This window comes from Rosa chinensis, chromosome 5, assembly GCF_002994745.2.
Source record: "Rosa chinensis cultivar Old Blush chromosome 5, RchiOBHm-V2, whole genome shotgun sequence".
Taxonomy (NCBI): Eukaryota; Viridiplantae; Streptophyta; class Magnoliopsida; order Rosales; family Rosaceae; genus Rosa; species Rosa chinensis.
The window spans coordinates 9183416-9253334 of NC_037092.1; the positions used below are offsets into that span (position 1 = coordinate 9183416).

Sequence of the window (69919 nt, forward strand, 5' to 3'; positions counted from 1 at the left end):
ATGCCATACCTTTAGAGACTGCAAGAAGGAGTTCCTCATGTTCATGACGTAAAATAGGTCATAGACCTTTCAAGCCTGCAGCAGTATCTAATGCTCCATCTACATTTAATTTCAAGAAAGGGAAAGAAGGCTTTCTTCATTGTTGTGGTCGATTCGTAGTAGAGGAGGATTGAATTGAAACATCCCAAGCTGATAGTAGTTCTTGAAACAAGGTTTGAATTTGAAAAATAAAAATTGTGGATTAACATACTTATATTGGAATAGCTCCGCATTTCTGGCTTGCCATATTCGTCAATAAATCAACACCACCAAAGCCAACTTTGTTTGTGAAAGAATTGAAGAAGCAAAATGGAAAAGATCTACAAAAGTTCTAGTATTCCAACTCCCAACAGCCTTGTTGAAAGGAGTAAGCACCCAAACCTGCTTAGCTTTTGTACAAGTCCATAGAGCATGAAGAGTAGTCTCTGAATAAAATTTAGAACGTGGACATAATGAGGAGGAAAGTAGATGTTGTCGAAATAAGAGAAAATTGCAAGGAATAATACCCTGAACTACTCTCCTTAAGAAGATCCTTGCTTCCCCTGGAAGTAATGTTAAATTAGTTGAAAACAATAATAATCACCTAATTAGTAACCGATGAAAATAAATAAGGGCGAAATACTATTTAGTCCATGAAGTATGCATTCGTCCTCGTTTCAGTCTCTGCCTTTCTAATTTAATCCCAAAAGTCCTAAACTCAAAATTTTCAGTCTAACTGGTCTATTTCCTCCATTTCCTCCGGTTGCTCGATGACGTGTTAGTTATCTACTTGCCAACTCAGCGCCACGTAAGACACAAAATTTGTAAAATGACTAGAATGCCTCTGCTTCAGTTTCTTCCAAAATGGTTAAAACTTTGACCACAAACCCTCAAATATTCAGCAGTAACAAAAACCACAATTCATCAACAACCTCGACATAATTAAAAATCAAATCAAACCTGAAAGAAACTTCCACAAACGAAGACGACCCAGTAGCAAAGACAACAACTTTACCTCAAGGATCGCAGCAAATCGCGAACACGAAATCGAAACAATCAAAAGCAAAGCAAAATTGTCTTAGCATCTTTTTCCTCTCTCTTCTTTCTTATCTTCTTTCTCCCTTTGTCCAGATACAAGAGATTTTCCTTTGATCTAGAAATTTTTCTTTTCTTGAGCGATTCTTGATTTCCAGTAAATGAAGAACGTAAAAATAAAAACAGGGAATCTAATTTCTTTCTTTCCTTACTTTCCCTAAGTTGTTTTTTCAAAGCAATCAAACAAAGGCTAAAGATCAAGCTGGCCCTACATTAACTAAGACTATGAAAAAGAAACAAAGCTTTGCATTTTCTAATAGGAAATCGATGAAATTTAGAAGCGAAAATGGTCGTATTAATCTCAATATATGCCTACTGCCGGCTGCCCCTGATTTGATAATTTGTTAGAGAGGAAAGAAAGAGAGAAAAATTTGTTAGATAGAGAAGGAGAGAGATACGATTGTGTTACTGGTCTGAGTTGTCGGTGGTGGGTGGATCGATTCCGGTCAGCCTAGGGATGGCAAAAATCCCCAGCGGGGCGGAGCTCCATTGGATACCCGCCCCTAATGGGGGGAGAATTCGGGGACAAATGGGGAATGGGGATGGGGATCCCCAATCCCCGCTATTTAAGATCGGGGATGGGGCGGAGATGGTATTATGATCTCCATCCCCAAACCTGTCCCAATGATATTTACATATATTTAATTTATATATTTATTTATTTATTTTTTATAATATAAATCACAAATATATACATTTACTACTTTACTTTAATGACTACACTTTTACTTTAATGGTGTTTGATTTTTGCACTCACTGAATTATGATTTATGAATTTAATCATGTTTTAATTTTACTTGTTGTAGATTTTGATTTTAAAAAAGGCAATATGAGAAAAAATTTATTCTATTTTTTAAATTCTTATAGGGGATCGGATTTGGGGCGGGTTTGGAGGCTTCATCCCGAGTGGGGATGGGGACGGGGAATCCCTAATATTAAATATATTGGGGATTGGGGCGGGGATGAGGGTGGAGAATTACCACAGGGATGGGGATGGTATTGTGATTCCCATCCCCAACCCGCCCCATTGCCATCCCTAGATCAATCGAAACGAATCAAACGAATCGTCCATTACTGGGTCAAAATTCAGAGGCAGATTTAGCTTCGAAATTGTGCTTGGTTAATGTTTGTGGTTTTCAGGTTGGTTGCAGTGGTTATGGGGTTTGTGAGTAGCTGGATTTTGGAGGCTCAGATTGGTTTGTTTGGTGATTTGAGTGGTTGTGGATGGTAGAGTATGGTGACGCCGGAGTTCATTTTCCGAATTGTGATCGCTTCTGCTGTTTTCTGTTGGTTGGTGGGTGAGTGACTTGGAGGTTCTAGGAGAGAAGAGGAGGAGGACGGCATCGTACATGCGACAATGCGACGACATGTGGGCTACTTCCGGGCATCGCTGAAAGATGGAGAGGCTACCAGTGGATCGTCGGAGGCCACTGAGCGCTATAGTGGTAGAGGTGAGGCACGGTGGTGCCTAGATATCCACTGGTGGAGGAGAGAGAGAAACCCAGATCTATTTTCTCTCTCCTCGAGTTCTCTCTGAGAAGGAACCCCAATTGCATTTTGATTAAGGCCATGTGCATTCTTGTCACTTTACAAAATCTGTGACTTACGTGGCGCTGACCTGGCAAGTACATAACTAACATGTCATCAAGCAACCGGAAAAAAGGCAGGGACTGGAATGAGAACAAATATATACTTCAGGGACTAAACAGTATTTTGCCCAATAAATAATTATGCTTAACCAGCGGGTTGTTTGCGACTTAACGTACTTTTTTTTTTTTGAAATAAACGTCCTTAACCCAAAGCACCAAAATAGGCAAAAATCATCCCACTTACACCAGCAAAAGATTTTTATTCCCACTAACCCAATTTAAAATAAAATGACGATTGTTAGCATTAAAGCCACCCTCAAGTGCAAGAGGTACAAGTTATAGAATAGAGGATTAAGTAAGGATGTCGAACCCACGAGGATTGGTAAATCCTTTCCTAGCTAGGGAAAACCTAAGGAAAAACTAGAAGAATATGTAAATGTACAATCACAAACAAAGGCTCACAAGTGAACCCAAGTTCATGGTGAGTATGTGCAAGATGGTGTGTAGAGATTTGATTTTGATTTTGAGATTGGTTTCTATTCAAATTGAAACAAGGAATGCAAGTAATATAAACTAAGCTAAACTAAACAAGTTGTTATCAAATGGATGGGAGTTAGAGCATTGGGTTTCACCTTTTGCCTCCCTTGCAAGCATTAAAGAAATTGAATATGAATGATGCAAAGCTAATTGTCCAACTACCCTCTTAGCATCTAGATAGGACTACTAAGGCTTAAACTCCTTTCATTTTATTAACTCTAACCGGATAAATCTAGAGCTAACTACCTAGAGACAAATTCAATTACCGGATAGGTCTCAATCCTTTGCCCCTAAATGCATAAAGCTTAGAGTTTAGGTAACCAAGCAAGCAAACCAATCATATCTCTAGGTGATTTTAGCTCACTACCCTCACATGCACACATGGTGTGCTTTCATGCTCCATTTTTGCCTAAAGGTAATCAATCTCTAGGAAAAACTTCATGTCATGGCAAACACATAACTCAAATTGATTAGGTCTAAGTAATACATTCAACTGTTGACTTAGCATGTGAGAATGACAACATGAATTTGCATCAATTTATAAACAAAAGCATCAATACAAGCAAGTTTGGCTAGGGCTTTCAACCCTAGCCCCAACTAGTTCACTACTCACACATAGCTAGATACACAAGCTTAACATTCTATTAAACATCAAATACATAAAGAGATAGAGAGTAAAGGACTATTGATGATGTCGGAAGAGGTGGTGGAGATAGGTCTCCAAGAACATGATGTGGTGGTAGTCACCTCCTTCTCCTTGCTCCAAGCTCTTGATATTGGTAAGAATAGTAAAATTTGGGATTCTAAGGTGAGTAGTGGTGGAGGAAATGGAGGTTTTAGAGGTGGAGATGGTGGTGTCTTCTCTAGAGAGAAAAATGGATCTTGGATAGGATGAAGATGATTGAATGGAGTCAAGAATCCTGAATAATTGGTCTTTGGCCTCTTTTTGATCAGCTAGGGGTGTCATCTTCGGTCCCCAAGTGTGCAAGAGATGTTCTTACACCATTGTCCCCCAAATGGTCCCAAATTGGCAAGGTGATAAAAGGACAAGGTGTAGGGAGATATTTGAATTTCAAGTTATGGGAGATTCTCACCACCATGGTCCTTCTTTGCTGGAGAAAAGACCCTCCATGAGTGGCGGCTCACCGGAAAAGTTTGCAGGAAAAGTCACATGAAAAATTCGCCGGAAAAGTCGATTTGCAATTTTCTTCCAATCTTCGTGTCTTCTTCCCCTAGCTTCAAATCTCCGCATTTCACGCCTCAAATAGTCATTTTATTCTCAATGCAAGGTTTCCTACAAATAAAAGGAAATGGATTAAAAATGGTAAAATATCATGGAAGACAAATCAATTTTCATAATTATGGGGCACAATTGCATAAGTAATTTGTGACTCAACAACGATATTACCCTCGACCTAATTAAAAACCTTCCATGTGCCACTCATCATCATCCTCTCTCTCTGCAGACCGGCGATAGCTCTCTCTCTCCCCTCCCTGTCTCCCTCTGCAGACCGGCGACAGCTCTCTCTTTCTATCTCTCGCTCTCGCTCTTGGCCAGCGCTCTCATCCCTCTCCGATTCGGCGATATCTCTCTCTCTCTCAGCGCTTTCATCCCACTTCGATCCGACGACATCTCTCTCTCCCCACCACCGTCTCTGATCGATGGACCTCCACCACTGGAAACTGAGTTTTTCCGTAGCGGTCTGTTTGGTTTTGTAAGAGGCCTTTTTTTTTTTTTTTTTTAAATGGGGGCACAAGGCTTTAGGCCGGAGTCAGTTCGATCAGACCTTTTTTTTCTTTTTCTTTTTGTAATGGGGGCAGAAGGCCCAGAAAGAAAGAAAAAAGAAAAAAAAAGGTTTTATTACAGGGCAGTAAACATCTATTACCCCCTAATAGACGTTTGATAAAAGTCTATTGGAGGGCAATAGACGTCTATTGGGGGGCAATAAATATTTTGAATTGGATGTAATCTCATCGTTTTTTTCTTTAATGTCTAATTTTACTGAAATTAGTTCCCTTTTCGGCGAGGCGACCGAAAGTTTTATTGGGGTGCAATAGACATCTATTGGGGGTAATAAACTATTGGGGGCAATAAACCTTTCCGGTGACCTCTGGCAAGGTTTTCAGAAAAGTTCGATGGGCGGCAACTGGTGACCGGAATCAGGCGGCCGATGACCGAACTCCAACGAAGTCTCCTATGGTTTCTATCTCTTCCATTTTCTCTTTCTCTTTCTCTAAGTAACAAAGGGATGAGGGTAAAAATATTATTTAAAAAAAAAAAAAAAACTTAATGGGGTATTAAGAAAAACTACCTTATAGTGTTTTGAGTAAAAGAAAATTAAAAAAATTTAATTGGGTAAGTGGAAAAAAAATCCCTAAAAATAGGGTAAATAGACAAAAATCCACAAACTTAACGTACTCTTTAGCCAAAGGGCAAAAGAACACGATGTTTGGAATCCTGCGAGTCACTCGATCTGCACCGCCGTCACGCACGTGCGGGAAGGAACCACCCGGTCTTTTTATTCAACAATTTACGCTCGCCCCCAATTAGTTCCCAAATCTGCAATCTCTTTCGATCACTCGGAAAAAGCCATGCCCCTATCCCCTGATGTCCAGGGCGACCAAGGCCAGATCCTGGTCCGCCTGAAGCGGCCCCATTCGTCCTCGTCGGAAGACCCTAGCCAGGACCAGAACCTAACCCTAACCCCTGTCACGGCTGAAGACCTTGATGTCCAGGGCGGCCAGCACCAGGAGCCGGACCCGGTCCAGGTCCAGCCGGCGAAGCCCTCTGGAGACCCTGATGTTCCGGGCGGCGAGCACCATGACCCGGACCCGGCCATGCCCCTATCCCCTATCGAGGTCCGCCTGAAGCGGCACCATTCGTCCTTGTTCGACTCTGATGTTGCGAAGCGGCCCCGTTCGTCCTTGTTCTCTGAAGACCCTGATGTTCCGGGCGGCCAGCACCACGACCCGGACCCGGCCATGCCCCTATCCCCTATAGTGGTCCGCCTGAAGCGGCACAATTCGTCCTTGTTCGAAGACCGTATACATGACCAGAACCTAACCCCTGTCACGGAAGACTCTGATGTTGCGAAGCGGCCCCGTTCGTCCTTATCCTCTGAAGACCCTGATGTCCAGGGCGGCCAGCACCAGAACCCGGACCCGGTCCAGCCCGTGAAGCCCTCAGAACCAGTAAGCCGTACGCTGAAGGAGATTCTCGATGAGTGCGGCCCGAACATGTCTAAAGAGCAAGAGCTCGAGTATGCTATGCTTTTTGCTAAGTGGAAAGGTACGTATTTTGATTTGTGTTTTAGAGCTGTCAGGTCCCTAGTTTTGCTTGAAATTCAATTGCCTTTTTTTTTTTTTTCCTTCTTTCCTTCTGTGGCTTTGCTATTTGAAAAAATTTTAGTGTTGCATTGTGTTGAGGTTTGAACTAGTACTTTTTCTGTTTGCAGTGTTCGAATGAAGAATTAAAGCAAAATGTCCTTTGCTTATATTCTAGTGATATCTGCTTGGAATTAGTTGCCGAGAATTGGTGTAATTGGCTTAAATATAAGTAGTTTTACTATAAAGTGCCACCAGTCGCCGAGAGGTTATGTGTCTCTTCTAGAGATATATAACATCTAATTTGGACTTGTTGTGTCAAAGTTTTTCAAACAATTTGGTCTTTTAATTAAGTCAACTACTTCACTCGCCTAGTTGGTATCCCAATGTGATGCATAACTGACTTAGAATTCGTAAAGTGGATTGGTGTTGAGGGTTCATAGATGTCATTGCAGATGCAGCTTCACTACTTATATGTTTAATCACTCTTCTTATGACATACTGTCAATATAAATGATATTTTTGGTTTTATTTTTTCATCACCATAACTCATTCTTATGTATTTCAGAGGCCGAACCTATTACCAATCGCGTGATGGCCTCCATCCCGGAGCCTCTTTTTGGTGGACGCATTAACGTAGTACAGAGTTATGGTCCTGATACGCTAGCTGGTATGCTTTTGAAATTTGTACTTTACAGTCTGTGAGGAAGAGTCTGGAATTTGCTTGGTTTCTTGCTTGTCTTTGAAAAATATCATCTCATAATTGAAAATATGTACTTTCAGTCTATGTAGTAGAATTTGGTTTGTTTGTTTGTAGTAGATATGGCAACAATTGATGGATACTGTCAGTCTGGAGATGTTGTGTATGTTTTTGAAGTAATCGAACTCTTTAATTAATTACTTCTCCAGCCAAGTTTATAAGATGTAGAATTTGTAAAGTGAATAATTGTTAAGGGTTTCAAAGATGTCATTGCACCTGCAGCTTCTCTACTTGTATGTTTAATCAATAAGGATTTGTTTTTGCTCTTCTTATCACATACATACTATAGATATACTTGTCAACAGTGTTATTATTTTGGGATTTTTCATAGCCATCAGCCATTCTTTTCTATTTCAGAGGCTGCAGCTGCTGGCACTAGCAAGAGTACACACCCTGATACACCTTTTTGGAATACTGTTTATCTGCATTTAAAATTTGTACTTGATTAGTTGATTTTACAATCTGTGATGAAGATTATCAGGAATTTGCTTGGTTTCTTTTGTGTCTTTTTAGGGGACGTAGTGTTATTTTCTCTGTGTTGTCTATGAAAAATCTCTTCTTATACTCGAAATTATCTACTTTTGGTCCATGTAGTAGAATTCAGTTTGGTTTTGTTTGTTTGTTAACCCTCCCCTCTGTTTAATGATGGAGCAGCAATGGATTCTCGAAGACAAAGAAGGGCAGAAAACCCAAAGTATTATGGAGAAGCAGCATTGAACGAATACATCGAACGTCAAAAGAGTACATGGGGGCCGTGTGAGATTTGTTTTAAGGCTGGTGACCATATTAGTTTGTACTGCCCATATCGTGACTATGTCCCCGAAGGCGCATCTGTTGGCCCTGGCGTTGAACTAGTTTGTCGGAATTGTGGACTTCCGGACCAGCACCCTGGTGCTAAACGTGCTATTCGCAAGTCGTGTTTCATTTGTGCATCAGACCACTGGGGTACTGATTGCCCGCGTGCTAAACAGCATAAAACGGTTCCATATAATCCCTTTCCCTTCAGCGACCGCTGAAACTGGTGTTACAAGGGGATTTGGTTATGTTAATTTTGTAATCAGGGCTTGATGCCCTTCTGATTATATCTCCTTGTATCTTGAAAAACTTTCGGATTAGTAGGAAGACTTATTATCATGTATCAGAATGGAATACATATGAAGTTATCTGTTTCATTTCTGTGTAATTAGTAAGTGAGCTTTGGAGGTTGTCTATGGCTTCGAAAGGCATCGGTACCTATCTAAACCTTCAAAATTTGAAGTTGCCATGCAGTTGAGAATATTGTCCTATTTATATATGGGGGTAGCTTGTTCCGCCGGACTCTATTACACCACCTTATTTCCTCCGGTACATAAACCCGTGAGATGTTGTGGGTTTCTTTGCTTCCTGAATTTTCATATTTTAGCTGACTCCATCAGTATAACCATATAATCTTTGAGTGGTTCTGGTTGGATCTCTAAATTTGATATTTGGACTTTTATTTTACAAGTATTCAAAAAAGTGAATTGAATCTTCAACAAATAGAAGATGTTCAAATATCAAATTTGGAGGTTTAACTAGAATCATCCCATAATCTTTTTATATCCTTTAAAAAAAAATCTTTTTATATCAGTCCAATCACAGAACCTATTAGATGTTGCGATTAACAAAAAGCAAACCAAAATTTCCATCAATTTATAGATGTCCCCAATTATAACAGAATGCTTATACACACCTGTAAAAATTACATTAGCAATCCATCTGTAAGCCCCGTTATCGAGCTTAATTGAGATCGTTTGATAATTATTTATTTACGATCTCAGAAATTATTAATGGTGCTCGAGAATATTTTTCAGAATTTTTAACAAAGTGAAATTCTTGGCAACGGTTGTTGAGCGTGCTACTATATTTGAGTGCTTCGAATACACTACTTGGAAGCATGTGTACGTCGGCGGCAGTGAGGATTGATTGTGTCGTCTTTCAGCCAAGATTCGATGGCATCGTGGTTCGTTGGTTGCGGTACTGGTGCGGTATTGGTGAGTGGTCCTTCGCAACGCGGGTCGGGGGCATGGCATGGGTCGTGGGCTTCTCCAGGGTGGTGGGCCTGTCCAAAATCATGGGCCCGTCTTCAGTCCTTGGGCCTCTGTTGGTGGGCTTATAGTATGTATCATTTAATTTTGTTATTTTGTATCAAGTTTAGGTGTAGTTTATCTACAATAAATCCCTACCAACTCTTGGTAAGGTCACGTGGGCTAGGTACCAGGCTGCATACTCAGTATGCCTTGTCTGCCCCAGCGAGGCAGCAGATCTTGAATTGGGTGCAACCTCCTAGTGGCAAGATGAAACATCGTGTCTGCAGATTTATTTCTGATCGTCAGCGTTTTGGGAAAGCTATTTTACTTTATCGTGAATCTCGGACAACGTAAAGTAAATGACTTCGAAATCCAGTTAGGGGATTCAGAGCCTTTCTCGGTTAGTAGTAGTTAGGGGATTCATAGCCTTTCTCGGCTAGTAGTTTTCTTGTTTTCTATAAAGTGATGCATGTTAAATTGCATGGTGTGGTTATGTTCAAATGCAATGCATACTTACCATTCCGTGAGAGATAATGTCGATAACTTGAGAGCGAAGGGTGGCACTGACTTCTTTGGGTTTGATCCCCTTAACCTCCGTAGGGATAGTTACACCGATCGGACGGTGCTTCGATCGTAATGACAACCCGATTCCTTGTGTGCAGCTAGGTAGGTATTAGTAAATAGATAGTGGACGCTCTCGCTACGCTTACTTGGTTATGATTGATTAAAATGACAGCAGTATATAAGTTACTACGTATGTTTATGCAGATTTGTGTAACATTTGTCTTTCTACTAGTAGAAATAAATAAATCTGTCCACATTGAAACCGCACCGCACCTCACCGAAAAATGGTGTAACTGAAATAAGCAGTCCATCATTTTAAAATGCGGTTGCGATTTGGAATATAGCAAAATCGAAAAAAGAAGCGGTTTGGGCATCAAACGAAGCCGAACCGCACTTTGCCCACCCCTAACTAAAGTGAGTGAGTTAAGTGATATTTTTAAAAATTCAGTGAGTTGAGTCTCGAATGGATCATAACTTAGTGATCATTTGTGATTTATTTTATTTTATTTTTTTATTTAATAATATTCTTAGAGCTGACCAAATCGATGGTTTGTTTTAACACAAGTAACACTTTGTCTCTGGTTGAGCGCGAAAAGTCCAAACCGACCCCAAACGTTAACATGCTGCTTGTCCAAAAAGAGAAACATACTGCTTTTGGATTCCTAGAGGAGATATTAGCAGATACTCTTTTCCAGGTTAATGTCAGGTCGTGTTTTTTTTTCTTCAGGTCAGTCACGTCTCTTATTTAAAAAAGCACCTTGTCTGTCTGAAATGAAAGAGAAAGGGAAACCAACTCTTTGGTCTAGGAGGGTAGTGAACGAGAAGGGCTCAGAACAATGGGGAAGAAGAAACCAACCCACTCCTTCGCTTCTTATCCTCTCCCCTTCCAACACTACTAGTTAACTCAACCCCAATTTTCACTTGCTACTTTCTAATATCGCACTTTCCATTTCGATTACTTTCTTACCCGTCTCACATACCCACAGAGATCATATGTAGCTTGTGTGAGTTCCTCCATTTTTGCAACTTTCTGTAAATAAAGATCAAAACTTTGTTAGTTTTTCGGTTTTGGCTTCTTTGTTTAGTTTACTTAATGGAGCTTTCTCAACTTTTCAGGGGTCTAGCCGCTGTGTGTAAAGCTTATTTCTTTCAAGTCTACTCCAAAAATTCAATTCCAGATTTCCGGCAAGCTTGTAAGCAATTTCCAGGTCATTGCACCCATCTTTCTTTTAAGTTTGGAAATCTTTAATTTCATATGTGTTTGGTTGTTTCAGATTTCAAAAGGAACTGCTCTGATCAAATCTTTGATAAGTTTCTTGATTGAGCTTAGATTTTACAACTTTAGCTGCTAGTAGTGTTAAGTTAGAGCTAAAAAAGGGCAATGGGTAGGACAAGAATCAGAAATTTTGTTGATTGCAGCAAAGGAATTAATTCCATCAAAGTTTTAATGCTCAAATCTGTGAGCTTTTGATCATTTGCTCTAAGTTAGGCTGTACTTGTAAGTTGTAAGAAGTCAGAGAGAGCTTAACACATGCACCCAACATGTTCAAGGTTTGAATTTTCTCAATTTTAGATTAACACTTGCCTTTTTCTCAATAATGGGTGTGAGAATACTTGTGACATTTTAGGCCAGCCAAAACCTTTAGCTGTAGGAAGCTCAAAGGGTTTGGCTTCACAGTCTCACTAGCTCACCGACTTTTATTTTAGCTAGGTCTGAGGCCTGTGTTCATGAGGAAGATGGTCCATCTATCTCTCTCTGTTTTTTTTTTTTTTAAATATCTTTTTCATGATTATATATACATGTCATTTCAGTTTGAATTGTACTTTCTTCTGGGCAACTAAAGAGTCATGCGTGATTGTATTGCTTCCTCATTGCAATGCAGGTTGGATACTTTTGTTTTAAGACGAAACTAATGAAATAGCTCATAGAAATCAATATCTCGCAATATTTCATCTCTATGTTGATGGTGCTATCAAAGTTTGTTTATTAACGTTATGAGATATAAAATGTTACTGTGATAAATCTGGCGTATATTTTTCTTCATATTATCTAGGCTTCTAAAGTTCCCCCTCATATGTATTTCAGGTTCAGCCACATCGACTATAGGAACGAACATGACAGTGGTTTGCGAGCGTCATAATCGTTCAGTTGCTGATCTTTGTTATGGTCCAGTGACTCCAGATGGGGTCTTGCTCCTCACTGCTAGTGAAGGTATGCATTGATATTAGAATGGTTGATATAACTTTTTTCTGATAATCAAATTTCAGAGATTCTTTCATTATCTTGTTTGGCTATTGTCCTCCTCGGGCCTTGGCATGCCCCGGAGTTTTGGTGAACTGTACCTCACCCTATTTCCTTGGAGAGACATATATATTATATGAAAGGTGAATTATTGCAGCATGTAATCGAAGTCTGATTTCCTCTTTCTAAATTTCTCAGAAATAATAATCAACTCATAGAATGAACTGTAAACAATCTCTTTGAGATCTATTTAGAACTTAAAAGCACATAGAGAATCGACAATTGTAGAGAAATTTTATAACTTTGAGGTGTGGAGTGAGTTCTTGATATAATTTGAGCTTGCTCATTTTAATTGTGATTTTCCATTTATTGAAGTAATTAAGTGGGAAAGTTATATCAAAACTTTTACTTGTGTTCGCTAGATCACACTGCCATCTTACGAAATGGAGAGACAGGAGGATTCATCCATAAATTTGAAGGACATGAAGGACAAGTGTGGAGTTGCGATATAAATTCAATGGGACGACTGGCTGCAACCGCCTCGGAAGATTGTACAGTGTATGTTTTTATGTATGCATATGTTTTTTTCTTTTTTTTCATCAGGGTGGATCAGTAACGCCCTAATATATAGTCAACTTTTTACTCTAATCATAATCCTATTAGATTAGTACCAAACAATGGCCAAGATTACATTTATTATACTTAATTTTACTTTCTACTCACTATTTAATATCATTAAATTTAACCTTAATTTGCTGCAGACTCAGAATCTATCACAATCTAGTCATTGAAGATATAACGAGATGAATGTTGATTATTTTGTTTTCTGCGCAAGAAAAGTATATGTTTAATTGGAATGCATTTGTTTTGCCGATGAAAAAAAAAAGAAAAAAGAAAAAAAAAAAGGAGGAAGGAATCATCATCTTCCAATACCAGGATCGAGTTTCATCTTTTATATCTATCATTTTTTTTTCTCATATTTCTCACTTCCAATTCCAGCTTCTAGAATCTCTAGCGATGAAGAGTGGTAATGTTACTGGAAGCTTAAGTTCTCTCTTTGGTGGTGATCGTTAGAAACCATAAAAAAATCGAGATGAGGGATTGAGGAATTTGTTATGTTTCATCCTTGTTTTCTCATTATAGTTATCAACTTATCATCCATGTAAAGTTGACTAATGGTGACTATTAGTTAAGACTAATTAAGAAGAGGTACACACAGTTGAACAATATGGTACAAGCACCATTACTAAGGTGAATAGATATACTCCCCGACCTAGCTCTGCTAGGGTTTTAGACAGGCCCTCATCTCTTACACCTTTGCCATCTTCTCTGATGACTATCTGGGGAGGAAACTCCCTAATAACCGCTTCCTCTTCTTCTCTCCGAGTGAGATTTATTTTGTTTGCTCTGTTTTCTCCTCTAGGCTGACCTTTTTCAACTTAAAAAAAAAATGTAAAGCTGACTAATGAATTAATTCAATAAGTGTAATCTAGGCCATTATTTAGGTAGTAATCTAATGGATTATAATAAGAGTAAAAGGTTGACTACTGATCTACCCGCGTTTTTAATTTTTTAGATGATCATTCTTATTATTGAATTCTTTAATATTGTATGTGCACATATAGTTGAATGCGAGATTCTTTCTTGTCCAGGAGAATTTGGGATATAAATGCTAGACAGTGTGTACATAAATTTTCAGAGGGCAATATAATGCAGTCATGTGCTTTTTCACTGGTAATTCTATCTTCCTTTTAGTATCATTATTAATTGCTATATGATCCAAATCAGGTGTATGTATATAGAACTATTTTGTGGCTAGACTTTACCGAGTCACTATTTTCTTATAGGTTGGCAACTATATTGTTATGGGGGGATTTAGAGATAATCTCAAATTGTACGACTTGCATCAAGTTGATACTCCGATATGGCAAATAGCAAACCTTGATGCATGTGTTAGATCTGTGGCATGGATGGACGACCATAGACTAATGGTTTCTTTTAGTGATAAAGTGGGTTTTAGGTAAGCGTGATTCTTTTTTTCTTTTTATTTTTTCAATCCTTACCTACTCTTTGTTTACTAAAATTGTTAGTGAACATTGATTGCACAGGGTATGGGATATAAGAGGTCCTCCTTGCATAAAAGAGATTCGGACTCATTCATCTGTGACAAGCATTGAACTGCACCAAAGTAAGAATTACATCACAACGATGAGTGCAAACACCGCTACTATTTGGAACCTTACGTAAGTTTTGAGCTATATTTTTCTGTTTTGTCTTAGAGTTTTGTCATATGACTGGATGGCTAATATCTGACTAGTTTTTTCTTTTTTCTTTTTAAGATTTAACCCTCTGGTGGAGCTATGTGTGCCACGCATATCAGAGTCAGCCTCTTTCAGACCACAAAATGATATTTTGATTGTTGGAGGAGATGATAGAGTGGTTCGTATACTGGGTGTCAAAGATCGTACTGAGATTAGTGTTGGTATGTGATCAAAAATTAAACTTTGTTTTTTTTCCTCTTTGTTGTTGAAATTTTTTTTTGAGAACCAAATGTGCTTTATTATGGGTTAAACACTAATGTTCATTGCTTATTATTGCAGTAGGCGGCGGGTTTCACATGGGTCCCATTCAGTGTGTTCGCTTCTCTCCGAATGGCCAATCATTTGCAGCAGGATCCCGAGACGGAAGAACGATAATTCGGAAAATTGATATACAAATGGAAGATGTGAATGATTGAATGTTGATGAATGAGTGAAATAGAATTTAGGTTGCCTTTCAATTTGAACTTTGCAAGTCAAAAGAAGATTTTGTTGCTACACATGGGCTGTGGTGGGCACCCCAAATTTTGGAAAAATACATTAAATTATAGTTTAAAAAAGTAAATGTCCAAAATTTAAAAAAAAAAAATTTTGGGTAATGGAAAATCAAGTAAGCTGCTCCAAAGCAAGTTTAAAGGGCTGAAAATATAACCAGAATATAAGTTCAATGGACAAGCCCAAATGAATTAATAATAAAAATGAAACTTAATTTCCACATGTGCTCAAATAAAGAGACAGTATAGGGAAATTAAAAAAAAAAACTAAATGCTAAAATATAGGCCCAATAAGAGGCTCAATACAATACATAAACCCTATAGTCCACCCCAGGCTGTCAACTGCAAGATGCCATCGATATATTGCTAAAAGCAGAAAAGCATGGATTACTGTACTGATTATCCAATGTCAATTGAATCCCAAAACACATACCATATGAAACCCAACATTCAAAGGGAAAAGATCCCTCAAAACAACATCATTCCCTCCACCATAGAGACATATCTCAAGATAGAATCATGGCTATTGAGAATCAGAGCGTAGAACAGGCACACGGACAACCACAATGGAGAATTGGGGGGGGGGCGCGGGTTAGGGGTTGAAAAACCCATGCGTGAGCACCCATACTCACCTAGGTTAGTGACTTGCACTTTATAATCGCAGCCATACGAATCCTCTTGGAGGTTTAAGGTAGAGAGAGATGACATGTTATTGGGGGGGGGGGGGGGTCGGGTGATCTTAGATTTGGAAGCATATGAGATTAGTTGACAATGAGAAAAAAAGAAAAATAAAATTCGAGAAACAAGATCCTCCCGATATGGACATAACCAGGAAGTCATCACATATGATATAAAATATCACCACAAGGGTGAGAAAGGATTTGGAAAAGCTTAAAGAATGGAGATGGAATGAACCTGTGATAAAGCCTAAACAAGAGATCCGCCGCTAACTCTCAAGCCATCAATCTAGATCCGGATAGATCAAGATATGGGCAAGATAGAAGGAGGAGGGGGAAGAGTTCTCAAATCTGTTTTCTCTCTCTAAAACCTAGAGAGAGAAGCTCTCGCGACTTAGAAAATTAGGAAGGCTAATTAAATCTGAATATAATATTTCTAAATTTAGCTCATATGTTATTACAATATTTCAATTAGCTCACCCCATTCTAAAATCGTAGCTTCGCCCTTGGTTGCTACATCTTTGTTCCTGACTTAAATTAACCAAACCATAAATTTACTTTTGTTTTCTATCTGTTCTCTTCTCTTCTTCTTCTGATTGGAACTTTCACTTTCATTCCTTGATTATTTTATACATGTAGCCCAGAATGGAAAAAATAATGAAGTAGCAAGTTAAGGGGTGAAAACAAGTAACAAATTTTCATAGACCATAAAAGCATGTCTCCGGGACTAGGCCCGAGACTCTAAAACACGGGCACTGAAACCATTTTTTAGGCCCAAAATCTGCAATCTCTCAGTTCACACAGATAAAGCTATGTTCAAGACCCCTCCCATTGGTGGTCCCTATTAAGTTAACATTAGAGAGAGAGAGAGAGAGTATAGTGGTTCCTCTACCAATTGGGTGAGGCTACATCCACTTGAAAACTTTAACTATGTGTTGGAAATTTATTATAATATGTGGATATAATTGAATGGATTCTAAGTGGGAGCTAGGAGGGTCCCTTTTATAAGTACGGGAGCCACTTTCCTCTACATGTTTTCCAGTGTGGGACATGAAGTCCTTATTCTAGTATAGAAAGCTTATCACGAAGGCATCTTGCCAAGGCCGGGAAGGTGGCTTTCTGGTGAGGTCTTGGCCGCTTTCAACTACCACGGAGTAGCTTTGATGTCGGGCTCCAAAAGCTATATAGTGGTCTGGTCCCACTATGGTGCGTGGGCCCACTAAGAGATGTTACTTATGCTTGGTGACATAGCAAACTAGCCATACTAGTGGAGGTATGTACAACTCCACGAAGTCCCCAAATGTTAATGTCTGAAAGTTCAGCGGTAGCTGAACCTCAGTTAACGCTGATCCGATGGGCGGACCGCTACTTGTGATATTCAGAATTTCCGTTTACCTGTCAAGTAAAATACAGAGGGCATCAAAGGGAGACCGCGTTGGGCGGTCTTCTCTTCTCCAATGCCTAAGTTAGTCAATGTATTTATGTTGACAAAGTAACAGTAGGTAAGTAGTAAATATGCGTAATTAATGAGGAGAGAGGAGAGAACCTTTTATAGGTGAGAAGGGAGCTGATCTTCTCCATGTTTTCGATGTGGGATTGATGTGCTTCAGTCCCCAGCTTGTGGAGCTTCTGATGTTGTCTTGGCGCGGCGCGTCGGCGGTTATCTGGGGGTAAGCCGGGGGCTCAGGCAGTAGCCTGCTTGGCTGTGTTCCGATAGGTCACTCCCTTGTCTGGGGTTGGTACCGATGGCGGTAGTATGAGCGTGGCTCATTGTAGCTAATTATGCTTCCAAATGCCCATGTAAGTACACCAAATAAGAGGAGCTTCTTGATTGTGGCATTATAAACATGATATCATCAAGCATAAGTGATGTCCGGGCTACGTCCTGCCCCTACAAGTCCCTGAACTCCTTAAGCAAGAAAGGACTCTTCAGCCTTGCAAGGTCAATAATATGGGGGAAGGATGTTCTCAAATCAAAGAGAGTACCTGTAAAATTAATAAAGCTAAAAGTATGTTCATGTAGAATGCTTATTGTACTGGGCAACGTATGTGAGTTGTGCCGATATGTATTAGCATGTATGAATGTACGAGGTGCATGATACATGATGATGTATACATGTGAATCGTGCAGAGTATCATCGACTATGACATTATGAGCTTGAGAATGCACATGGTTGTGTGAGCATATGAAGTGCATATAATGCATAAATGAGTGATATGTGCAAGAAAATGAACGAGGTTGAGTGATCGAGGAATCTCATTTGTGTAAAGCGAACTAGGTTGCATTAATAAGGACCCTTGTTCACAACCAGATTTTTTTATTTAGTTAGAAATTTGAGAAATTTTGTCTAAAAAAAGGGATCTTAAAAATCATATTTTAATCAAATACCGTTTGATCTAGTGGTATTAGTCTTCCCATTTAGAGATAAAATCTAATTGTTGTAATTTGAGTTTGTTGATGTAATAAAAAAAATTAAATTTTTACCAATGATGCAATTGGCACCAGAGAAATTCAATAAAAAAAAAAGTGTGAAATAAGGTTTTTGCCTTGAGTGCCGAACTATGTTAATGCCTTTATTTCTTGAAATTTTTTCGTGTCATAATTACATCACTGATAAAACACGATTTAAAAAAAATAAATAAAAAAACAAAACTGAAAAACTTAATTCTTTTTATATTATATGTTCTCTAATTTTTCCGAAAAAGGCCAAAAATGGATGGGCGCCAAAAGTAAGGCCAAACTCCCCCAATTTCCCGCCAAATTCAATGTACCCCAGTCCCGAAAAAGGGCTTCGATTAGGTTCTCCCCCATTCTCTTCCCAAATCTCAATCACCTTCGTCATCGTCGTCGCCGCCGCCGCTGCTCTCTACGCTCCGCAAACACCACGATCGAAAGAAAATGGACATCAGCGAAGAAGTCAGGGCCGCTCACCGCCGAGAGCTCACTACCTTCTTGGAAGATGGAGTACGTCTTCTCAATCTCTCTCTCTCTCTCTCCCTCCCTCTCCTTTCTTTCTTTCTTTCTCTAACTAATCTGGTGTGAATTTCCCAGACGTACATGGACGACATCAAGGCCGTCCTCAACCGCAAGGACCGCCGCCTCATCGTCAACATCTCCGATCTCCACTCCTACGGCGACCTCGGCAACAGGTCTCAGTTCACTTTTCTCTACTACTCTAGCTCAATTAGCCCCAATTTTTCTTAGGTTTTCTGGCAAATGCTGATTTGATTTTCGATTTGGGAAATTTCGAATTCAGGATTCTGAGAAATCCGAGTGATTATATGCAAGCGTTTAACGATGCGGCCACGGAGGTCGCCAGCAAGATCGATCCTAAGTACTTGAAGTCAGGGGATCAGCTTCTTGTGGGGTTTAATGGCCCCTTTGTATCTCGCGGCGTCACGCCGAGAGATCTGCTCTCTGAGTACATTGGATCCATGGTTTCGGTTCGAGGCATTGTCACCAAATGTACTCCTTTCTTCCCCTAACTTTTGCTTTGTTTTCATTTTACTGCTGATTGATTGAATTGCGAAAGCAAATTAAGAAATGTAAGGTGTTTATGTGAGAAATTGGAATGAAATGGTTTTAATTAGGACCAGAAAATCATCGGCCTTGATAAATTGAAGTTGGTAGTTGTAGTTTTGAGTGAGGTTAACATGGTGGCTAATGCATTGGCAGGTTCTCTTGTGAGGCCAAAAGTTGTTAAGAGTGTTCATTTCTGCCCTACAACCGGAAACTTTATGACTCGTGAATACCGAGACATTACATCCAACATGGGTTTGCCTACAGGAACAGTTTATCCCACCAGGGTAATCTCAAGTCTTTTTCTTTGATTATCTTTGTTCTGTCATTGGGTGAGGGGCTTATATGAAAAGTTATTATCGCAGGATGAAAATGGCAACTTATTGGTGACTGAGTATGGATTGTGCAAATACAAAGATCATCAGACTTTGTCAATGCAAGAAGTGCCTGAAAACTCTGCTCCTGGTCAGCTTCCACGAACAGTGGATGTCATAGTTGAGGATGACTTGGTAGATAAGTGCAAGCCAGGAGATCGTGTGGCTGTTGTAGGGATTTACAAAGCTCTTCCTGGTAAAAGTAAGGGAAGTGTGAACGGAGTATTCAGGTAGATACTGGTTAAATTGTTAGTTGGTTTTTATTATACAATAATGCTTCATTTTAAAGCTTGACTTTGTGGCCTTGTTTTGTAGGACGGTTCTCATAGCTAACAATGTTACCCAGCTCAACAAAGAGGCACAATCACCCCAGTACAGTGCTGAAGACCTGACGAATATAAAAAAGATAGCAGAGAGAGATGATGCATTTGACCTGCTTGGCAATTCACTTGCACCTTCTATTTATGGACATTCATGGATAAAGAAGGCAGTGATACTATTAATGCTTGGTGGAGTAGAAAAGAACTTAAAAAATGGCACCCACTTACGAGGGTAAGTTATGCTTCATTTGTGTTGGATGTATATGCTACTGATCTATATTACACTCAAAGCAAGCTCATCCCAATTGTGCTTTCCCTATCTGATCCTCGTTTCTTGCTTCTTCTGTTTTGGATATCACGTGAAGGCTATGCCCGAGTGCTCTAGCATAAAATTGAATCTCATCAAGTCTTACGTCTTGTTTCTTGTAGTGACATTAACATGATGATGGTTGGTGATCCTTCTGTTGCCAAGTCTCAACTTTTGAGAGCAATTATGAATATTGCTCCATTGGCAATATCAACTACTGGCCGGGGTTCTTCTGGTGTTGGTTTGACAGCTGCTGTTACTTCAGATCAAGAGACAGGTAATGATGCATATTCTTCTCTTCCAGTTACAGATTAGCATTATATGATACTTTTATCAGGAAAATACTAATCTATCTGCTATCAGGAGAGAGAAGGCTAGAAGCTGGTGCCATGGTTCTTGCTGATCGCGGTGTTGTCTGTATTGATGAATTTGACAAAATGAATGATCAAGATCGCGTTGCCATACATGAAGTTATGGAACAGCAGACTGTTACTATTGCCAAAGCTGGAATCCATGCATCTCTCAACGCGCGGTGCAGTGTGGTGGCTGCTGCAAATCCCATATATGGCTCTGTAAGTGACAGCTAATGGTCATCAACTGCCATTAAGTATACAATTACTTTTTGGTGTGTATTTGTTAGGATATTTTTATTTATTTATAGTGCTGATTGTGGAATAATTTTTCAGTATGATCGTTCATTGACACCAACAAAGAATATCGGACTTCCAGACTCTTTGCTTTCTCGTTTTGATTTGCTGTTTATTGTATTGGATCAAATGGATCCTGATATTGACCGTCAAGTCTCAGAGCATGTATTGCGTATGCACCGGTATCGTTCTGCATCTGGAGGTATTGAAGCTGTAATATCTCGCTCAAGTGTTATGATCTTTAAGGAGTAGAAACTAAGTTTAACTTATAAATGTAGGTGAAGCAATGCTTGATGCGAACTCAGGATATGGAGGAGAAGATGAAATTGATAACGACTCCACTGTATTTGTCAAGTATAACCGGATGCTTCATGGAAAGAAAACATCTAGGGGTCAGAAGCGCGATACCCTCACAATCAAGTTTCTAAAGAAGTACATCCATTATGCAAAGCATAGGATTCAACCTGATCTGACTGATGAGGTCCAAATTCTTTATTTCTTCCTTGTCTTTACTAAATGATATCATTCTTTTTCTTCCAATTGTCTAGTGATCTGGTTATCTGTCCGATCCTACTCCTGCAATCTGATAAATGAACAAATACGAATCTATTATTTGTGGAGTCTTTTCAATTACTTGTAAAATTACAGACCAATCTTTGCATTATGAAGCTATCTGACAACTAATGACAATTTTTGCCAACAGGCATCTGAACAAATTGCAACAGCATATGCAGAACTCAGAGATGCCAGTTCAAATGCAAAGGTCAGCATTGTTTTTACTATCCATCTTAGATATGGTTAGTGCAATGGTTCTTTATTATGATCAACTGATCAACTGTTGTCATTTATGTTATTCAGACTGGAGGAACACTTCCAATTACTGCCAGAACCTTGGAAACAATCATTCGTCTCTCAACAGCTCATGCAAAATTGAAGTTGAGCAGAAAGGTACCTCATCAGTTTTAATGATTCAATAGGAATTCTGAGACTTGTTCATAATGATTTTTCATTCATCCAGGAAATGAGGATTATAGTTTTGTCATCAGCTACTGTATTCTGTCATTTCTGATATTCATCAAACTTAAGGTAGCTTGTAAATCTGTCTTCACAGGTTACAAAATCTGATGTTGAAGCTGCTCTTAAAGTTTTAAACTTCGCAATATATCACAAGGAGTTGACTGACATGGAGGAACGGGAGCAAGAAAGAGAAATGGAGAGGAATGGCAGGGATGTTCATCGTTCAGGTGAAAATGATGGGTCTCGCAATAGAACTGCTAATAGAGATGGGTAAGCATTTACTTTGTAGAAATTGCTCTGTTATTAATTAAAGTATTTCTATGACTACTAAAATATCTTTGAATCCTTTTATCATTTTTCCCTTATAGCATTAGTAGTATTGTTAAATTCACCAACATTCAGCTGACCTTTTTTCTCTTGGTGTTTTCCTTGTTAGTGCAACAATTGATGCGATGGAAATAGATGACCCTCCTACCCAATCTGCTACTAATATTTCTTCTGATAGGTGTGTCTAGTAGTGCAAAGTTGTCTTATGTTTTCTAATTTTTTAGTTCCATATCCTAGACCGTTTCTAATGCCAATTCTAATTTCTGCAATTCCTTCTCCGCCTGCAGAAAAGAAGCATTTAATTCTTTATTTGGGGGGCATATGCGAGAAAAGCGCTTGGATAGCATATCCATTGAGGATATTGAGATGGCTGTCAATGAAAGAGCAGATTCCCCGTACTCAAGGGCAGAGATAATAGTCCTGTTAGAGGTAAAGTCTTTGTTGATTAGTAATCATTTGAAGAAATATTGCAACTGTATTGTGAATAATGATGCTTATGTCAAGTTTGCTAAATATGAATTCTTGGTTGTTTACTATAGTGGATGTATAATAACATAAAGTGCATAATTTTCAGAAACTTCAAGAGGATAACAGAGTGATGATAGCTGATGGAACAGTGGTTATGATCTCATAAGTTGTAGGCTCACCTTCAATGTGTAACGCAAGGTATGTCCGTAGGTACGATAACTTTTCATGCTACAATAGCTGAGATCTGTGAGAATCTATTCCATTTCGAAGTTACTCCACATGTATTTGCCAACCTTGCTACTTCAAACAAATTTTACTATTTTACCGGTCTTTAACAATTTTCTGGATTCGCTTTTGGTTAATACGATACTGTATGGTGAGTAACAGAGAAGTAATGAATTTCAGGGGGAGCAGAAATCAGCGACAGGTTTGACAACTTTGGAGGGAAATATTTACTTTAGGTTTTGGCTTCTCATGTATCACTATTGATGTAGTAACATTTTCATGTAAGCTTCTATACGATTTTTAAGGAGTGTAGGCGTTCATATGTTATTAGAATTCCAACCTCTTTTACTTAGAACTATTGCTACTACCAAGTTAAAGATCTCCAAAGTATAACTGTGGCCATGAAACTTATTTTTCTCCATTCTTTGTAATGGGTTGATCATGAACTGAGGTCCGAAAGACTTGATGTCAAGTGGCTTATATGAGATGGTTAAGAAACTCACGACCACTTATTTATAAAAAAAAGATTAATGTCACTTAGATTAAATAATTTTAGGCGATTTATATGATATTTTTAGTCACGTATTTACAATTTTACATAACTTAATTTTGGTGTATTTAAATATCAAATATTCCATCATTCTATTTTTTTTATATTATCTACCAAAATTCAATCACTAATTGGCAAGTGGGACTTTGGAAAAAGGACTTCGAGGGCAAGAAAAGACAGTATTTTTCTTTTTGGTAATTAAAATCGATCAATTAGAAAAAGGAAAGAGAAAAAAAGAACACGTCATGTTTGGACTTGGTTGGACTTGGAGGCCAAGAAATAAGTAGAAGAGTTGAGATAAAGCAAATGGCAGCTCCGCTGCCTCTCATTCTCAGAAACCCTTCTTCTCTCTTAGCTCCGATCCCGACGAACCCTCCTCTCCGTCTCCCCAACACTCACTCCCAGAGCCACCACTACTCCCCTCTCTCCACAACCAAACCCTTTTCCGTCATTTCACTCTCCTCCTCCTCCACTACCAGGCCCTTATTCCCCATCCTTAACTCCTCTAAGGTACACCATCTCTTTTAACCTTGAACTCTTCCTCTGGTTTTGTACTTAAACTAACAGTTGCAGGTTTACTTTAGATGGAAGGGAGTGAAACCACTGGGAATGAAATCACAGAGGAAGTTACTGAGACCACAACTGAAGCAACAAGTGTGAATGGTTTGAAGAAGATTTTTGTGGCTGGTGCTACTGGGAGCACTGGTAAAAGAATTGTTGAGCAGTTACTGGCTAGGGGTTATGGAGTAAAAGCTGGAGTTCGGGACTTGGAAAAAGCCAAAACTAGTCTTCCAAGCAACAACCCAGCTCTTGAAATTGTGAGTATGTTTGAAATTTAAAGTGCAGGGGTGGATTTGATGGTGAGGATTGAATTTGAGTTTTGGGGTGGTTTGGTTGATGGTGCATTGTGTTTTCTTGTAGGTGAAAGCAGATGTGACAGAGGGTTCTGCGAAGTTGGCAGAAGCAATTAGTAATGATTCGGAAGCTGTGATTTGCGCCACGGGGTTTAGCTATGGATGGGATGTGTTTGCTCCATGGAAGGTTACATTTGATTCTTTACCTATGCAATTATGATCTATGTTGGCATTTTGCTTTGTATCCTGCATCTTTGGTTTTGTGATGTGTAGTATGATTAGGCAAAAGGGCTGTTTGTTTAGGTTCAACCTTGACATTGGGATTAGGTAGATTTTCATGTTTGTTGAGAAGGAAACATTTTATAAGATGATCAATGAAACTAGATGAACATCCTTTTAATGATGATACCCTTTACTCTTGGTGGAAACGAGGGTCATAGAGTGTGCCATCAGACAATGGTTTCGTTCAAGAAAGTATTTGATTTACAGCTGAGTCCTCAATTAGAAGTCGCTGTTGTGGAGATTATCAAAGCCATGTTGGTTTGAGGATACACTGGGTTCTGGAAGGCATGAGTGAATGAGAAGAAGTTATGTTGTATGGATTAGAGACTTTATAAGTTTGCACAACCTTCTGCTTTAGGTTGAGTTCATATAGCTGAAAAATCTTTGGTATACAATCTAAAAGCCCTTTTTTTTTTTTTTTCTTTTTAATTATGACTTCTATATTTGCATATATCTTACTTTTGAAATTGACTGACTGCTGAAAATTTCTGTGAAAAGAAATCCAAAATTTCAGCCCCTGGCTAGCAATGAAAGAACCTTAGAGTGGGAAATGAATTCTTACCTTGTATTGGCTTCAAATGCAATTTTAATGCCAAAAATGTTCAACAATCCTACTTCTAAGTTGCTAGAATTGCAAATCTGCTTTTTGTGTGTTTCTGTTTATCCAAGATATGTTGTACAGATAATTCCAAAGTAGTTTAGATAAGCTTGACCTTTGTACTTGATAATCACAAATGTACTTATATATACATTATCATATGAATGAGAATATTACGACTTCCCAATTCTTTCATCGGAGCTACACAGCCTCTGACGAAGATTTTTTTCCCTCTCCCTCCTTCCTTATCATGTCTACCTCTCCCACCACTTTTCCCTGCCCAAATGTCGCTCATTTCTTAAACTCACCGATACTAACTATCTGAATTGGATTCGCCAAATGCGGCCATTTCTTCATGGTTACAATATCTGGAAATACGTTGGTGGTTCTTGTCCTGCTCCCTCCCTTACTCTTGCTGCTGTTGGGTGCTATTGATAGTTAATGATTTGCTGTCTAAGAAATGGCCATCTTTGGTGCAGGTTGATAATTTTGGGACAGTTAACCTTGTCGATGCATGCCGTAAAGTTGGTGTGAAGAGGTTTATTCTGGTCAGTTCCATTTTAGTCAATGGAGCATCAATGGGGCAGATTCTCAATCCGGCTTACATTTTTCTTAATATATTTGGACTCACTTTAATCGCAAAGCTTCAGGCAGAGAATTATATCAGGAAGTCTGGTATAAACTACACAATAATAAGGCCTGGCGGGTTGAGAAATGAACCTCCAACAGGGAATCTTGTGATGGAGCCAGAGGTAACACGCTGAATTTGTTGCCAATTTTTCCAATTTCATAGTCTTGCTATGTACAATAAACCTAGTAGCTTCAATGTACTTTTTCTCTTTGTAGGACACTCTATCTGGAGGCACCATCTCCAGGGATCTGGTTGCGGAAGTAGCTGTTGAGGCATTGGTCACTCCTGAAGCATCTTACAAGGTAGTTGAGATAGTTTCCAGTGCTGATGCCCCCAAGCGTACATACAAGGAACTATTTGGTTCGGTTAAGCAACGGTGACCTCTAAGTTTGATTTCAGAAAATTATGTTGGCAGATCAGTATCCCCATTTTTAGTAGCCTGTGATGGCATATATGCTTTTTCCAATATATCTTGTACATCAATACTATACCTCTTTTCATTACATTGATAACGATTGGTCTGATGTCTCATTTTGAAGACTTAGTAATGTAAGAATTAGCTTCAATCATGAAATACTTGGCAAAAAGTGGAGATATGTATGATGCAATACTGAAATCAAAACATCACATTAATCATAAAGAACAATTGAACAAGACTTCTGAAAAGTACGAATAATGGAATCGAATTGAAAGCTTAATAGAACCAAGCCAGCAAAGGAGCGATGGCCCCTAGAGCAGCTGGAACACCCAGAGCTGCTGCTCTGCTTCCCATTGGAGCTGGTGCAGGTGCAAAAGCTTAATAAAACCAAGCCAGCAAAGAAGCGATGGCCCCTAGAGCAGCTGGAACACCCAGAGCTGCTGCTTTGCTTTCCATTGGAGCTGGTGCAGGTGCAAAATCTTCAGCAGCAACTGTGGCTTTGAAAGAAGCAAAGCTCACAAGGACAATGATGTAGATGGTGAAAACTATAGCCATTCTGCAACCCTCCATTTCTGCTCACTAATTCTTGTATATGTAAGCAAGATGAAGTACTGGTGAGAATTACAGTGGAAGTGGGTTTTGGCTTTGATTGAGGAAAATGAGAAGGTGTAAAGTGGGTTTTATAGGGAAGGTTTATGGGAGTTGGCTAATCAGAATATGCCAGCTGCTAATTTGTGTTGCTTTAACCACAAACAAAATCATTTGGTGGTAGTGTGGGCTTTCACATATATAATTGTCTCTCTCACTCCACTAAACTCTGTACCAGCCTGTGTTTATATTGCAAGATTAGCGGAATAATACTCTTTCCAGACAAGTATGGAATATTTGATAATTTGTTCTAGTGCTATGCATGTGATACAGTGCCCAACCATTATTTGGGGCTAGGGGGGAGATTTTCAAATGAAAATTGTGTGTCATTTGTTAAACAAAGTGTGAGTTTATGTGGTCACAGAACTTGATGGGCCAAGTGTATATTTGCCCATTTATAAAGAGTGTATAAAGCTGAGGACTATACTTTGGTATTCCAAGTTGACAAACCATCATACAGTATATTATGTATTCAATTAAACACTTTATCCTTAAATATGAGTATAGAAAATGGGTATGAGTTTAGTAATCATTCGAGCCCTTTTGAATCCATCATTCCTGGTAAGATTGTAATTGAAATTATTTGGTGTATTTCAATTCATCACTCTTTAGTCTTTACTAAAAAAATCAATTTCTCAGCGATTTGGTGGACTAGGAGGTTTAACTTTGTGCTTTCTGTTCATCTTAGTTTGATTTTGGTATGACTTGCTTGCTAATCATGGTTTTGACTTGAGTTGATTGATAATTTTGAAATTATTGACGCTTTGATTTCATTTTGACTTTAGTCATATCATCACTCTACAAAATGCTTTATGTCACTGGGAATAGTATCTTGAATCAACGTTGCTTAATCAAATGTGAGAGGTTTTGGATCTCCTTTAGTTTAGGTGATATGCTTATGTCTTTCTTCAGTTTTGTATAGCAGTCACGATGACATACATAAATCTCCAAACTTAGTTACATCGTGATTTTTCATCTGAGCCCTAAAGTTTGACATACTATAATTGCAGAACTTTTGACAGATTGCACTTCCTCCTGGGCATCGGTTTTTTTTTTCCTAAGAGAAATTTTATTTACACATCTCTAAATACTTAATACACATTCTAATTTTTCTACATTTAAAATCATATTATATGAGTAAATGAAATGACTAAAAAGACATTCATATTAGAAAAGGAACTATAGTTGGAATATGTTTAATAGCTTTTAATATTGTTATAAATTCAAGTTGAAATCTTTGTCATGAGTTCATGACAAACTTGATTATTAGCAATTATGCATTACAAAATTCTTTTGATCGTTCATATTGTTTCTTGGTAATTAATAGAAAGAAAATAAAACCTAGTATGATATAATTGGAATCTTCTTCTACAAGCTTGACTACTAGCAATTTTGCATTACAAAATCCTTATGATTGTATATGTTGTTTCATGATAACTAATGGAGAGAAAATAGTAACAATGTAGTTATAAACCTAGTTGGGATCCTCTTCATGTGTTCTTGATTATTTTTTAACAATCTTGACTACCAACAATTTTGAATAACAAAATTGTTAAGATTGTACAGGTCTTATGATAATAATTGAAAGAAAATTAAAATTATTATGATGATTAAACGCATTTAAATTCATTATGATATATATAGAATGTTATGATTATGATAAAGTTTAGCGTGGTGATTTTAATATTGATTTTATATAGAATTTTGAGATTTGAGGATAATTTAAGTAGTTTGAGTGGTGTATTTGATAAAATGATAGAATAAAAAATCAAATGGGTGGTGTATTAAGTAAGAGGTGTGTATTACGTATTTAGGGATGTGCGAATAAAATTTCCCTTTTTCTAATCAACAATGACATTCGCGAGAAAAAATTGTTTTATTGTATAATAATGTTTAATTCATGATTGACTTGCCGAATAGAAGAAAAAAAAACAAGATAGGGTAGTTTAGGGTACTTTGTAAAAAAAAAAATTGTATTAAAGTAATGGAAAAATAGATGGAGTGTGTGAATAGAGAAAATGGGTGTGCGAATAGCACCACCCTAAATAAATTAAAATTTTAATTTCATTGGACAAATTGAAGTTCACTGGACAAAGATAGACTAATGAAAGTAAACTGAATTTCTTAATTTCTAATGTTATTCAATTTCTCTCTAATACAAGCGTTAATCTAATGGTTATCGCCAAAGTGGTAAAACTTTCATTAAAAAGAAATTAAATAACATTAGCAAAATCAAAGATGACAATGGAATTTGGATGACTGATCTTGACTTGCTCTCTAGTCACTTTGCACAGGACTTAAAGAAACGTTTTGACCAGCTAGGACTCCCTAATCTATTTACTATGAACGATTATACTTTGTGTTACTGAAGGTACTGTTGAGGTTAATCATGCATTAACCTTGTAACTTCTTACCACCTTGTGACTAACCTCCATTAATGAAATTTTATTTGGGCCTTTCGAAATGAAGGCCCACTTACCATCTACTATATCACGCAGCTCACACTCTCTCGGTCCTTCTCGAGCTCGTCCTCATTCTGTAACTCTCACTCTCAAAATAATCTCCAGAGCGCTAAAAATGAACCAAGTAGTTGAATTCCGGAGAAGGAGCAAGACGGCGGCGGCGGCCAAGCTCCGAGAGATAGAGGTCCTGATAATCTCGGCGCAAGACCTCAAGGACGTGAAGCACGTAACGCACATGAGACCTTACGCGGTGGTGTACGTGGAGAAGGACGTGCACGTGGCGAGGACGCGGGTGGACGAGCACGGCGGCACCAACCCCACGTGGAACGAGGTGGTGAGGGTGAAGTTCAGGGAGGAGATGGCGGACAAGGAGCACGTGCTGGCGGCGGTGAACGTGGACATCTACGCTCACGGGCACGTGAGGGAGAAGCCGGTGGGGAGAGCCAGGGTGCTGTTGTGCGACGTTTTGAAGGGCGGCGACGCCCGAGAGCCGGCGGACAATCCGATACAGTGCTTGACGGTGCAGGTGTGGAGGCCGTCCGGGAGGCCTCAGGGGCTGCTCAACCTGTGGGTCCCGCCCACCGGGAGGTTCTTGATAAGGAGGGAGTCGCTGTCGTTTAGTGAGAGGGAGGAGGCGGAGGAAGAGGAGGAGGTGGTGGCGGTGAAAGGTGATGAAGAGGAGTAGGTTGGTTTGGTGGATGTGTCAGTGCGTGGATGCGCATGTTAGACACGTAGATCAAGCAACAAAATTGTCCAGTTTTTCATGCGTGCTTTGGTTTTTTTTTTTTTTTTTAATTTCTCGCTGGTTCCTTTTGTGACCTGTGTAATGAGCGGTGCTTTTGTTCAGTTAAGCTTCCTTTTATGACTAGTGTAATGAGCGGTATGTACATCGCACAATGTTGATTACTTAGAACACACATGTGTATGCTGTATTGATGATATGCAAGAAACCCATGGCCTTTAAGAGAATTTGGCTCCCTATTTGGATGGAGAATAATGCCGTCTTTCTAGTGTCTTTACGACCAAGCATATGAAGGGGCGTAGCATCGACAATTTTACATAAACCAAAGGGGTAGATTAATGCATCTACCGGTAATGGCACTTTGGACCCTTACTCGCTCCTTTATAAGTTTATATGCATAGTCTGCAACGTCTGCATGTTGCAGGGCATGCATTCTGCTACAGCAGAAGAAATTAATTAACTTTGACGCTGAAAAGACCAGTTACCAATATAAGAACATGAAACCAGATATGAATGCCATACAGCCTATACTGTATTCTTCTTCTTCGGCATCTTTTTAGCTACGTTATTCGACAATGAATATTTTACGAATTCTAGGGGCTGTAGAAATGAAAAAAGAAAAGAAAATTAACATATTACAATCTAATCAAATGTGAATATAAATAATTTGTTATGCTATGATGATCTACAATATATAACTCATGCTCAGGGACATTGTCAACCTGGGCAGTCTATGAATCTTGAATTACACAATTGGTTGAATTTTTTTTTTTGGTTAACTTCTTCATGATTGATGAAGTAGTTTGATTGTGTTGGTTCATACAAGTTCAATATTGAATTGTTGTGTGTATATATTGGAAAATTTCAGAGGAGGCTTAGAAGGATCAAAGATCGCTTCTGAGATGACACTGTAGTTTGAACAAGTCATCCTTGAAGATGATGATGAATGAGTTGGGGAAGGTGTATCATCTAAATTAACAACAACAACAACAAGAGGATCAGATTATGAATATTGAACTTACTGATGAGCATGTTCAAGGTCTTGAAAACACTGCAGTCAGTAAGTGTACTGGTATCGAATTCGATTCTGAATAATGTGATCAATGATTCTCTGGTTGGTTATTTGTTGATTGAATTTGGTATTAACAAGAATTTTTTTTGTTGTGGTATGGATAAAGATTATGATAAGTATGTACATTCTTTGTTACTTAAGAATAGGCCTAGGCTCGGGTCGGGCTGGGTCCGAAAATCAGTAAAACCGAGACCGAGACCGAAAATTTCGGTTCAGGCTTTTTTTGAAATGAAAACCGACAGGGACCGAACCGGTTCGGGCCGGTTCGGGCTTTCGGGCTTTTTTCGGGCCCAATTCCAGTTCAAGAATGTTTGCATGTTTTCCCTGTTTTCCAAATACAATTCTGCACCCTGTCATTTGCCACTCATTTTGGCACCTGGAAGACTAGAATGCATATCCTATTATCTCATTAACATAACAGTAATCATGCATTATTACAAATTTATATAGTTTACTACACAAAGTCACAAACTCACAAATACATTGTCCATTGTCCAACAGAAAACAATCCAACATTCCAACTTATTCAATCATTTCAACCATGTGTTCAATCATTTGAAATTCAAAGATTGAATGGTACTACAACTGCAACAGAAACATGAACACAATCCTCCCGTTTTGCACAAAATCACAAATTGCTGCTAGGCCGGCTCCCATGCTCAACAGGTCTAGAACTCCATGACTACTCCAACTTGCAGCTCTGCATTCACATTTGAAAGCTGATCAATTTACAAAGTTGAAGAGAGAAACAGAAAAAGTAACTGAGAAACCCAGTTCCATTAACTGAAAAAGCCTAGAACAGTTCCATTAAACGCATGAATCATCACTAACCAACAGTTCCATTAGAACAGTTCCAATATCATCAGTTTATCACTAACCAACAATCCATGAATCCAATATCATCACTAACCAACAGTTTCAGCCTAGAACAGTTCCATTAAACCGAGAATTTAGTACTAAAACTCTGGAATCGAGAGTTGTTGATTAGTCACTTGTTTAGCCTCCAGAGATTAAGCGTAAGTTAAAAGTTTTAACAGATAAAACCTTGATAGCACATGAACTGCAGAACACAGATTAAAAAAAGAAAAAGAAAAAAGAACCCAGCTTTGGTAAGACTATTCTACCAAATGAACTGCAGAACACAGATTAGTCATAACGAGAGAAGAAGAAGAAGAACCGAATACCTGGGTATAGCAGAGAAGAAGAAGAAGAAGCTTTGATCATAGCGAGAGAGAGAGAGACGTTGAGAAAAAGTAACGGTCAAGCCTTGACCTTCAGTTTTGATTCCGTGACAGAGAGAGCGGAGGAGGATTTCGATATTCGGAGATCGAGACAACTCATAGAGAGCAGGCCGGAGCTAAGAACTCATACTTAGCTCCCAGGCCGGAGCAGGCCGGAGCTTGTCAACATGTGCCGACTCCGTTTCCTCTCCTCACCTCCCCTCCCATGCATAGCCTTGCATTTTCCCCAATCCCGATCGCGCCTTCAATTCCAACCATTACCATTAATCCACACCCTTCCAATTCCCTTATCAATCGCGAAAAACTAGATCGCCCATCAGAATTTTCTCCACCGAAAACGAAATCGAAACCCTAATTCCACACACCGGATGGTTGGCTGGGTCTTCCTTCCGCCGATCCAATTCAAGCTCAGATCCAATACCAACGTCTCCAACTTGCGAGCCGCCCTTTCGATCTAGAGAGAGAGAGAGAGAGAGAGAGAGAGAGAAACTGGAGAGAAACTAGAGAGAGAGAGAGAGAAAGAGAGGAGGGACTGAGAGAGTGAGAGGGACTGAGGGAGATTTGGGGCAAGCAAAGAGAGGAGGCTGTCGTCTGTCGAGTGTCGAGTACTCGAGTTAGTGGACTGGACTCACTGGAGGACACGGAGGCCTTTAGGTTTAGGGTTGTGTATTATTATTTTTTAAATATTTAACTTATTATTTTAACACCCAATCATAGACTGACATGTGGCATGTGCTACAGTATTCGGGTCGGTTCGGGCTTTCGGGCCCTGAAAATATGGAACCCGAGACCGAACCGAGAATTTCAATTCTAAAACCGAACCGATTCGGGCTTTTTCACTCGGTTCGGGTCGGGCCCTCGGTCTTTCGGGTCCGGACGCCCAGCCCTACTTAAGAAGCTGGATATATCTGTAAAATATATGCTTACATAATTAAACGTTCCCAAGATAAGTGAGCTGTATAAACTTTGTGCATCTGAGTATAAACTATAGCTAAATATATATGCAGACCAAAGAGTAAGAAGGAAGAGGTACGTAGCTAGAGACTGAAATAATCATGCAATGCGCATGTTTTTTTTTTTTAGGGCAACGGAAGACTAATCCATTGATCGAAATCATGACGACCTCACTTGGTCAAGCATGAAGGGTACAAGCACCCCTCATATTACAATACAAGCTCACGAAGAATACTAAATCCAAAAGAAATCCATACTTCAAAACTAAAATCCTAAAGGAACTGCTGAAAGAGAAAATGCATAATTTAAAAACTCCCTAATCCAACACTGCCTGAAAATAGAACCAATGTCCCGAACATCTTGACTCCTAAGACTCTTTTGGTGTATGTCACAACATTCAACACACCCACAACAACATTCTAGGAACAGATGCAGGACAAAGAGCGGGCAGACCACCCCCAAAAAGCCCAAACCCGACCCAAGTGTGAGAAAAATAGGGGAATTGGCCTAACCTAGGCCCAATTCTCTAGATTGCATCTCTGTAGCCCATGAAGGTCGAGGCCCACGACCCACTGCCCACACCCTACGCTCTTCACATCCAGTTGCTGAATCTGGCATTTCCAAGAACTGGCCGCCACCACCTAATCAGTTTAGCGGCCTCCCCAGACAGGGGACCATGGTAACCATCACGCCGCCCACCAAAGCTGCTAGCGACTGCACTTGTTGCACTAGACTGGTTCTGCAAGCATGAACCCGAGGCCTCAACCAGCAATTCGACCTCCGATCTCTAGCAGGAATTCTCCGACCTCGCTCCTCCTCTAGTCCCGAAACCGTGACGCCAATCTCCTCCTCGTCAAACCCGATTCCACCAAAGCAAATGCCGATCTCTGTTGCAAAACCACCACAAGGTCTGTACTTCGCCTCTTTTCTCTGACCAGACCAACCTTCGAACGCACAAAGGAGATGAAGCCCTTATCCTCTTACCGCTTGCAATGCTGGAGTGCCCTGTTGCAGATCGGAGCCAGAAGCGCCACCGCACTGCTCACGAAACCTTGATTGATTACTCAATGCACATGTTAAGCTAAGGACAAATAGAGATTTTATGATCAGCAGTCAATTTGATAGAATGATCGATCTTAACCGATCATTATGGTAAATAGAGTTATTTTTTGGGTAATTTTAGTTCTATTAGAAGTAATTACTCCACCTACGATATTTTTACAAGTTTATGAACAAATTGTTGTTGATGTGGTAACTTAGTTCAATTATATATAAATGTGTAAAACAAATGTGATAGCTTTGTTGTCAATGTTGTCAATTTTGTTTAATTAAATCGTAAGTTTAGTTCAATTAGATGTAAAATGAGGGCACGTTTACTTACTTGGAAGGAAAGGGAATGATTACGGGGTAAAAACATTCCTGCGTTTACTAACACATAAAGGAATCGGAATTATTCCGGGTAAAAGAATTCCTGCGTTTACTAACACATGAAGGAATCGGAATGGATGTAGGTCTCACCTCCTTATCATGAATCGATTCCTGAATACTCAGGAATTCGATTACAAAGGGAGGAGATGAGTTTAGGAATCATTCCTCCGGAATCAATACCGATTCCTTTCTTCTCCCATTCCACTTGTCTCCGATTCATGATTATTTTCCATTCCAAGTAAGTAAACGTGCCATCAAGTGTATAATAAACATCCAAGTACTGTAGACAACCCCTATATTATCCTACTTTTAAAAAATTCCCCCTTAAGAATATTCTGAGTTGATTTCTTTCTTCTGTAATGCTATATACATACACATTTTTAAAGCACTTAGATATGTTATTACAGATTTAAAGGAGTTATTAAACAAAACAAAGAGTACGAGTCTCGGTTAAAAACCCTTTTATTCCAAATAGGATGGTTAAAATATGATGGTTAAAATATGAATATGCATGTCCTATGATGTATATAAGGCTTTAGGTAAAATTGGGTTTTATATACAGAATTATATAAAACGTCTCACAATCAACTATTTTGGGTTTGATCCCCAGCAGGAGCGGATCCACATAGAGCCCAGCTTGGGCACTTGCCTAGACTGGATTTTTTATTTTACATTGATTTGGTGTAGGCAAGGGAGTGAAAATGGCAAAAATAGGGCAAAACAAGGTGAATTGGGGAAGAAAATGACAGAAATTAGGCAAAATCTTCATAATTGCCTCCAAAATCTGCAGCTTCTCTATAATTTTCCTCCCTTTCCCTCCTGCTTTTGACTTGCCTTACTTGAAAAAAATTTCTGGATTCACCCCTGATCCGCAGTGCAGTCAATTATGTTTTGCTCACTTCTTTTTCTGTTTTTTTTTTTGTAGATCAAAATTCTCTAGGAACTAGTTTACGAATTGAAAGTGAACGTTTACATACAAGATTGACAATTTGAGTAGTAGTAGTCTAGGCTGGTGGACTATGCTTAATTTCGTCTCCAGGACGGCATGACTGAGCCAACTTAGTCGTACAACAAAATAGTTTGGAGTTTTGTAGTGATATAATTGCTGCTTAATTAGCTTTCTTCATTGACGATATTGGACTACCATTCTCCTTATATAATTAATGAGCTGCAGCCTGCGATATCATGGATATATATATCGCTTTCGAATTACGAATGAAAAATTTACAGTGATTGATCATATATCTGTTGGATATCAGCGGAAGCGTAAATATAAAAAACTAAATTTGGGTAGGGTGTAGAGGAGTATTTTGTAGAAGTATCGTAAGAGTGAATTCTTTTATCAGGTATTTTAAGAGTCTCCTCCATATCTCTCTCTAGGGGCTCTGTACATGTCTTTGGGTTGTACATCTCCCATATTGAATTGTGTGTTATTCATGTATTATATCTCCATATTCAAAATTAGTTATTCAGTATTTACGCTTCCGCTATTATCCAACAAAGTGGTATCACAGCTCTAAGCTCGATCTTTTGGGTACGGTCAAAAATTGTTTGTGCAAGAGTATTATGGTGTCAAGTGTGCTGGCTTAGGTGCTGATCGTGAGCGATGAGAAAGACGTGATGGTGTCTCGATGAGATAGTTGAAGTAAAATATTTGCTCCAAAACTATTGAAAGAATTGAGAATTAAAATTCTCAATGAAGATCAACCTTAAAACTCAAAGGTTGCAAAGGGGTTGAAGAGTTAGAGTGACCGGCCATACCAAGACTTGCTCATGTTGTTGCAAGGTGGTGGAGAAAAAACAAATTGTGGTGCATCAACTATTGCTGATGGGCAAAAGGTCAACAAAAAAGAAGAAAAATGAGAGAGAGAGAGAGAGAGAGAGAGAGATGAGCACAAGAAGGAAGAAAAATTGAAGAAGAGAAGATTGTGAAGAAGAGAAGATTGTGAAGAAGAAAAGAAAGGGGGTCAGAATGAGGGAGGAATAGAAGAAGAAAAAAAAGGAGAGAGAGATGAGCAAAGAAACAAAAATAGAAGAGAATATGCATAGAATAAAAGGAAGGGAGTAAAAAATATGGAGAAGAGAAGAAAATGAGGGAGAAAAAAAAGTAGATGGAGAAGAAGAAAGAGAGGATAATGTAGTCCTCGATGAAAGGGTTAAAGTCCCTGAAAGAATGTAGGGATGACATCCCTAATAAAAGGTGAAGGGTTTAACATCCTTTAAAGAAAGAATGAAGTGTATAAATCCCTAAATGAAGCATGATACCACGATAAAAAGGCACAAAGGTGTCAAGAGAAAAATGCTCCCTGTAAGTGGCAGAAGTCCCAAAATGAAGATGATCAGATGGCACAATGGTGTCAAGTTGACAAGGCTCCCTGAAGCCACGATGACACAATAGTTCAAAGAAGTTGACAAGACTCTCCAAAGGCACAGTGGTGCAACGAAGATTGGGTGAACGTTCCAAAAAAAAGTACTCCTTGATGGCCAAAGGTAGGTAAAAGAATTTTTTTTCCCCTTAAGGTACAACATGAAGATACTTATTTTTTCAATGAAGTCAATGAAGATGAAGACAAGTCAGAGTTCAAGAAAGCTCCAAGAAGCATGAAGCCATGAAGGCCTTAAACTATTGGTGAGGAATAAAATGATCTCACACGGAAATGAGAGAAGAAAGTTCTGGGAGGAAAAGCTCCCAAGACCCGAAGTGACTAGAAATTAATGATAATCAATAGACTAATTATGATAATGAATAGAAATTAATGGAAACTATCCATCTTTTATCTTATTTGGAATGGAATCCGGGACATGACCCAAATTGTACGTCGACCTCTTAGAAGTAAAGTCAATCCTGGAACATGACCATTTCTAATTAACCTAGGCCTAAGATCACGACACGTAATTAAGGGTGATGATAGCAAGAGATTATGAATATAAATTTGAAGAGAAAGAAAGTGTCAATAGTGGATTTGTGGATGTCGGCCGGCTGGTTGAGACTAATTATGATAATCGATAGAAATTTAATGGAAACTATCTATCTCTAATCTTTTATTTGGTAAGTGGAATCCGGGACATACACCAAATTGTACGTCGACCTCTTAGAAGTCAAGTCAATCCTGGAACATAACCATTTCTCACTAACTGTTACTCGATCATCCATGCCATGCATAATGCATACCCTATAAATACCCAATTCGATCATCTTAATTAGTTCTGTACCTCATTATATACACATACAACAAATAGAGACCAGATTAAGATGACAATTAGGACAAAATCCCTCTTTTTCACCATCCTAGGCCTAGCATTTGTAGCCCAAATTGCAATAGCTCAAAACTGCGGGTGTGCCGCCAACCTGTGTTGCAGCGAATTTGGTTATTGCGGCACCAGCAAGGCCTACTGCGGCAAGGGTTGTCAAGCAGGACCTTGTACTACCACCACGCCTACACCAACTACTAACGGTGACTCGGTGGCGAACATTGTGACCACTAAATTCTTTAATGGGATTATTAACCAGGCTGCCGCTAACTGTGCCGGGAAGAGCTTCTACACCAGACAGGCTTTTCTCAATGCCCTCGGCTCTTACCGCAATTTTGGTACCAGCGGTTCCGCTGAAAAGAATAAGCAGGAGATTGCAGCTTTCTTTGCTCAGGTCACTCATGAGACTGGCCGTAAGTACATCATCATTTTATCTTAAATATATAAATCACTGTAGTAGAGTGGATTAATTGTAACTGTTTGATAGGCAAGTACTGAAGTACCCAAAACAAAATCATATCTGTACTTGGATAATACTCTATAGAGGAAGGTGAAATGTGGTTTACTGAAATTCATATCTGCACTAATTATCACCAGCCGTAATTCCATATCTACGTATTAATTAGAGTATTTTATGAATGATGGATGCAGATTTTTGCTACATAGAAGAGATAAATCGCGGAACCTACTGCAAGAGAAGTACAGACTACCCATGCAACCCTCAAAAGAAGTACTATGGGCGAGGACCACTCCAACTCACCTGGAACTACAATTACGGAGCTGCCGGAAAAGCTATTGGCTTTGACGGCTTAAACTCCCCTGAAAAGGTGGCTTCAGACCCTGTGGTGGCGTTCAAGGCGAGCTTATGGTTTTGGATGAACAATGTTCACTCTGTTCTAAGCCAAGGATTTGGAGCCACAACTCGAGCCATCAACAGTGGGGAATGTGGTGGCGGAGCCCCAAATAAAGTTCAAGCTCGCATCAACTATTACAAGCAGTATTGCACCCAACTTAATGTTTCTCCGGGTGACAATCTCTATTGCTAAACATGTTAACTAATTGGTATTGGAATAAATTAATAAAAGTGCAGCTAGCCTAAAAGATATTACATGAATTAATCGATCTCGTCTCTCTCAAACACGAAATGTTACGTATGGTTCTGAAATTTGGTTTGGGGCTATCTCTTGCTTCTCTGGTTGGGATCTGATCTGCTATGCTTGCGTTGGGTTGATCTGGTTGTTTTCCATGCCTTGGGTTGCCGAATCGCTGACGTTTCTGTGTCTTGATGAGGTTTGATTGGTAGCAGCGGTGGTCCTGTGTCCTGCTGTTGCAGTTTTCTCCTTTGGGGTGTATGCACAGCCTTGGCTGGCTTGGGCTTTTGTTGTTTATTGTAACTGTTGTTTAGTTGCTGTTTTGTTCAGTACTTCAGTACTTCAGTTTGCTTTCTCTTTGTAACATATTGTTTCGTTAATAAAAATCCTTTTCACCGCCGAAATAAAACACGAAATGTATTGATATAACATGGAAGAAGAGAACCACCTCTTATTGTGTGGTCCACTCATCAGAGAAATGAATTAAGATCTTGAATTAATTGGTTGACTGAACTTGGAAGCGTTTTTTTTTTTTTGATACATCGAACTGATCGAAGGAAACACAGCTAAAGGAATTAAAGATATTTTGTTCATTACTCGGTTCGAAATTAATGAAATTTGGGTCGATCCTAATCGTTAGTATGAAATGTTCTGACAGACTGAACGGTTTTGGCTTTAAGTGCAAGTGTATAATATAATTTTATATATATTTTTAACGTAACATACAACAACAGTCAGGATGGCCGAGTGGTCTAAGGCGCCAGACTCAAGTTCTGGTCTTCGAGAGAGGGCGTGGGTTCAAATCCCACTTCTGACAATTTCAACCCTTTTTTTTTAAATTTTATTTTATTTTCCCAACTTTTTTCCGCTTTCATTTCCTGATTCAGATATAAATGAGGAGCCCCCTTTCATTCCCTGATTCAGATATAAATGACATCCAAATCTCAAAGTATACCTCCATTGCCGAAGTTAAAAATGATCATCCAGAACAGGCTAAACAGCCTTATGATATCGAAAGATTATGCAGCAATAACTTAGAGGCATCTAAAAAACTTGTTACAGATAGAGAAATTGCATACAGGTATGTGAAAATAACTTGAAGTACATGTGGTACTAATGCGTGTTTATAATTTTGAGATCCGAAACTTTTTGCATACCTTCAGCTTGACATAATCAGCCAATGCAGTTCCAAACCATATATTAACCACTGTACAAAAGTATGACATGAAAGAAACAACAGAGACCATTTTGTTAGAGTACAATTGACGAATTCTTTCTTCCAAGACTACATAACTTGATTCCATGCCCTTCATATCCACCTAGGGTTTGCTCCATATAATCCTGAAGTCAACAGGACTCAGAATGGCGAAAGTGCTGCATGGTTATGCAGGTGAACTCAATATGACCGCTTAAATATTGCCACAAACTGACAATCGTCTTCTGCTATTATATCTGTTCCTTATTAGGTGCCGCTGCTTTTAGTTTCTCTAGCTGTTTCCGTATGTATGCTTGTTTTAACTTCTCACGACGAGCAGTTGCTTGCTCTTGCCTGCGTACTTTGAGCTCTGAGGCTTTCTCTCTTGCTTGATTCGCTTCTTGATGAACTTCCCTGAATAAAAGGAATCAATGACCAAAAGACGTGAGATGATAACAGGTGCATATGGGTATATAAATTGTGAACAGACAAGCAACAAGTATCATATAGGATGGTAGCTCAGATATATATAAACAAAATGGCCAAGTGATGTAAAACAGTTACACAACTTCACAAGTCAATAGAGGTTGCTTCATCAATAGCAGTGAGATTCTACTTCCCAACCAGCCAAAATATGAGCATTGGTTCAATGACAGCATAGATGGCCAACATCAGTAGCAATAACCAAATTACAAAAATGGTAAATGTTAAAAGATCAAACTATTACAGAAAATACCATCAATTGGATTAACTACCATAAACATTGCATTCACCGGATGAGATATATTGTGTCGTCTGATTATTTTGATGCCAATTAATTGTCATATAGCAAAAGTAATGTACTAACAGGACTTTACCTCACAAATCGCTTGTGTTCATCATTGTCCCATATTGCACCTGCCCGCCCAAGCCCCACAGGTTTTGTGCTAAACAACATAGAAAGATCAGTCTCGCCATCTTGATTCTCCGGTGGTGCGACAACAGATGAATCATGATGCTGAGTTTGCTCCGATTCATCCTGCTCATGTCTCTTGACAAAGAAATCCACGCAATACTTTTCCTTGTCTTCCTCATCAGATAGCTCTCGCCTCGCTAGCTTATCATACAATGCAGCCTTTTTCTCCAACGCTGCATAGCTGGCTGATCCATCCTTAACTGCCTTCAGCTCAAGCTTGTCCCTGCATTTAACCAAAAAAAAAACGTAAAATTGATCTTAGCAGAAATTCAAATTGTGCAGCAAAATGGAGCAAGTGAAAGTTCCCAACTTTAACAAATTGATTACCAATGTGATATGTTTCCAACATAGAGCGCTCAAAAACCTAATCTTTTATCACCAAGCAGCACCCTAAAAACTCAATTCAAAATTGAACCCTAATTCAATCCCAAAACCCTAACCCAGAAGAATCCAAATTCCACCCAAACAGCGCATAATCAAGCAAAACCCAGGTAACAAATTGGACCATAAGGTAGAAAGTTACGTACTTGTGGGCCCGGGTGTCGACGCCGGAGTTCTTGACGGAGAAGGCATCCTGTGCGGTGATCTTCTTCTTGGCGCGGTGGAACTCGGCTTCTGGGCCGGCGAGGTCCTTGGACTTCTTGGCATCTTCTTGAGACTGGTAGAGCTGGGCCTTGAGCTCCATGATAGAAGAGGCTCCGACGCCGGCGATGGCGCGGTGCTTCTTGGGCATTATGGTCGACTCCGTAAGCCATCCCAGGGATTCCACCACCACCCTCTTCTTCTTGGGCTCTTCTTCTTCTTCTCCCATTTCGATGGTTTCGAGATTTTGATTGTTGGCGCTCACCGGGTTTTGTTTTGATTGGAGTCGTTTGAGTTTCTTTAAAATCTCTCTCTGTTTGTTCCGGCGGTGGTGAAATTGGTAAGGGACTCGACCGCCACGGACTGGTCCGGCCCGGCCCGGCCCTGTTTTAAAAGAGCAACAAATACAAAAGGATGACGACCCACAAGAAAAAATATTAAGAGGGTGTCATTATTTCAATCCAGATTTTGAAAAATTGTGTCTGATTGTAAATTCTGCGGAATTTCACGGGTTGTTTTAATTTTATATAAATTTAAATGGATTGTAAGTGTTATATAAGAGTAATTGGTGAATTTTTTTAGTTTTTGATTGGGGGTGAGGTAGTTATGTTAACGAGTTAGTAACACACTCATTTAATCAGTATTCGGACTAGAATTTTGAAAGATATCTCAGTAACTGCATACTAATCCCCGGACTCCCAGCCGTAGGCGCACGAACTCAAAGGTTGCTGGATTTTTTTTTTCTTTTTTATGAAATTATTAAAATATAAGTTATTATTGAAAATAAGAGGCAATTATTTATTGCTCCGTATATTAAGATGTTTATTTGGTACAAATAGCAACGTGAAACATTTTTTTTTTTTTTTGACTTTGTTAGGTGATGTAAGATACTCTACAAGTTCACAGTCTAACGGTTTTGTCAAATAAGTCATTTTCAGTAACTTACATTGAAGTTTTGGTTTTGGTATTCAATAAGGTAGGATAATATTTATGTCACTAAAGGAGTTATTAAATTACGTTTGTACGTTCACACTCACAATTGCATAATAGGTATAAATAATGGATTGCTGTTGATAATACATATCACAAAAATATATGCATTAGTGTAGTAGCTAGCCATGGATTCAAAGGTATTTTGTTTCATGTTTCTAGCACTCTTCCCAGTCTTCTCAACATCAGAGCCTTGGGGAATTTTTTTGCCACCTGTAAATGAAGATGGTAAGACATACCAAAGGTTTAATGGTCAAGCTTATATGTGCAAGGAAATAGGGCCAAAGTGCCAATATTGAAACTTTTTTTTTTTTTGATCAAATAGAACTTCATTAATGATCATGAACTGCATACATGGAATGAGGGAACAACCTTGCAACAGCCAGCTAGTAGTTGTTACAAAGGATTGACCACATTAGACTTCACACTGGAAATCTATACTGACACACTGGTGAAGCCAATTAGGCCCCGACTCCAGACAAAGAAAAGGTTGACTAACTTTCATAGCCTCCTTTGCCAAACGATGAGCAACCTTGTTGCCTTCTCGTTTTACAAAGTGGCTACTACAACTGGAAAGGGTGTTTTGGAGATATAGATTTTCCAATATTAAGAGATCGAAGTCTAGCCAAAATAAAAAATTTGATAGAAAAGACTCTAGAAGTTTAAGAAATTCGAAAGTTAATTAAATTACAAAGACGATTATGACAATTACAAAATAGATTTTTATTAAGAAAAATATATATAAAAAAATCTCACGACCCATTTTTTCTCTAACTATATATCTTCTCTATGCAATAACTATTTTATTCCATTACATTTCTTTTCTATCTCAAAAAAAAAAAAAAATCCCACAATTCATTTTTCTTTCTCATTATGATCTCTCTGAAATAACATTTTTTTAATATTTTCTTCAAAAAAAAAAAAATACCACACATCATCCAGAGCATGTGTAGATGAAAGTTGTATGTGTTAAGAAAAATGAGATGTCAGATGTGTATATATAATTACTTTACAAATAATATGGATGGACTAAACTGACTTGGCCGGCTTGGTGCTAATAAGTCACATGAAACGCGGAACGTTGCGGTACGGATACGTGGTACAGGTACGCGGTACGTCAGTCTTTAGGTTACGTGCATGGTACGCTAAGATACATTAGTTAATTTTAATTAAAATAAATTACATATATTAAATAAAATTATGGAAAAATAATAAATAATTATAGAATATAATTTGTTAAAATAAATAACCATACCATAAATAAAGGACTTTTATTTTACCTAAATATCCCTTATTAATATACTATGAGAAGCACTGTACTTAAAGAGGATAAATAAGTAAATTAACAAATAACAGAAAATAAATAATAAAGAAAGCTGATTTATCTTTTATTTTTTATTGGATTATCTTGGATCATCTCAATCTGATTATGCCGTGAATCCACCCACCAAAAAAAAAAAAACAGATTATGCCGTGAATCCCAGAGATTTCCCGTTGATTCTCTTCATCTCTTGAAGAGACTGCCGCATCCGCCGCAGATCTAGAGGAAGCCAGAGGCGAGTAGTCCTTCCTTCTCTCCGTCGGCCCCAGCGGTTACGGCTCCAAAATCACCGCCGACCAAGTCACCGATAGCTGCCCCGATCTCCGCTCTATCACGGCCATCATCACAGGTACATGTTCCTCTAATCGGTGCCACCCAAAAAATACAACCAGTTTTTGTTTACTCTTCTCAAATTAATTAAATATTCAAATTAATTATAATAAATAATATGGCTTTTAAATCTATGTAAACATATCATGTGTACCTACATGAAAGGTCAATAAATTCTTAAACAATGTAGTGTATCTATATCAGAGTCAAAAAAGAAAAAATGAAACAAACTAAGTAGGGTTATTAACACAATAATACTTAGAGATACAGTAATAGACTAGTCACATAGTAGATCAAACTAAAAACCCTAAGGCACCGCTGCTGCAACCCGAGTCCCTTCTTGTCAATGTCGCCTCCATTGCGGGTCGTGTTCTGGTAATGGATCAGAAGCTTTTCGATGTAACTGGAAAAGTTCGCGTCCATGTGGAGCATGATATCACCAAACCCTTCATTCTCAAGAAGACTCTCAAGCTAGCCCAGGGAGTGATTGAAGAAATAGAGTTCTTCTTTGAAAACCTAATTAGCAGATGTCGCAAGTGTAATCTCATTGTCCATGACAATGAGACCTGCCTTGTGCCCACTCCACCCAAAGCTGACTGCAACACAGCAGCTCCTCCACGTTTGGATGTGGTAAGCTCTTTCACTGGATTCAAGGACCATCGGTTTACTAATGGCATGTTTAGATTTCAGGGAACACAAATCCCTATGCTTCCGGTTGCAAGGAATCTGTTTGGTAGCATGGATGCCTCTAAAAGCCGCAAGCTTATTATCATCAAGCATACTCTGTTGCACTCGGGGATACAGCATGAGGATGAAAATGAGGATCACGCCAAACAACAGGAAAATGAGCAGCAAACCATAAAAAGAGGCAGACCTTCATCGCCTTTCACCTCCCCAAAGAAACTCAAGTGCTTTTTTAGATTTCAGGCTGCAAGAAAAAAGAGAAACTGAGGCTGCTGCAAAGAAGGTCAAAATGCCTGAGTTTTCTTCCAAGTTTAGTGCCAAGTCGCTGGGACTCATTGAGACCCCAGGAGGTAGAGGTGGCAAACGGGCCACTAAGCACGAGCACGGCACGAGCCCGGCACGCTTAAAAGCGGCCAGACACGGCCCAAGCCCGTTAGTGGCCCGGTACGACCCGAGCACTTTAGAATAACGGGTCGGGCTGGGCCTAAAAATATTGGCCCATTGGCCCGGCCCGGTCCGAGCCCGTAATGGGTCCGGCACGGCCCGAGCACGACATATTGTGGGCCGGCCCGTTACAAACACAAAATATCATTTAAAAAAAATATATTAAAAAACTACAATGATGAGATTTGAATATAAGACATTTTTATTTAAAATCTCATGACAATTCCTCCAATGCTTTCTTTTATATTGTCAAAATAATGAAACAAAACACTATATTCTTGTTTTGACATAAGTATTTTTTCTAAATATTAAATATATGTTTATTAATAAAGACTAATCTCATAATAATACAACTATAGATTGAAGGAAATAATAATAGATACTAAATCTTCATTATATTAATAAAGATTAATCTCACAATAATATACTAAAAACAATATATTTTGAGTTTTTTTTTTCTTTCTTTCTTATAGTGGAATATAAAAAATTATTAGAAATCTAATCTTAAAAAGCTAAGATTAAGAAAAACGTTGTAGAACTTAATTTATTTTAATTTTCTAAATAGTTAAACAAAAATTAATTTTTATTTGTTCAAATTAAGATTTTAAAATCGTGCTTTATAATGGGTAGGCACGAGCACGGCCCATTATTGACCCGGCACGAGCACGGCCCGCCACAATATGGGCTCGGGTCATGGGCCGGGCCGGGCTTAATGTTTAAGTAAATGGGCTGGCACGAGCCCGGCACTATAATAAATGGGCCGGCCCAAGCCCGGCACGAAGCACGACTAGGCCCGCTTAAAATGGGCCGGGCCGGCCCGTTTGCCACCTCTACCAGGAGGTGTGTTTGTCCTAAATGAAGTGATGATGACTTTCGCTTCAATGCCAACTGAGGTTGCAAAAATAGAGCATGCGGCGGGGGGGGGGTGTTGCAAGAAGAAGAAGGGCAGACCTCTAGGCTCTAGAAACAAGAACCCGTCTGAAGCAAGGAAAGTCCCAGCTGAAGAAGTTTTAAGTGTCTTGTATTCAAAGAAATCTCCTAGCCCTAGCACAAAGGGCAAGGAGAAAATTTAGTTTTCGTTTTGAACTATGCCTATTACTATGTCCTAGAGTTTTCATAGTTAATAGGCTTGCTTTAAAAAGTGAGCACTGAATGTCTAATGAGTGGTCTAGTTCTATGTACCGTGTGTTACCTCCACAACCTCTTGCCTATCTTTGAATGGTAGCGGAGGGGTATGTAATGGCCATTCTGGCTTGAGTTTTAGTAATACAATCATTGATGGATTGATTCAAAAAAAAAAAAAATAGTAATAGACTAGTCCATGATCGAGTTCTAATATTATTCCTATTTAATAGGTAGAGAAAAAGAAACCAACACTACTCTACCTTTGTAATAGATATGAAAAGTGCAAATTTTTATGCACAAGGTAATGAAAAAAGACTAAGGTAGTTTAAACATGGTTACTAATAAAAAGGTTGGAAAGAAAAAAAAAAAAAAGAAGAAGAAGAATCATTGCAGCTTGCCTTTCCCCTTAAGAAATTACCTTTGTACTAGGTATCAAAATTGCAAATATATCTATACACATGGTAATGAAAAAAGAGCAACTTAGTTTTTGACATTGTTCCTAATCTAAAGGTACGGAAAAAAAGAACCATAGCAACTTGCCTTTCTCTTAAGATATGAAAAATGTATCTCCCTATCTAGAATCACTTTCCTTTGTACGATTTATCCTAAGGTGCAAAGGTAGAGATACAATGTAGAATATTACCTCTTGAGAGTTTCTATTGGGACCTCCAAATCTGCTTACTTGACCTCACTCTATTATGAATTATTAAATGACATATATAACCTACTATAAAATGACAATTAAGGACAATAATTATATCAAAAATAATATATTTGTTTTATGTGGACTTTCCAATTCAATAATATTATATTGTATTTCTTATTATTTTCCTTATCTATTTTCATTTTCCAATTGCACTACATACTCATTAAATCATTCATATATCTTTAACAAGAACTAAAAATATGATTAAAATCATGTGACATAAAAATATATGTTATATATGTTGAACGCATATTGGTGAGGGAAAATAAAATAAATCCTCTTATGATTTATGACCAAAATCTAAGTCAATCCATTATATTAGTAAAAAAAAAAAAAAAACTATTGGTTAAAAAAAACTAAAAACATCAAAATAATTAGGGGATGTGACCAGTTACCCATTTTAGCCCAATATTTGCCCAATCACTCCACCTTCAACTGTTTGTGCCCACTTACCCAATTCGACAGTGTCAAGACTCATCTAGGCTCCAGAATAAAATGTTATTACAGTAGTGCCACTACACTAAAACTGCACGACTCGTCAGTTACCCATCTCTATCAAACGTCAAACTGATTCAAATCTCTTCCTCCCTCCATACCCGATTCTCTCTCTCTCTCTGCCTCACTCCCCCCCCCCTCTCTCTCTCTCTCTCACACACCTGGATTCTCACCGTTCTACGGCGACGACGCTTCAAGGTCCGGCGATTGTTTTCCCTTTTTCGGCTTCGAAGATATCGAAACAGGTAAAAACTCAATTTCCGACTCCCTTTTCCAGTTTTTTTTCATGTTTTCTGAGGGAGCTATTACAAAATCTTCCGTTTAAAGTAGTTTTAAGTTTCATTTTGGTTACATATCTGTGAAATTTCCGGAACGACTTTGCAAGTTCCGAAATCGGTGAAATATAGGGTTTCTGGTTCATAATTGAGAAAATCTGATACGAATGTTGTTTGTCGATTCTAAACTGTTAATTTAGATAAAATGAGGTGTGATTGAAAGCCTATTGTGGATTCCTAACCATAAAAGTTGTAACATTAGTGCCCCCCAGTAGACTTCATATTGGGGGCCAATGATCACTGCTTTATTCATTGACGGACTGAAAACTGCTATTCCAAAGTAAATGTAGTGTTAAATTGCAGTAGTCGATAAATGAATCAAATTGTGTGGTTTGTGTCAGTTTAGTGGGGGGCAGCAGACATATTATTGACCATCATAATGTGGGATTTTAGACATTAATTGTTGTTTTGAGTGTGAATAACTTCTATAAACTGTGAAACATAGGAAGCGGTGTAATGTTTGATGCAAATTGTGAGGTTTGTGTCAGTTTAGTGGGGGGCAATAGACATATTATTGACCCTCATAATGGGGGTTTTTAGACATTAATTGTTGTTTAGAGTGTGAATAACTTCTATAGTCTGTGAAACATAGGAAGCGGTGTAATGATTGATGGTCTATTGGGGGGCAGTAGACACATTAGTGCCACCCAATAATGTCTTTCTTAGGAGACAGTCATCATCTCTTGTTGATTATAAAATGATCATTTTGGTTTTCTTTGTGATAAAGTGCAATGCACTGTGAATCCTTGAAACTGGTCCAAGTTTTGATGGTTTAGTGGGGGGCAGTAGACACATTACTGCCCCCCCCCCCCCCCCCCCAATAATGTCTTCATACGGAGTCAGAACCCTTCTCTTAGCTATTTTAGAATGATCATTTTGGTTTTGTTTTGGTGTAGAATGGGTAGACCAAAATTCACCTTGATAAGTGACTCAGAAGAAGATGACCGGAGTTCAGATAACTGTACTGAGACAATGTTTAACCAACCCCTGCAAAAAAAATTTGTCGAAATCAGAAAGAGGACCTGATGAAGAATCTGCTGAAGAAGAAGTCAATGAAGATTCAGGACGATCGACTGAAGATGAATCAGAATCAGAAGGTGAACAGACAACGAAGAGGTTTGTAATCAAAACAAGACAACAACAAAAAAGGAAACCAGTTCAAGAGGAAGAGGATTCAGAAGAAGAAAAAACAAAGAGGAAGAAAGCCAAGAAGCAAAAGAAAGGGGCAATGAAAAAAGAGCAGAAAGCAAAGATTGAGTGGAAGCAATAGAAGTGCACGCTCAGTGCATTATGGAGAATGGTCAACGCACACAAGGATAGAATACCAGACAAAACAAAAGAGATTTTGAGGGGTACCGACTTTGGTGAAATGATGGAACCATTCTGGCAGGACAAGATAACCGAGATCCAGCTCCACAAGCATGAAGCGGACCTGGAGATACTCATGAGGCACTTTGACCGCACAGACAACAAGTGGAAGTTTGGGGATGTTGTTATGGAAATAACGGAGGAGGATGTCACGGCTTTATTTCACCTTCCGGCTGAAGGAGAAGTGTTTAATGTGAACAGGAGGGTGGTCAGGGAAGAGACGGAAGACTCCCCAATATTTGGTAGCCCTTTAAAGAAGCAGGCTGTCCTCAGAACAAGGTGGAATCGAAGCTGGTAACTGAGTTGACAAAGCCTGCAGAAGAGAAAGATGCCAGGAAGATAGCTGTGCTAATGATCACATATCTATTCAGCACATTCTTCTTCACCCGAACTGGTGCTCAGATCACATGGGATATGGTCGCCGTATGTGAACGGATTGAGAACATAAACATGTACAACTGGCCAAGATTAATTCTGAACTTCTTAATGGAAGGGTTACAAAAGTATAGGAGGAACAGTCCATCTGTTTTGAATGGATGCCTTCTTCTTATCTATTACTGGTTCCTTGAGAAGACCAAGGCAAAGACCTGGATACCTGGAAAGCAGAATGAAACTCCACGATTCATCCGATGGTCGATAAAGGAAATATTTAGCCTGGAGCAGATGTACATGAACGAGAACTTAGCCGTGGTAAGCAAATTACAAAAACATTACATCTATGTTCTTTTCAATGTTTACCACACAGTATTGAGTGGTTAAATGTAACAGAATCTTATAAAAGCTGGACCATGGTCTGCGAAAATTAGACTGGAAGACCTCGAGCTGGGTGATGAGGTGCAGGACACACCAAGCTTTGACAACTGGGTGAGTGGCTCAACTAAGCTTGTCTGCTGCCAGTAATTGGGGGGCAATAGATACATTATTGAGACCCAGTAATGTGTTGACCCAGTAATAGATACCTTAAACAAAGCCTATGAAGTGAATAACTGATGTTTGTTGGTTACATTTTAAAACATTGACTTGTTTACATGGAGATATGAGCTTTTATGGTAGTCTACTGGGGGCAATAATATTATTACTGGCCCCTAGTGAACACATTATTGGGGACCAATAACTTGATGGTTTTGGTTCTATTTTTTGCAGGTACCCCAGGCAAGCCAAGCGGAAGAGGAACAAAATGAAAGGATGACGGGGAATATCAAGGAACTAATCAGGGAGATGGAGGCAGCCATTGGTGAGACAAAGCCCACAAAAGAAATGGAGGCAAAGCTAGGAAGGCTTGCCAAAGCAAATGAGGAACTGAATGCGTAGAACAAAGATCTATGGGGCAAGCTGAAGGTTGCCGATGAGAGGATTAAAGAGCTGGAAATTGAAAAGAGGGCAAAAAATAACCTCATCCGGGCGTTGTACATCCGGCTTGAAAAGGAGAAAGGAGAGGTCCCCCCACCACAAAGACAACTTGAGATAGTTCCTTTCATGCCGAAAGTGGTCCCCTAAGATGAAGTTGAGGATGAAAATCCAAACTTTGGACCAAGCGTCGGAGAGGAAACCCATTATGCAGCCAGTGTGGGAAAGTTGACGGACGAGGTGACGTCAGCGTTTCCTATTGCACAAGAAGTACCTGAACAAGAAGATGAAAGCCGTTTTCAACCGAGGCAACAAGAACATGGGAATGAAGAGGAAGATGAACAGCTTGATAACATCATAAGGATTATTGCTGAGAAAGAAGTGATGGCATTAGTTGGAAAGGAAAAACAGAAGGAAGGGACCCATGGCGAACATGAACAACAGAAGAAAACTCCGGAGATACATTCTATAGTGAAGAATGTGAAGACATACCGGAGGGCTGCCAAGAAGGCTAGAGAGAAGGAGTGGGAGTACGACACTCTGGAAGAAGCAAAAATGACGAAGCGAGCTGCACCTAAGAAAGCAGGAATCATGCCGCAAGCCCAGGGAAATTTCAAAACAAGATTAAGGTTAAGGGAGTCAAATGCGATAAACAAACATGGAGGACACTGGACCCAGCAGTGGCAGGGCACTATCGAGACTTCTTCAACGTTGCTGTGAAAGACACGTAAGTACACAGCCTGGTTTAAAATTGGTGTAACAATTCAATTTCCGTTTTTCATACTGATAAAATCTGCATTGGAATCAAATGTTTCTGTTTGAATAGGACTGAGTACTGGATCAGCAGTGATTTTCTACGCCGGATCACCAAGCACGACCTAAGAGTAATCATCCAAGTGGGGGACATCGAAACTGACGTAAGTCTTTCAATGAAAGGCTCCATTTAATGATTTATTGGGTCCCAATATAATGATTACTGCCCCCCCAGTAAAATCATCAATTCATGCAATTTTCCTTTCTCTTGTTCACTGATAATGTTCTGATGAAAAATCCACTTACCCAATTTGCAGGTGATCAACGTTTATATTGAGCTGTTCAAGTTGATGCAGAAAACCAAAATGCGCAAGTGGGATTCTTCACAGTAGACGTAGGGGTAAGTAGCCTAAACCAAATACATTGAGTTATGTGTTTATTGGAAAGCAACACTGTGTAAAAGGCTGAATTATGGAGTACTCTTTGTGTTTATTGGGGGGCAGTAGAGCGATTATTGCCCAATTTTTGGTACTGAATATATATCATTTTGTGTTTTGAAGATGTTATGTTTATTTCTTTCATATTGAATGAAAATCAATTGTTCTATGTCGGTCTATTGGTGGCCAGTAGGCATATTATTGCCCCCCAGTAATGTGTCTACTGCCCCCACTAAACAATTGAAACTTGCACCAGTTTCAAGGATAATTTTTAGTTTGAACTTGAATTAACTTGGTTACATTCTGTATACAGTACTATGCTATAAAGTATGAACAGTCCAAAGAACAAGATGAGGACACTAGACCTTTTGAGTGTGGTGTCGAGACAATGATTTATGAACCCCTGTGGTCAGTCTTCCGTTTCAAAAAGGTGCTAGTACCAATTCACCACACCACAAGCATGCACTACACCTTGCTGGTAATTGACAATGAAAAAAGGAGCTTCAGTCATATGAATTCATTGAGGCCACTAATAGATGAATTCACCAATGAGGAGAAGTACCACCTGAATGCAGCAAGAGTGGTATGTAGTAATTCCACAAGTGCAGTCTTATGTTTTTAATACTGTTAGCATGCTTTTGTTGAACTAAAATTCTATATCTGCAAAAAACAGGTAAAGCACATAAAGAAATTCATACATGCTGTGGAGAAAGCCAAATCCAGATGTCACTCGAGAAAAATGCAAAGGCGAAGATGTTAAGGAAAACCTGATTATTGTTGAAGAAGCAATGACCGAGGAGGAAAAACAAACCGGGAACTGGATCTTACAGAATAACGTTATGGAGACAGACTATGAACTCTATGAAGACTTTGACTGCCCACAATAGAACCCATCATCATAAGTACATTAAAGCAAACTATTTGTCCTAATAGTTGTGTAACATTTGTCGTTGCTGCCTACATTCCTAAACATAAATTATTTTTACTTCTTTATAGTGGTGATTGCGGGCCCTTTATGCTCCATTACATGGAGAGCATTGTAAATGGCGTAGAACCAACCAAGGAAGGCGGGGACAACATGAGGAAAAGATTGCTTGAGAGGTTCATGCACCTACTATTGGGAAGAAAGTGAGGCATGAGATTAGATATACCATATTTAGACATGTAGTTTTCGTATCTGAAGAGTAGGGATTGTAAAGTTCTCGTACTAGCCTAATCTTCAAACTATGGTGAAATGAACCGCATTATTGGATGATATAATATACTGTTGCTGACTTCAATTAGAAGCAGGCACTTTACACAAATGCTCCAAAGTAGACATGTTACTACGTCCCAATAATTTTTGTTGTTTAGGTCAGAATACTATTGGGCCCCACTAATATTTAAGAAGATGGCCAGAAGTATCTCAGTTGGTATTTAAATTTGTTGGCAACATTTGAAAAGGGTTTTAAATTACTAGGTGTCCTTGAAAAGATGACATTTCTGGGGGGCAGGAATTTGTTTATTGGCCTCCCAGAAACCAACTGTATGCACTCAAAAACAGCTCAAACCTGTTCGAAAATTGACTTCAACTATATAAAAGCAACTGTAATAAACCCAAAAGTATAATTATTTATTCTGAAAAGAATAATGATTGTTTGAGCCTGAATATACAAGGAGTCCTTGAATTGATGACATTATTAGGGGGCACTAATATGTTTATTGCCCCCCAGAAACCACCTGTAAGCATTAAACCTATTGGAAAATTGAACTTCAGCTAGTAAATGCAATTTTAATCATCCCAACAGTAAGAATCTGACATCTGAAAAGAAAAATGATTATTTGAGCATGAATATAAATAATTACTGGCCCCCCAATAAACCAATTACTGCCCCCCAATAGACAAATTCAAAACCTAAAAACTCTTTAAAGAAACATATACTACTGCTGAACGAGAGGTTCAGTACAGCTTAACTTGTTATGAGTGCCCATTTTGCCACAACGACCACAACGAATCAGCTTCTTTTCAACCTCTCCAACCGACTTGAACCGCTTCACCCTAGGCCTCCCGGGGGGCCTCTTCGCAAGGGGAGGTAATATACATTGAGAAGTAGATTCCGAAGAAGACATATCAACATTGGTTATCGGACGGATAGGAGAACTGTAGCTCTTCTTGAACATATCAACATGAAAGTACTTATCAATATAATCATCTACATTTTCAGAAGCAGCTTGTAATGCAGCAAGGCCGTGAGGACAAGGAAAACAATTGATCTGCCATTTAACACATGAACATGCATGATCGGAAATGTTGACTACATATGAAAAGTCAGACTGAACCTCATAAACTCCAGGGCTTGAATAATGGTCACTGAAACAACGAGATTTCTCCATCTGCACCTTCAACCTTTCCTCCATTTTTGGAGTTAGTTCTGTGGTCCAACGTTCTGCCTCTTCCCTCCTTTTACTTGCCATCTCCATTTGTTTAATTCTTGTCTGGTCCAGCATACAATAGACTGGCATCAAACGCTCAATTGTAATCCAAGAGTTAAATGATTCAGCAATCCCATTGGCCATAATTCCATATCGGCAGCTAGTATAAAATGCACGGCACCAATTTTCCACAGGCAATTCAGCAAGAAAAGGGTCAATAATATCGGCACCACCAACTGCTCTAAGCAACCGCAAATTGAAACGGTATTCCTTCTGTGTAGAGGAATATGCAACCTTAAAAAACTTCTGCTTAACATCTTCTATCAATTTTGAATTACCTTTACCCCTATATTTACCGGCAAGGTTCGCCACCAAGTGCTTGTAACAAAACAGATGAGGATTACCAGCAAATACCTTATAGAAAGCACTCAACAATCCAACACCCCGATCACTAATAAATGTGATAACTCTTCCTTGAGGTTCAAGCAGACTCTTCAAAAGCTTGAAAAGGAATGTCCAGTTTGCATCTGTCTCAGAATCACAAAAACATATGGCTAGAGGGTAGAAACCTGCATAAATCAGATCACAGGAAAATCAGTCTACTGGGGGCCAATAATGTTGTTATTGCATGGCAGGAAACTATCACAACATCGCACAGCAAAGCAAAAATGATATCTATCACAATGAAAGAAACTAAAATAAGAAATATTAAGCACACAGATGAAACTATAAAAAAAGCCAATATTACTGGGGGCCAAAAATAAATTTATTGGGGGGGGGGGGAATAAACAATACAGTTACCTTGATTCCCATTCCTTCCAGTTGCAGACAGAATCTGCCCCTTGTAAATGCTTTTATCAAATGTTCCATCAACATACAACACAGGCAAACAGAATTGGAAGCCTTCTACACAACCTCCGTAAGCTACGAATAACCTCTGAAAACGATTTGTTGATGGTTCAACTTCCAACACAAAAGAAGAGCCGGGGTACTCTGCAAAACAGCTTCCTTATACCAAGATAACTTGCTGAATGTGTCTGCATCGGAACCATAAATCGCTTCCTTGGCCTGATGCTTTGCTTTCAAGGCAACCTTGTAGGAAATATCAAACCCATATGTTGATTTGAACTTGCTCATAATCTCCCTTGGCTTCAATGAAAGATTATAGCTAACATCAGCAGCAATGCAAGTCTTGACAACCTTGGATCCCAAAAGCTTGTGCTTTTGAGTCCTAACTACACCCTTGCAAGTGTGAATATTATTCAACTCTATTATATAAAGGCAACCATTGGCAGATGATGAAAAAGCACGAAGATGCCAATCACAACCTTTGGTTCCAACATTTGCACAGACTGCATGAATACGGTCCAAATCATTTCTCAGGAACACAAACTCGAAGCCAACTGCAATTGCATACTTTTTGAGCTTCTCACGGAGCTCAGCAGCACCATGAAACTTATCCCCGACATGATGAATATAAGAACTCCACTCATCAGACAAATACGTCTTGTGAACTTCAGTCCTGAATGCCTCACCCAAATAATCATCTTCATCAATAACATCCGAACCACCATCCATCGAACAAGTTCTCCTACAACCTCCCCCAATCTTTAAAACTGAAATATCGATACACTCTAACCGATGTATTCTAGCAGAGCAAAACAGCATCTGGAAATCACGATCGTTACGAAGAAAACAAACTTCACAACCTGGAACTGAATATTGAAGCTCAATAATATCACTTGGGAAAAATTGGAATGTACGGAAAATGTCTTCATACAACTCAAAGTTGCTCATGCATTGATTCAAAGGAATCATATAACCTTTGCCAGAGTAAAGGCACCTAGCAACCAGAGGATCAGCCATAGACCTGCGAAGAAAACATAGGCGAACGATTCTATTATTAAACCTAAAACACATATTACTGCCCCCCAATAAACTGAGCAGTGCCCCCCAAAGATTTAATCAAAACTACCAAAATGAAATAGAAGCAGTACCAAATTACTTTAAAAATAATGAAAAGGATAACTAGACAACAATTACAGCGACTTAATAACACATACAAACATTACTGCCCAACAATACACACACTACTGGTCCCCAATAATATAGTCAAAACAGCAAAAACAATTTGGAAGATGTAATAAATAGAAGTGCATTCAAATAAAGCATCAGTAAGCAACAATTCGTACAAAAAAATTCCTAAAATCAAACAAATTAAATCGAGCTAAAAGCCAAACAGATTAGATAGAGCCAAAGAACAAAAGCAAACCGCAGTGGAGGTACACAAAGAGCATCTCGATCTCGATCCATGTGACAATGGCAGCAGATTTTCTCTCTCTATGAATTGCAAATCTTCTACCACCAGCTCTAAATACAAATCGCAAGAGCTTCACACACCGAAATCGCCGGAAAGCTTCACAAACCGGAACCAGGGAGCTTCTCTCTCCTGTCTATAGAAATCGCACAGCTCCTCTCTCTCTCTAAAATGATAGAGCTCCACTCTCAAAAACCAGGGAGCTTCTCTCTCTACAAATCCAGCCGATCCTCTCTCTCTAAAATCGGAGAGCTTTGCTCCCTAAATCACGTTTCTGTTACGATTTGAAAGCGTTTCAGTTATAGAAGGGCAAAACAGGAAAATTGAATAAAACAGGCACGTGTTGAAAAGGTTGGGTAATTGGGGTTTAAAAATGAAAACTGTTGATAAAGTGGGCAATCTCTTAGAGTATTTGGGTAAGTGGGGTTAAATGTCCCCAAAATTGGGTAAATGATCATTTCCCCAAATAATTAATCATGTGGTACAAAAAAAATATTCAGACAAAAAATTGTGGTACAAAAAATACAGCAAAAAAAAAAATTATTATTATTATTTTTTTAGAATAAAAACAAATGATTTCTTCATTTTTTTTTTGCATAGCTAAAATAGAAAAAAAAAATACAGAATAGTTCGTGGCATTTTTTTATTGATTAGACATTAATTTTTGAAACTCAAGTTTGATTAAGAAATGTATATTTAGTTAAGATTTATAGAGTGGTTAAATCATTTAAATGACTAAATTTTTTATTTTAAATATAATAATTTGTTTGCAAATTATATGAGTGAGGTTATTTGAGGAAGTTTAGTGAGGTTTAGTGAGTAAATTTAGTATTTGAAAAATTGATAAGAGGTGTAAAAAGCATAGAGGTCAAGTGAGTAAATTTGGAGGTTCCAAAAGAAAAACTCTTACCTCTTTAGATGGATCAAAACCTTCGTATGAATACCCATCTAGAATATCTATTTGATTGGATAATGAAGTTGAACAACTTGTCAATTCTATAAGGGTGCGGCTATTGACACCCTACCATTTTCTTTGTTCACCCTACAAACATTTGAATTATTGAAAGACTATATTACCCAAGTGCAAAATGACTAATAAGTACACTAATTTTCTAAAATCCAAACATGGAAGAAAAAAATAAATATATAAGTAATTGTTTTAGAGAAACTGAATTTGAGAGGAATTTGCTGTGTATTCTCATTGATAATAGGGGCCTCTTTATATAGAGGATTACAATGCATAGAATCTCAATCATACAAGGAAAGTAATTCTACATTGATTAGGATTCTAGATCCTTCTAATTAAATCCTATTACCACTAGGTCAAGTAACCTAGAGTTTGGGCTGAATACAAATTAGGTTTTCCTTCAACACTCTCCCTTGTGTTGCCCAAACGCGGTGCTTCTCTCGTTGCCTCGTTAAAAACCTTGCCGAGTAACAAAAACCCAGTGGGACAAAAATAACCTCGGTCGAAGGGGAAAAAGAGCACAACACACCCTTCACGTTTCGAGGTGAACATGTAGACATCCCCCCTGATGTCTGCGCCTCCCCCTGATGACTACGATCATAGGAGTTCATATAATTTCCGCAAGCCAATTCTTGCCACATGTTTCTCGAACGTGGAATTGGGCAATGACTTAGTAAACAAGTCTGCCTCACTGTCCTCAGATCGAACCTAGTTCACTTTGATCTCGAGGAGTGTCTGTTGTTGCTGATTATGCTTGGTGTTATCGCTTTTGATGTAGCCTTGCCTCATTTGTTCAAAACAAGTAGCATTATCCTAAATGCTCGTAGGCTCATCTGTGGTAGACTTCAAACCACAATTGTTTGAACATGCGTAATTATGGATCCAATCCATATACATTCACGAACCACTTCGTGAAGAGCAATGATCTCTGCATTGTTCGAAGATATAGCGACTACGGTCTGTTCTGTAGACCTCCAAGATATCACGGTCTTTTCCCATGGTGAACACTTAACTAGTTTGGGAATGACCATTGTGTGGGTCAGAGAGATACCCAACATCAGCAAAACCTTCCAAAACACATGTCGTTTTGGGATGGGGATAGTGGACGCAAGCCAGTGTTGGCGGCGTTCCTGGTGTGTGATGCGTCTGAATCCATCATCTCTTCGTAGGGATAGAACAAGCCTATATCACTCATACATCTCAAGTATCGAAAGATATCTTTTACACCAATCCAATGGCGTCGCGTTGGCGCAGAGCTATATCTAGCTAACAAGTTCATGGTAAATGAGATGTCTGGTCTTGTGCATTGAGCTAAGTACAATAATGCGCCTATTGTACTTAACTAGGGCATTTCTGCCCCTAGCGCATCTTCGTCATCATCCTTCGAACGAAGAGGATCCTTTTAAGGATCAAGACTATGGACGATCATGGGGATGCTTGAAGGCTTGACCTTGTCAAAATGCCTAAGCATCTATCGACACGATGCTCAAGTTCCAAACCGAGACATAATCGTGTTCTCCCAAAATCCTTCATCTCAAACTCGGATTTCAAGTGTTCAGTGGTTTCCCTTAACTCTTTAAGGGCTTCTAATGAAGATCATGTCCAACATGAACCGCGATAGAATCCGAAACTTGTCATAGAAACGCGTGGGCATATCCCTTCCCAATCAAGTAGTCACTTTAGTGAGCGTTTCAATCTCTTTGTAAACGCGCTCCATGGTCTAGAGCCACTTGACTTGGGTAATTGAAGTTCGCCATGAACCTTCATGTATATTCCGTATCTAGATCCCTATAGAGATACGTAGTGACCATATTTGTAAGCTGCATGTTCAGTTATTCGGAAACTACCAAACTGACAGGGTAGTAGAGTGCAATGACATCCATTACGAGAGAATATGTCTCATCGTAGTCGATTCCAGGACGTTTTGTGAGAAGCCTTGCGCCATAAGGCGAGATTACCATATCTTTTTCTCACTACGCTTTCTAACGAAGACCCATTAGTCAACATGTTCTATGTTAGGAGGTGTTGGCATCTCTAGCTCGAAAACCTTCCTCTTCGTTAGAGAATCCATCTTAACCTGGATCGCATCTTTCCATTTAGGCCAAAAACTCTCTACGTTGGCATTCATTCATCAACGGAACGTGGTTCGATATCATCTAACTCAAAAACTCATGCGCAACAAAATACGCAACTACATCATCAATTCTGATGGAGTTTCTATCCCACGTCTCATGTACACTAGTGTAAGTTTCATAGATCTCTATATTCTCAAGAATAGGTTCTGACGTTAAGGCGTCCCCCAACTATAACCATAACCCGGAAGATACTCATGAATCGGATTTTGAGTCTTGATGATCAAAGGATTGGAATGTGCCAAAGTATCCTTCAAACCCACCGGCCTCCCACGCATCCTAGCTGGGGCCATGGCCTGTAACGCCAGAGTGCCACTCTCTTTGGCATTGGCGCCATGCCTACCTCCGCGTAGGGTGGCGCTACGTCCTCTCGTAGGGACGTCCTTCCTTGCAGGCATGTTTGTAGCATATTTGTGTGATCTCGTCACTTTAATAGGGAACAAGATGAGACATAGTGGGGACAGACTACGACAATTCCTATCGTTCCTGTTGAACATTCGTGTTCTTATCTCCCCCTAACGATGGGAAGACTGTCTCATCAAAGTGACAACCTGCAAATCTAGCGGTAAAGAAATCGCCTTGCAAGGGCATTAAGTGGCGGACGATTGTTGGAGTCCCAAATCCAACGTAGTTGCCCATTCGTCAGTAAGGACCCATCATAGAGCGCTGTGGCGGCGCAATTGGCACATAAATGGCTCACTCAAATGTGCGTAAGTACAAAATACGTGTACCCAGTCACTAGCTGTAACGCAGAGGTACATTGAGTGGCGGTAGGTCGTAGACGAATTAGCATAGCTGCATGCGATATTGCATCACCCCAAGCGGATGTAAGAAGATTGGTGCGCATTACCAATGTTCGGACTACCATCGTAGTCGTGTCCGCAAGACCAATTGGGTGTGTACATGGGAATGTGATGTTCAACATCAAGCCCATTGCAATATCCATCGAAAGTCTTCGATGTAAACTCACTAGCATAGTCAAATCCAATTGACTGAATAAGATGATTTGGGGAGTGAGCCCATTGTCATATGATATGTGCTAGGAGTGTAGCGTAAGCAGCATTTATAGGTGGACAATGGCACAACACGTGACCAGCGTGTTTGCGTGTCAACCAACATCATAAAATATTTAAGCGCCCGCAAGTTGGTTGTATCAATCCACAAAATCCCTATGGATTCTTTGTAAGAACAGAATGAGTAATGTCATATCCTTTGCATAGGACGGTCTCAGTCTTAATTTCCCTAAGAAACAGGCTTAGTAAAACGAGCGAGAGGCTTTAGAAGCAACCAATGAGAATTTTGGTTAGGCCTGGGCGTCTGAAACGCTATTTTGAAGCAAGTTGGTGATTGCAGCATCACTTAGGGCGCCATCACCATGATGGACGCCATCCATGGAGTCATGGATAGGGACTACGCCAGCCCTAGGCTGGTGGTGGACGAAGGCGGTGCCCTAGGCAGCAGCGTCGGTCACACTTAGTCTAAGAATCAACTTTTGATTCATGCTTCAATTCGCTCGAAAGAGATGATGTCCATGTGAAGTCTTTTGTAGACGGATCATCATATCATGACTAGGATGATTTATCCTGTCGTGACAAAGCCAATATGTGTTTAAATCCAAGAGATCTTCTCTCATAACTTTATTGGATTTAATAGCTCGAATAGTGACATAAAGTCCACTAGAGAGACACATAAACGTCTCTAAGATACGTCTTTGTTCGCAATCATTAGAGGTAATGCAAAGGAACTCATTTTCGTTCTCTACATGCATTTTCGCATGGAATTCATTGACTATTCATAGGGTACTATGTGCCCTAAGAGCGTAGAGTGTTTCTGTGACAACTGTAATCAAGGTGCCATTTGACAAGTGGAACTTGGGCTATTCCATGTCCTTGAATTAATATTGATGGTCTAGCCATCGTAGTCACAAAGTCATATGCTCAGAATCAAAATGGAGTCATAATGAAAAGAACTTGAAATTTTATTCATAAGCCAACTGAGTACATCATTGTTTCTATGATCAAAGAAAATCTAATCCAATAAAAAGTAATATGGCAATCGCCTACATCTTTTGGAAAATAAAAAGACTTAATCAAAATCGCCAATTTCTGGGTCTTGATCGTTGTAGTCTTCCACCCTTAGATCTAGATCGCCATCTTGATCTTTTTGTGCCTTGTAATTCGCTTCCCTTGCTTCACTATACGTCTTGTATGCGTTTGCAACATTCTGGGGTGCGGTACATGTTTTGGCCCAATGTTCAGTTGATCCACATCGAAAACAAACATCATTATGGTCAGGCTCCCTTGATCGAGGCGCCATTGGGACGCGATTTGGACGACCTATCCTCTTGGTGGCGTTACCACCATGGTCGGAGGCTCCGCCTCTCTCTCTCTTCACACGTTGACCTCCACGGTTCCGTGCACGCCTCTCTTGGTGATTTCCTTCCTCTTTAGGGCGAACATATGGACCAGAATTGTCCCTACTCTTAGGGTTTCGCTCCTTGCGTCCTCCATTGGGGGCACGACTATAGTTAGACTCCGGAATAGGCTTAGTTCCCACGGGTCTAGTATTATAGTTCTTCACAAGGATATTATTGTGCTTTTCAGCTACTTTCATGGCGCCAATGAGCTCATGAAACCTTGTGATACGTCCTGCATTTACATCAATCCGATAATTCTTTGAAATCATCAGTGCAGAGACGGGGAAGGTAGAGAGAGTCTTCTCGATCAACATCGTATCAGTTATGGCTTGGCCACAATACTCCATCAGAGACTTGATACGAAGAGCTTCCGAGTTATAATCAAGCACAGACTTGAAATCACAAAAGCGGAGGCTATGCCATCGCACTTCTAAATCAGGAAGCAGGGAGTCACGAACGTTGCCAAATCGCTGCTCAAGTTCTACCCATAGCTTTCTTGGGTCTTCCTCGTTGAGGTATTCATTTTGGAACGCGTCATTCATATGCCTTGTCATGAGAATTATGGCTTTAGCTTGTTTTGCTTCAAAAGCAGTAGCTTGCTCAATGGAGAGCACGTTCTGACTAGGCTCTTGGATGGTTTCCAGAAGTCCATCAGCCTTAAGATGTTGGCGCACATCTCGGACCCACCTATGGTATCCTGCGCCAGTTGTCTCGAGTGGAACAAAGTTCAACCTGTTCAGGTAACTCATCCTGAAAAACAACACAAGATTAGGGTTAGTTTCGGAGCGGAAAGACTACAACGAAAAACTATTAAATTTTTGAGCGTAGTCGCTTCCAAGAAATTAGGAATTTTCTGAGCGTAGTCGCTTCCAAGAAAATCCGATTCCAAGAGGGGTTTTGGATTAGATCGAAACAACGATGTATGTGGTCGATCTTTTTCTTCTCAACAAACTCTAAGTTTGGAGGACTCTACAAGCTCCAAGCTTGGAGTGAGCACGAACCCCCACAGTTCGGCCTTTGGTCTCCCCTATGTAGAGAAAGGGGGGTAGAAGAAGGGATTTTGGAAGTCCCCGAGAAAAGAAGAAGAAAATGAAAAAAAACTTAAAAAACGGGAACTTTTAGAAAAGTTTACCTTAAAAGATGGCCGGAAAAGTGGTCGAGCGGAAAGTTACTGTAGCTTACCGGAAAAGTCGCTGGAAAAGTGCAGAAAAATGGCCGGAAAAATCGCCTGAAAATTCGCCGGCGGTCGTTGACCGGAGGGTTTGTAGACACCAAAAATTTAATGAAAATAAAATTCATTAAATAATTCGGTCAACACTCAAAATTATGACTGAACAAATTTAGTCGGCATGCGGGTCCCACAAAATGTCCACGTGGCTTGTGAGTCAGCAAAATCACACAGACTCAGAGAATGACACTTGGCGACACATGAAAGGCCCGACGGCAATAAATGAATTTGCTCCGGCTAAATCAATTGATATTAAAGCGGATCAATCAAATTAAATAAATTGATTCCAAGTCAAATCAAAGAATTAAATCTTGTCTGCTGATTAGATATCAATTTATAATCAAGACGACAATCAGTCATCAAATTAATTTGCTGATTCCTTAAATAGTCGTGATTAAATCAGCCAATTAATGCTGATTGATTTGATTATGTTATTAAGGAAAATGTGACTAAAATCAGCCATTAAATTGATTGGCTAATTCCTTAATGATCGTGATTAAATCAGTTAATTAACGCTGATTAATTTGATTACGTAATTAAGGAAAATACAATTAATTACGTGTCATCAAGGCATTCCAAATTGAGAGAGACATCGACACTATAAATACCCTCTCTCAAATCAAGAGAAGGACTTCGGCCGGAGAGAAAAATCACTCCCAAAGTTCATAAGTCTTCAAGTGCGTGAAGAGCCTTCAAGCTGCCAAATAGCCGGTTCATCACCAACCTCAAGTCAAAGCACTCGTCACGTGTCAACCCTCGTGGCCATCATACGACTCAAGATCAAGCGTCAATCGCCCTTGAGCCAAGTACACCATCGAGGACGACGACAGACAGAGGGACGCAAGCAGACGGAAGAAACCTCTCCAAAGCTCAGAAGTCTCTCAAGCTCATGAAGAACCATCAAGCTGCCAAATAGCCGGTCTCTTCACCTCACCGACTTCAGACAAGCAAGGGAAATCACCTACAAGCTCGGAAGTCGTCAAACACGCGGAGGATCAACAAGCACCAAACACATGTGCTGATTCATCCACCATCAAAAGCCATACTCGCCACGTGACACCGCTCGTGGTTCAAATCTGATCAAGTTCAAGCCTCTACAGCCCTTGATCATCCGTCGTCTTCAAGTCGTCAACAAAGCAAAACTTCTGCCAAAGTTCTTCATCAAGCTCGTGGAGAATCAACAAGCACCAAACACACGTGCTGGTTCATCCCCTACCAAAGCTGAAGAACGCTCACCACGTGACACCACTCGTGGCCCTAAATCTGATCAATATCAAGCTTCTACAGCTCTTGGTCAATTGTCTTCCTCAAATCGTCAACATAGCAAGAAGCTCACACTACAACCGTTCGATTCAAGATCAAGTGCTCGCCACCCTTGGATCAAATCAATGTCAGAGATCGAATCAGAGGAGAATTTTGTGAAAGAGCATCTACAGAGATTGTAACCCGCATTTAAATTAATAAAATTATTATTTTGTACACGTGTCCTTCTTTCATTCGTTGCAGGATTTTTCGTGTTTACAGGGTTGACTGTGGTTGACCGGCTTGCTGACGTGGCACTGGTGGTTGATGTGGCTGGCTGACTGGTGCTGACTGGATGCCTGCGTGGTGCTGACGTGGCAGAGCGTTTGCGGCTTGGCTGGGGCCTGCTGCACGTGGGCTTGGGCTGCAGCAATTGGGCTTGGGCTGCAGAGGATCTCCTCCTCTTTTTTTTTTTTTTTCTTTCTGCCGGTTCAAGTTAGGAAGATTCCGGTGGCCGGTTCAGCTGAATTTAGGCCGGTTCCGGTGGTGAAACTTCTGGTTCCGGATTTCTAGGGTGGGGATGCTGCAGGTGGCCGAGTATGGCGGTAGGAGGTGGTGAGGAAAGCTTTGAACCGGGCAGGGGGATTTTTGCTACTTCCGGTGGCCGGTTCGGATATTTTCAGGCCGGTTCTGTGGGCGGGGTCGCCGGTTCTGGACTCTTGGAGCTGAGATCTTCAAGGTGGGCGACAGTGGTTTCTGGGATTTGAAGGCTACGAATTTAGGGCTTCAGGGTTAGGGCTTCGTGCTGATAACGTGTTTTAGAGAAACTGAATTTGGGAGGAATTTTCTGTGTATTCTCATTGATAATAGGGGCCTCTTTATATAGAGGATTACAATGCATAGAATCTCAATCATACAAGGAAAGTAATTCTACATTGATTAGGATTCTAGATCCTTCTAATTAAATCCTATTACCACTAGGTCAAGTAACCTAGAGTTTGGGCTAAACACAAATTAGGTTTTCCTTCAACAGTAATGAATTAAATACAAAGACTACTTAATTTCTCATTGGATAACGTTAATCTTTATCTTCTCGACCCAAATTTGAATTTATTACTATTTTTTTTTCTTTTTGTTGCCTTCTCATCATTAATTCGTTATTCAATTCACAAAACCATTACCTTTAACTTCATCAAAATTTTTGCAAAATTCTTTGTGAACACGGAAAGTAAAAATTTACAACACAAAGAAAAAAAAAATCAATCTCTTCTTCATTGATCATAGTTGTCAAATTACTAATTTTTTTACATAGATTGAAATAGAGAACATTGAAATTCCTGATAAAAAAAAAATTGAAATTGAAAGAAAAAATTTAAAAAAATGGGAGTAAAATTAGATTATGATTTTATTAGGAAATTTTAATAAATTTTAATTTTTTTATGAGTATAAATTAAATGAGAGATTTTCGTTAAAAATATTTATTTTCTAATTGGATATGTCATATAAGGATATTCTTGGAAAGAGAAATGAGTTAAATAGGTAAATTTAATAATTGAAATTAAAATGTAGGGTGTAATGAGCAAGTAGGGTGAACAAAGAAAATGATAGGGTGGCAATAGCTGCATCCTTCTATAATACAGGTGTAGAAATAAGAAAAAAGTGATCAGAATAAAGGAGAAGAAAAGAGACAAGATATAGGGTGTAAAAAAATGATGGTAAGGTATGATCATTTTATATAAGTTATAATTTTTTTTTAATAACGATGCATCAATTAAGGGTTTTGTTGTGCTAATGAAATATTATAACTGATATGGTTTTTATGAATACCAAATTGATTGAAAAATAACATTAACTCTCAATTTATTGATGCATAAATTATTGATTGTTTTGAGTAATATTGTTATGGGTAAATTTGGTATGTGAAAAATTAGAAGTTGACCCATCATGCTAATATAGGAAAGTAAGCTGATGTGGATGCTTAGTCACTGGACCGCAATTAACAAAATTTGTCTTCCAGATTACAATCAAAACAGGTTATGGTTTTTGGACTTATATATGGATTTAAATGGATTGTAAGTGTTATATAAGAGTAATTGGTGATTTTTTTTGGTTTTTGATTGGGGGTGAGGTGGTTATGTTAACAAGTTAGTAACACACTCATTCAATTAGTATTTAGACTAGAATTTTGGAAGATATCTCAGTAAATGCATACTAATCCCCGAACTCCCCTCCGTAGGCGCACGAACTCAAAGGTCTCTAGTACTTGCTGTATTTTTTCTTCTTCTTTTTTATGAAATTATTAAAATATGAGTTATTATTGAAAATAAGAAGAAATTATTTATTGCTCCGTATATTAAGATGTTTATTTGGTACAAATAGCAACGTGAAACATTATTTCCTCATCAGGTGATGTAAGATCCTCTACAAGTTCACAGTCTAACGGTTTTGTCAAATCAGTCATTTTCAGTAACTTGCATTGAAGTTTTGGTTTTGGTATTCAATTAGGTAGGATAATATTTATATCACTAAAGGAGTTATCGTCAACTTGCGAATGTTAAATTACGTTTGTACGTTCACACTCACAATTGCAAAATAGGTATAAATAATGGATTGTTGTTGATAATACATATCACAAAAATATATGCATTAGTGTAGTAGCTAGCCATGGATTCAAAGGTATTTTGTTTCATGTTTCTAGCACTCTTCCCAGTCTTCTCAACATCAGAGCCTTGGGCAATTATTTTTCCACCTGTAAATGAAGATGGTAAGACATACCAAAGGTTTAATGGTCAAGCTTATATGTGCAAGGAAATAGGGCCAAAGTGCCAATATTGGTTATTAAGTGGTGAAGCAAATAAATATTGTAAAGCAGAGTGCAAAAAGAAAGGGTACCCCGAAGCTGAATGCACCTCTACCGGGTGGGTTCAAAAGGAATGTTTTTGCTACGAACCTTCCGGATGGCCTAGAAATGGTTTTTTTATCTTTTGAGCAAACCTAGAAAGCTAACCCTAAGAGGTAGCTTCAGATTCTTTAATATATATTCATAATGATCGATTAAAGAAATGCATTCATATATAGTCTTTGTCTTGCCACTTTATTTTAATTTTATGGGAGATTTCTGTTGATGACACATCAGTAAAAATAATGCATTTTTCTTTTATAAAAGATTATTGTCAACCGAGAGCTGTTATGAAATTCGCATTCCTCACTTCCTTTTATATTTGAAATCCATACAAAAAGATAAATTTTAAATTATTAAAAAGGAAAGATGATGGGTGAACTCAATTATAAATTCCGATCCCTAAAAATTTATAGCTTTCAATTTCATTTTTGCCAATCTCAATTGAGTTTACCTAAAATTTCATTACAATTTGCGTCATCGTAAAAATTTTGTTGATATATTTATGAATTTTCAAATCCTCAATATTTTTGTGCGTGGAGGGGATAGACCCTTTTCAGAAACCAAAGACTTCTATCGCTTTATCTTCTTCATCTCAGAACAAGTTCAAAACAATTTTTTGGATCTGATGATTCATCTTTATAAGCATAGAGAAAAAAATGAATGACAACTCAATTAGATATAAAAATTGTGACACTAAACAGTAATAGCATAACAACAATGCGTTCCTCGTCATTCGCCGCTCCACTCCCGCAGGGGCGGAGTAGTGTTAAACATTTACACATTTATTCTAAGAGGTAGACAGAGATTTGGAAAAAAGATGCAGAAACCAAATTCAGTGAAAAAGCGTCGGTGGATCATTGGCGCTTATTTCCTGTTGCTAGTTCCCAAGCCTGTATTCTGTGGTTCACGATTTCCTCAACTCCTTGCCCGTGCTTCACCTGAGCAAAGACATATAGGTTCACAAGGATATGAATCATGGAAACTGAAATTTAACATTTGAAGCAATTTCGAAAGCCATAGACATCAAATAAGACCTATACAGATAAAAATTTGAAATTTGTCACGGTAACATGACAGATTTGCGAATGGAGACAGGGTTGTAGTGTCTCTTTTCTGCTAAGAATAAGTGATATCATGGGAAAATACAGCTAGATATAACTAACACAGATTATTATCATAATAGTATAGACCTTTCAATATACTTCTACAATGCAAAAATGCTAGCTAACTAATTTAACCATTCAATCAACCAACCTGAGCAAAGACAAATGGCCCTCCATCTTGCATTCGAAGTGCGTCACGCTCCAACTGCTTGTGCAAGGTCAGTCTTGTTTATCACCTACAATCAAATGTTGTCGAGTCACACATATGAATTCCTCATCAAAGGTTATCAAGTCACAATCAAACAACTAAAGTATAGGATATTGTTTATGTTGAGCTATTGTTGTTGTTGGAAAAATTGTGAAAAATAGAGATTTGAGGATGGTTTAATTAGTAGGATTTTATTAGCCTGATTTTCTTAGTGTTGGAATTTTGTTGTGGAAGATTTGGTGATTATTGTGGTGTAGTTTTGGCCAAAAGAAAAAGAAAGGGAAGAAGAAAAGAAATGGATTTGTTTTTGGAAGAAAAGGAAAATAAAGAAAATGGTAAAAATTGGATTAAAGGAGGTTTTACTGTGGTAAAGTGGTAAAAAGTGAAGAAGGTGAAAGTAAAGGTAAATTCGGTAAAAAGGAGGTAAAAAGTAAAAGTGAAAGTGTGGAGGTAAAAGTCATGGTAAAAGTGAAAAAGTGAAAAAGGAGAAGTAAATGGGTAAAAGTAAAAGTAAAACTTTATTTATAATTATTTATTTATTGGTTTTAATAAATAAGAATTATTTACTTATTTATTTTTAATAAATAATAAATAATGGTAAATAAAGGTTTACTTGGTCAACAGTCAGAAGTCAAAGTCAAATAGTCAAAAGTCAACTCCGAGAGTTGACCATGGTTGACTGACCTCGTACAACGTGAGGATCGACTCAACTTTGGTCGCTTGGATTGGCGAAAGTTTAGCGGAGCGATAAGGCCGTTTTCCTTTTTAAGAAAGAAGTTAGTTTCCCAAATTGGTAAAGGTTGAAAGAAATAATTAATGGCCTCATTGAAA

At 38.9% G+C, this 69919-nt stretch overlaps 7 protein-coding genes and 1 non-coding gene across 12 annotated transcripts; 6 read left to right on the forward strand and 2 right to left on the reverse strand.

The window, feature by feature from the left end:
• Positions 1-5747: 5747 nt before the first annotated feature.
• On the forward strand, positions 5748-8545 carry LOC112164460. 2 transcript variants are annotated; one of them, XM_024300651.2, is made up of 3 exons: positions 5753-6528; positions 7132-7233; positions 7978-8545. In XM_024300651.2, the coding sequence occupies exons 1-3, from the start codon at positions 5832-5834 to the stop codon at positions 8337-8339; spliced, it is 1161 nt and encodes a 386-aa protein (XP_024156419.1). In that variant the 5' UTR covers positions 5753-5831; the 3' UTR covers positions 8340-8545. The 2 variants fall into 2 exon arrangements, with proteins under 2 accessions (XP_040362307.1, XP_024156419.1); XM_040506373.1 differs by lacking the exon at positions 7132-7233 and having other exon boundaries at positions 5748-6528.
• Positions 8546-10736: 2191 nt separating this feature from the next.
• Positions 10737-15001, forward strand: LOC112202317 (serine-threonine kinase receptor-associated protein). Of its 3 annotated transcripts, none has more exons than XM_024343264.2 (9): positions 10737-10939; positions 11052-11143; positions 12022-12147; positions 12600-12735; positions 13830-13911; positions 14025-14197; positions 14286-14420; positions 14517-14659; positions 14778-15001. In XM_024343264.2, exons 3-9 carry the CDS (start codon positions 12051-12053, stop codon positions 14912-14914), a joined length of 903 nt encoding a protein of 300 aa, XP_024199032.1. In that variant the 5' UTR covers positions 10737-10939; positions 11052-11143; positions 12022-12050; the 3' UTR covers positions 14915-15001. The 3 variants fall into 3 exon arrangements, with proteins under 3 accessions (XP_024199032.1, XP_040375488.1, XP_040375487.1); XM_040519554.1 differs by having other exon boundaries at positions 14781-15001; XM_040519553.1 differs by having other exon boundaries at positions 11052-11128.
• Positions 15002-18450: 3449 nt separating this feature from the next.
• Positions 18451-23369, forward strand: LOC112166531 (DNA replication licensing factor MCM3). 2 transcript variants are annotated; one of them, XM_024303401.2, is made up of 17 exons: positions 18451-18631; positions 18719-18816; positions 18924-19132; positions 19343-19473; positions 19552-19790; positions 19876-20112; positions 20310-20464; positions 20551-20759; positions 20874-21036; positions 21113-21315; positions 21538-21597; positions 21693-21782; positions 21946-22121; positions 22288-22356; positions 22466-22607; positions 22753-22856; positions 23052-23369. In XM_024303401.2, the coding sequence occupies exons 1-16, from the start codon at positions 18566-18568 to the stop codon at positions 22810-22812; spliced, it is 2307 nt and encodes a 768-aa protein (XP_024159169.1). In that variant the 5' UTR covers positions 18451-18565; the 3' UTR covers positions 22813-22856; positions 23052-23369. The 2 variants fall into 2 exon arrangements, with proteins under 2 accessions (XP_024159169.1, XP_024159168.1); XM_024303400.2 differs by having other exon boundaries at positions 22753-22844.
• A 291-nt stretch (positions 23370-23660) lies between these two features.
• On the forward strand, positions 23661-26346 carry LOC112167185 (uncharacterized protein At2g34460, chloroplastic). The gene is made up of 5 exons (XM_024304154.2): positions 23661-23931; positions 24006-24239; positions 24343-24462; positions 25635-25907; positions 26002-26346. Exons 1-5 carry the CDS (start codon positions 23728-23730, stop codon positions 26164-26166), a joined length of 996 nt encoding a protein of 331 aa, XP_024159922.1. The 5' UTR covers positions 23661-23727; the 3' UTR covers positions 26167-26346.
• An 11557-nt stretch (positions 26347-37903) lies between these two features.
• Positions 37904-39117, forward strand: LOC112165934 (endochitinase EP3). Its single transcript, XM_024302644.2, has 2 exons — positions 37904-38416; positions 38655-39117. The coding sequence occupies exons 1-2, from the start codon at positions 38005-38007 to the stop codon at positions 39047-39049; spliced, it is 807 nt and encodes a 268-aa protein (XP_024158412.1). The 5' UTR covers positions 37904-38004; the 3' UTR covers positions 39050-39117.
• A 710-nt stretch (positions 39118-39827) lies between these two features.
• On the forward strand, positions 39828-39911 carry TRNAL-CAA. Its single transcript has one exon. It is a non-coding gene; the product is annotated as a tRNA-Leu (tRNA).
• A 226-nt stretch (positions 39912-40137) lies between these two features.
• On the reverse strand, positions 40138-42208 carry LOC112167665 (uncharacterized protein At4g18257). The gene is made up of 3 exons (XM_024304714.2): positions 41772-42208; positions 41147-41467; positions 40138-40703 (listed from the first exon to the last, which is right to left on the reverse strand). Exons 1-3 carry the CDS (start codon positions 42053-42055, stop codon positions 40541-40543), a joined length of 768 nt encoding a protein of 255 aa, XP_024160482.1. The 5' UTR covers positions 42056-42208; the 3' UTR covers positions 40138-40540.
• Positions 42209-54081: 11873 nt separating this feature from the next.
• On the reverse strand, positions 54082-56439 carry LOC112203075. The gene is made up of 3 exons (XM_024344096.1): positions 55566-56439; positions 55375-55479; positions 54082-55142 (listed from the first exon to the last, which is right to left on the reverse strand). The coding sequence occupies exons 1-3, from the start codon at positions 56437-56439 to the stop codon at positions 54082-54084; spliced, it is 2040 nt and encodes a 679-aa protein (XP_024199864.1).
• Between the last annotated feature and the right edge of the window lie 13480 nt (positions 56440-69919).

Coding starts and splice junctions, on each gene's coding strand:
- LOC112164460 (XM_024300651.2), top strand. CDS start 5,832: ATGCCCCTATCCCCTGATGTCCAGGGCGACCAAGGCCAGATCCTGGTC. Junction 6,529..7,131: donor GCTTTTTGCTAAGTGGAAAG/GTACGTATTTTG, acceptor TATGTATTTCAG/AGGCCGAACCTATTACCAAT. Junction 7,234..7,977: donor TGGTCCTGATACGCTAGCTG/GTATGCTTTTGA, acceptor ATGATGGAGCAG/CAATGGATTCTCGAAGACAA.
- LOC112202317 (XM_024343264.2), top strand. CDS start 12,051: ATGACAGTGGTTTGCGAGCGTCATAATCGTTCAGTTGCTGATCTTTGT. Junction 13,912..14,024: donor AGTCATGTGCTTTTTCACTG/GTAATTCTATCT, acceptor ATTTTCTTATAG/GTTGGCAACTATATTGTTAT. Junction 14,198..14,285: donor AGTGATAAAGTGGGTTTTAG/GTAAGCGTGATT, acceptor TTGATTGCACAG/GGTATGGGATATAAGAGGTC.
- LOC112166531 (XM_024303401.2), top strand. CDS start 18,566: ATGGACATCAGCGAAGAAGTCAGGGCCGCTCACCGCCGAGAGCTCACT. Junction 20,760..20,873: donor CAAATCCCATATATGGCTCT/GTAAGTGACAGC, acceptor ATAATTTTTCAG/TATGATCGTTCATTGACACC. Junction 22,357..22,465: donor ACTAATATTTCTTCTGATAG/GTGTGTCTAGTA, acceptor CTCCGCCTGCAG/AAAAGAAGCATTTAATTCTT.
- LOC112167185 (XM_024304154.2), top strand. CDS start 23,728: ATGGCAGCTCCGCTGCCTCTCATTCTCAGAAACCCTTCTTCTCTCTTA. Junction 24,463..25,634: donor ATGTGTTTGCTCCATGGAAG/GTTACATTTGAT, acceptor TCTTTGGTGCAG/GTTGATAATTTTGGGACAGT. Junction 25,908..26,001: donor ATCTTGTGATGGAGCCAGAG/GTAACACGCTGA, acceptor TTCTCTTTGTAG/GACACTCTATCTGGAGGCAC.
- LOC112165934 (XM_024302644.2), top strand. CDS start 38,005: ATGACAATTAGGACAAAATCCCTCTTTTTCACCATCCTAGGCCTAGCA. Junction 38,417..38,654: donor GGTCACTCATGAGACTGGCC/GTAAGTACATCA, acceptor TGATGGATGCAG/ATTTTTGCTACATAGAAGAG.
- LOC112167665 (XM_024304714.2), bottom strand. CDS start 42,055: ATGGGAGAAGAAGAAGAAGAGCCCAAGAAGAAGAGGGTGGTGGTGGAA. Junction 41,468..41,771: donor GTCGACACCCGGGCCCACAA/GTACGTAACTTT, acceptor GGTTAAATGCAG/GGACAAGCTTGAGCTGAAGG. Junction 40,704..41,146: donor GAACACAAGCGATTTGTGAG/GTAAAGTCCTGT, acceptor CCTTTTATTCAG/GGAAGTTCATCAAGAAGCGA.
- LOC112203075 (XM_024344096.1), bottom strand. CDS start 56,439: ATGGCTGATCCTCTGGTTGCTAGGTGCCTTTACTCTGGCAAAGGTTAT. Junction 55,480..55,565: donor TAAGGAAGCTGTTTTGCAGA/GTACCCCGGCTC, acceptor GAGGTTGTGTAG/AAGGCTTCCAATTCTGTTTG. Junction 55,143..55,374: donor TGGAAGGAATGGGAATCAAG/GTAACTGTATTG, acceptor TGATTTATGCAG/GTTTCTACCCTCTAGCCATA.